Raw genomic sequence first — 72089 nt, 5'->3', positions numbered from 1 at the left:
GGGTTTCTGGACACAGCGACCGAACCTATGGTTCCAGCAAGCTTAAGCCCAATTCCACGTTCGGCACATCACCTCAGAAGACACCCGCTACTACTACGTGGTGAGCTCCCTTGAACAGGACACAGCGGCCCAGGTCGCGGAGTTCGTACAGTCGCCCCCGGCAGACGGCAAGTACACGGAATTCAAAGCCCTACTCCTCAGGACTTTCGGACTTTCACGGCGTGAGCGGGCTGCCCGTTTACTGCACCTGGATGGCTTGGGAGACAGACCTCCATTGGCTTTAATGAATGAGATGTTGTCTCTGGCCGACAGACACACATCCTGCCTCATGTTTGAGCAGGCATTCCTGGAGCAGCTGCCTGAGGACATACGCCTGCTGCAGTCCGACGCGGATTTCAGTGACCCCCGGAAGGTGGCAGCCCGGGCGGACTTGCTGTGGAACGCCAAAAAGGTGAGCGGGGTGTCCATTGCACAGATCACCCAGCCACGCTCCCAGCAGCAAACCAGTCCAGGCCCGGTCGCAGAGCCCGCCAACCCCAGGGGCAGGGGTGGGGGGCCCAACGAACACTGGTGCTTCTACCACCAGCGGTGGGGCGCAGAAGCCCGCCCTGCAAGTTCCCGGGAAACGCCAGGGCCAGCCGCCGCTGATGGCTACGGCGGCTGGCCATCGGGATAGTCTCCTATATGTGTCGGGATGCCGGTTTTTGGTCGACACCGGTGCCGAGATCAGCGTTTTACCTCCGACGAGTTACGACACCCGCAGCAGGGCACCGGGTCCCCCACTGAGGGCCGTGAACGGCAGCACAGTAAGGACCTATGGCACCCGTCAGGTGCAGCTACAGTTCGGCTCCAGCCAGTTCATGTGGGATTTCACACTGGCCGCTGTAGCCCAACCGCTTCTGGGTGCGGATTTTTTTGCGGGCTCACAGCCTACTGGTCGACCTGCCCAGAAAGAGACTGGTACACGCCGAGACCTTTCAGACGTTCTCCCTGGGTGCAGCCCAGTTGCCAGCCCCTCACCTCGGCTCCATCACGCTGTCTGACAATGACTTCACCAGGGTCCTGGCGGATTTCCCATCGTTCTGGCACCGCAGTTCACAGCGGCCATGCCCCGACACGGTGTACAGCACCACATCCCGACCCAGGGACCACCCCTCCACGCCCGAGCTCGGCGGCTTCCCCCGGACAAGCTCCGACTGGCAAAGGAGGAGTTCAAGAGGATGGAGGAATTGGGGATCAGCCGGCGGTCCGACAGCCCATGGGCCTCCCCCCTGCACATGGTGCCCAAGGCGACAGGGGGCTGGAGACCATGCGGTGACTACTGCAGGCTGAACGAGGCTACCACACCGGACTGCTACTCTGTGCCGCACATTCAGGACTTTGCAGCAAACCTGCACGGCGCACGGATCTTCTCCAAGATAGACCTCGTCCAAGGGTACCATCAAATCCCGATGCATCCTGACGACATCCCCAAAACGGCTCTCATCACCCCGTTTGGCCTTTTCGAGTTCCTCCGCATGCTGTTCGGCCTGACGAATGCCGCACAGACGTTCCAGTGGTTAATGGACGCGGTGGGACGGGACCTGGACTTCGCGTTCATCTATTTGGACGACATCCTCATCGCCAGCAGCAGTCGTCAGGAGCATCTGTCCCACCTCCATCAACTCTGCGCCCGACTGAGTGAGTATGGTCTAACAATCAACCCCGCCAAATGCCAGTTCAGACTCGATACCATTGACTTTCTGGGCCACAGGATTACTAAAGACGGGGCAACCCCTTTGCCCGCTAAGGTAGATGCGGTCCGCCACTTCCCCTGACCCACCACGATCAAAGGCTTTCAGGAATTCGTAGCAATGGTCAATTTCTACCATCGCTTCCTCCCTTCAGCTGCCCGGATCATGCTACTGCTGTCCGGTCCGGGCAAGGACATTACCTGGGACGAGGAGTCCGCCGCCGCTTTCGTTCAAATGAAGGAAGCTTTGGCGAACGCCGCAATGCAGTACATCCCAGAATGGACGCCCCTACCGCCCTCACAGTGGACGCATCTAACACGGCAGTCGGTGGGGTACTGGAGCAACTCATCGCAGGTCGCTGGCAACCCCTGGCGTTTTTCAGCAAACACCTGCGGCCACCCGAGCTCAAGTACAGTGCTTTCGACCGGGAACTGTTGGCGCTCTACCTGGCAATCCGGCATTTCAGGTACTTCTTAGAAGGTAGGCCCTTCACCGCGTTCACGGACCACAAATCGCTTACCTTTGCGTTTATGAAAAGGTCGTCCTGGTCCTGGTCCTGGTCGTCCCACCAGCAACGCCACCTGTCCCACATCTCTGAATACACGACGGATGTCCGGCATGTCTCGGGTAAGGGCAATGTTGTGGCGGATTCGCTCTCTCGCCCTACCGTTCATGCCCTTTCCCAAGGGGTAGACTTTGAGGCACTGGCAGAGGCACAGCAGGCAGATGAGGAGATTCTGAGTTACAGAACCGCAGTCTCCAGTTTGCAGCTCCAGGACCTCCCCATAGGTCCAGGTGAGAGGACCCAACTCTGTGATGTCGCCACTGGCCAGCCCCGTCCCATCATCCCGGCACATTGGCGGCGACACGTTTTTGACTCCATTCATAACTTGGTGCATCCTTCCAGCAGGTTTCCAGCAGGTTCGTTTGGCACGGACCCCGCAAGCAGGTCAGTGAATGGGCCAAAACGTATACGCACTGCCAGACGGCCAAGGTGCAGCGGCACACCAAAGCCCCACCGCAGCAGTTCCACCCCACCCACCGGCGTTTCGACCACATTCATGTGGATATCGTGGGCCCCCTGCCAGTATCGCGAGGAGCGCGGCACCTCCTGACTATCGTGGACTGGTTCACAAGATGGCCGGAGGCGATCCCGCTCATCGACACCACCTCCGAATCTTGCGCCCGGGCACTGATCGCCACCTGGATATCTCGCTTTGGTGTGCCGGCCCACATTACCTCCGACAGAGGTGTCCAGTTCACCTCCAGCCTGTGGTCAGCTATGGCCAGGCTTTTGGGGACTCAGCTGCACCACACAACTGCCTACCACCCACAGTCGAACGGGCTAGTGGAGCGTTTCCACCGTCACCTGAAGTCGGCTCTCATGGCCCGCCTGCGAGGAGCTAACTGGGTGGACGAGCTTCCCTGGGTCCTACTTGGTATCCGCACAGCGCCCGAGGACGACCTGCACGCCTCGTCGGCTGAGTTGGTGTACGGCGTGCCCCTGGTCGTCCCCGGGGAGTTCCTACCAGCCCCACAGGGGCAAGAGGAAGATCCCGCAGCAGTCCTGGGCAGACTACGCGAGAAGCTCGGTAACCTGGCCCCCATATCCACTTCGCAGCATGGGCAGAACCCGACCTGTGTACCCAAAGACCTGCAGATCTGTAAGTTTGTGTTTGTATGAAGGGGCGGGCATCGGCCACCGCTACAGCGGCCCTACGAGGAGCCGTTTACGGTGCTCCGGAACAACGGGTGCACGTTTGTGCTGGACGTTGGGGGGAGAGAGGAGGTTTTCACGGTGGACCGCCTCAAACCGGCCCATGTGGACCTGGCGCAACCGGTCGAGTTTCAGGCACCGCGGCGCAGAGGCCGACCTCCCAAACAGGTTCCGGCCCAGACTGTGGACATTGGGGGGTGTATCGCCAGTTCTGGGGGGGCAGTTATGTGGCGACCCATTTCCTGGCACATCCGAACCGGCTCACAATTAGCCAGCATTCCGGCAAAGGGAGATAGCCTATGGGGGTTTGCGAGCACAGAGCTTTGGAGCCTCTGCGCCTGGGCAGGTTGAGGGAGGCTTAAAAGCAAGGCTGGGTATTTCGAATAAAGTTTTTCTTCGACTGCAGTTACCGACTCCGTGTCGTAATTTTAGCGCTGCATGTAGCATACCGCTACAAAACCTGTAAATACCATGACAGCCAGACCAAGCTCATAGTTGCGGCCTCGGTTCATCACACAGTGGGGCAAATCACCATGAAGCTCATAGACACAAAGCCTGGAACAGGGGGAGTAGTTACACAGCCTCAGTTCCATGGAGAGTGAAACAAATGTCTCAAAGCAGTAAACAAAATTGGCCTGGCCCTTGCCTTCAGTCCTGAAACCTTGTCTTCTCAGTCCATCTGGGCTGTGTTTAAACTTTCTAACACTGGGTCATCCTCTGCCTTACCAATATGCTCTGTGCAGGGATCCTGACACCATGTTCTTTCCCGTACCCAAACTTTCCAGATCAGCCCAGAACTTAGATCGATCCAACCTTGCTCTCAGTTTAGGTGGATGGGCTCTGAAGCTTCTCCAAAATTTCTCCGCTCTGCTTGCTCCAATTCTGTTTCCGACTCTGACTCTGTCTAGAATGTGCCTCGACCCTGCTGAGACCACTTCTCCTCAAACTTGCGATGCTCAGAATTTGCATTGCACCCACATGCCTCAACCCACAAGTCAGCCTCACCTTTGCTCACTTTTTCATTGTTTGCAGTGATAGTTTACAATTTAACCACAGAAAAATGCTGATAATAAAGTACTTGGTTGTATTTCTTGCTTTATGAACCAGCAGGAAACTGTTGCCTCTCAGTAGTGTCATCTTAAACCAGAAGAAACAGGCCCTTTGGCCTATGTAGTCCATGCCGATCCATTTCGACTGCCTACTCCCATCGACATGCACTGAGACCATAACCCTCTATACCCCTACTATCCATGTACCTATCCAGCCTTCTCTTATATGTTGAATTCAAGATCCCATTTACCACTTGCACTGGCAGTTCGTTCCACACTCTCAGGCCCCTCTGAGTGAAGAAATTTCTCCTGGGTTGATGGGATTAGACAGAATAGTCAGAGCACATATTAGATGGGCCGAACAGCCTGTTTCTGTTCTTTAGTAGCTGCACTCTGACATGTCAGATATTAAATGTTATTATAACATTTTCAATTGTTTTCCTTTTTTAGTCAGTCTCAACTTTATGATCCTTATGATTTAAAATAGGACTACTGAAGTTGGTCAACAGTTTATTGATGGATAATAGAGAAAGAAATATGTCTAAATACTTATTAATGACACTTTTAGTGTGGTAAATTATGGCAAATTATCACCACAATGAAGAGGTGAGCGAAAGTAAGATTGCCTCAAGGGTTGAGCCATGTGAATGTGATGTAAAGTCAGTGATTCTTGAAAGATCATCACTAATGCCTCCATTAGGCTCCAAAGGTAGTCATAGCCGAAGGGTGGTAGTGAGGATGAGCTCTTACTGCTCTTCATGGCATGCGTCTCACACAGCCTCTGACAACCAAGTCCAACTCCTGGCCTTCACTTGTGGCATAGTTCTTATGCCCATTGGAGCTGTTCTCACTGAGGAGGGCCACTGGCACCTTAAAACCAGTTGCTCCGGGCAGATGGGGCTCATTAACCACGGATGGTAGCACATCTAGAAGAGGGAAAACTCCGATTTCAAATCTCCGGCTGCCTTGCAGCTATACCCGCTCATGGGAAAGGCTTTGGGAGTAAAACCCGAGGAAAAATCCGGAGTCGGTGTCCTGAAGGCGGCTGACTGCTGTACCCAGCACCGGCACGGCAACTCCTGTGATGCTACTAGCACCGAACTATATCAACTTTCGTCGTTCCTTTGGACTTGTCATCAGCATGTCTTCCCACTACATGGGCAACAGACGGATCTCCATATCAACTTTGCCCTGTCTTGTGTCTTGGAGAGCCCGCTCCCAGTGACTACCAGAGGCGCAGTACCCATAGTTGATCACGATCAACGGAGGCCACACACTCAGAATGCCTCCATGATCTCTTCAGGCACCTCTTTCTGAAACCTGCTGTGTACACATTGTTGTCCAGGTGACATATCTGCCTTCAAAACTGCCAGTTTCCCAAGAACCTTCTCACTAGTTATGGTAAATTCACATACTTCATAATCCCTGACACCAAGAACTTCCACAATATAGTTTGTGTATTTTCACAGTGAAGAATGATACAAAATGCTTATTCAGTTCGTCCACCATTTCATTGTCCTCAATATTACCCCTCTGGCTTAGTTTTCCAGTGGTTTAATACCCACTCTCACCTCTCTTTCACACTTCCAAAGAAACTTTTGGTATCTTCTTTAATATTATTGGCTAACTTTCTTTCATATTCCATCTTTACCTTCTTAAAGATATTTTTATTTGTTTTCTGTTGGATGTTAAAAGACCAGAAGACCATAAGATATAGGAGTAGAAGTTGGCCATTCAGTCCATTGAGTCTGCTCCACCATTCAATCACCGGCTGATCCAGTTCTTCCAGTCATCCCCACTCCCCTGCCTTCTCCCCATACCCTTTGATGTCCTGTCTCATCAAGAACCTATCTACCTCTGTCTTAAATGAACCCAATGACTTGGCCTCCACAGCTGCTCTTGGCAACAAATTCCACAGATTTACCACCCTCTGACTAAAGTAATTTCTCTGCATCTCTGTTCTATATGGACGTCCTTCAATCTTGAAGTCATGCCATCTTGTCCTGGACTCCCCTACCATGGGAAATAACCTTGCCATATCTAATCTGTTCTGGCCTTTTAGTGTGGTCTCACGAGTGCTTTATAGAATCTCAACATCACAACCCTACTCTTACATTCTATACCTCTGGAAATTAAAGCCAGCATTGCATTCACCTTCTTCACCACTGACTCAACCTTTAGGATATCCTGCATGAGGACTCCCAAGCCCCTTTGCATCTCTGCATTTTGAATTCTCTCCCCATCTGGTCCTTTTGTTTATTTCTTCCACCAAAGTGCATGACCATACACTTTCCACATTGTATTTCATTTACCACCTCTTTGTCCATTATCTTCATATCATTGGCAAATTTAGCCACAAATCCATTAATCTCATAGTCCAAATCATTGACATATATTGTAAAAAGCAGCAGTCCCAACACCGACCCCTGTGGAACCCTGGTGGTAACTGGCAGTCATCCAGAATAGGATCCTTTTATTCCCACTCTCTGTTTTCTACCGATCAACCAATGCTCCACCCATGATAGTAACTCCCCTGTAACTCCATGGACTCTTATCTTGCTAAGCAGCCTCATGTGTGGCACTTTGTTAAAGGCATTCTGAAAATCCAGGTACAGCACATCTATGAGGGGTGCTTGATAAGTTTGTGGCCTAAGGTACAAGGAGTCAATTTTAGAAAACCTAGCACATATACTTTTCAACATAGTCCCCTCCTACATTGACGCACTTAGTCCAACAGTCATGGAGCATACAGATCCCTTCTTTGTAGAAGTGGTCCAGAGCAGGGGTGATTGATAAGTTTGTGGCCCAAGGCAGAAGGAGATGAGTTATGAACTTCAGAATTTCTGCATTATCACTCAAAGAGTTGAATTGCATGTGCATGTAATGAGAGTGTCTTGGACCTTCAGGTGGTTGACAACAGGAGTGATTGATAAGTTTGTGCTCTAAGGTAGAAGGAGATGAGTTATACAGCTCTCGTTATATGGACGTGCAGTTCAAATCTGAGTGAAAATGTAGGAAGTTTAAAATGAATAACTCATCTCCTTCTACCTTAGGCCATGAACTTATCAATCACCCTATGCTGTGGACCACCTCTGGAGGTCCAAGATGCCAACTTCTACAAAGAAGGGATCCATATGCTTCACGACTGCTGGACTAAGTGTGTTAATGTAGGAAAAATAAATGTGCTAGGGATTCTAAAATTGACTGCTTCTATCTTAGGCCATGAACTTATCAATCATCCCTCATACTGCATCTCCTTTGTCTTCTCTGCTTGTAACTTCCTCAAAAAATTGCAGTAACTTAGTTGAGCAGGATTTTCCTTTCAGGGAACCATGCTGGCTTTGGCCTATCTTGTCATGTGCCTCCAGGTATTACATAATCTCATCCCTAACAATCGATTCCAAAAACTTCCCAACCACTGATATCAGGCTAACAGGTCTATCTATGGTTTCCTTTCTGCTGCCTCCTACCCTTCTTAAGTAGCGGAGTAACATTTGTAATTTTCCAGTTGACTGGGACAATGCCAGAATCTATTGATTCTTGAAAGATCATCGTTAATGCCTCCTCAATCTCTCCAGCTACTTCCTTCAGAACTCGAGGGTATATTCCATCAGGTCCAGGAGGTTTATCCACCCTCAGACCATTAAATGTCCTGAGCACCTGCTCAGTTGTAATTTTCACATTGTTTTCACATACTTCACTTCCCTGACACTCTTGAATGTTCGATATACTGCAGATATCTTCCACTGTGAAGCCTGTTACAAAATACACATTCAGTTCCTCTGCCATCTCTGTATCTCTCATTATAATATCTTCAGCATCATTTTTTATTGTCCTATATCTAACCTCTTTTACAGTTTATACACTTAGAAATGCCTTTAGTATATTTTTTTATTGCCAGCTTCCTTTCATAACTCATCTTTTCCTTCCTAATGACCTTCTTAAGTTCCTTCTGCAAGGTTTTAAAAACTTCCCAATCCTCTGTCTTCCCACTTTGGCTTTCTTGTATGCCCTCACATTTACTTTTACTTTGGATCTGACTACACTTGTCAGCCACAGTAGTGTCCTTCTTCCATTCAAAAAATTTCTTCTTATTTGCAATTTATCTATCTTGCCCTTCCCACATTTTTTGCGAAACTCCAGCCATTGCTGCTCTGCTATCCTTCCTGCTAGTGTCCTGTTGCATTCAACCTTGGCCAGTTCCCCTCTCATGCCATTGTAATTTTCTTTATTCCACTGAAATACTGACACATTGGAATTTAGTTTCTCCTTCTCAAATTTTAGTGCACTCGATCATATTGTGATCAATGTTCCCTAAGAATTCCTTAACCTTAATCTCTCTTACCACCTCAAGATCATTGCACAGCACCCAATCCAGCACAGCCGATCACCTAGTGGGCTCAACTACAAGCTGTTCTAAAAAGCCATCCCTTAGACGTTCTACAAATTCTCTCTCGAGGTCCAGTACTGGCCTGGTTTTCCCAATCCACTTTCATGTTAAAATCCCCAATGATTATCATGACATTGCCCTTCTGACACACTTTTTCTATCTCCTGCTGTAATTTGTAATCCACATCCCGGTTGCTGTTTGGAGGCCTGTATATAACTGCCAATAGGGTCCTTTTACCGTTGCCATTTCTTAACTCAACCCATGATGGGACTTTTGAATCCTGTCATCTCTTTACAATGAGTTAATTTTATTTCTTATGCACAGAGCCAATCCACCCCCTCTGCCTACTAACCTATCTTTCTGATACACTGTATATCCTTGGATGTTCAGCCATCCTTTAGCCAAGTTTCAGAGATAGCCACGACATCATATTTGCCAATCTGTTGCTGAATTTCAAGTCCATCTGTTTTCTTCCTTGTGCTGCGTGCATTCAAATACAACACTTTCAGTCCAGTATTTGTTGCTTTCTGTTTTAACTGCGCCATGCTTCTATTGCCCTGTAACTCATCCCACTGGCTGTGATTATGCCTCAGTTCCTGTCAGTCCTTTCTATCATCTCTGTTGCACGCTATCTTTGATTTATTTCTGTTTTCCCCTTCCTCAGCTCACGTCGGTTCCCATCTCCCTGCCAAATTAGTTTAAACCCTCCCTAACAGCTCTATTAAACCTGCCAGCTAGGATATTGGACCACTTCGTGTTCAGGTGTAACCTGTCCTTTACGCTTCTCAAATTTCTAACTTGCCACAAATTTTTGCCCTATTATATGCCCTCTCTTTAGGTTTTATGTTGGCTTTTGCTCCTCTTGTTAGCCACAGTTGTGTCACCTTTCCTTCAGAATACTACTTCCTCTTTGGGATGTACATATCCTGTGCCTTCTGAATTACTTCCAGAAATTCCAGCCATTGCTGCTGTGCCATTATCCTGCTGGTGTTCTTTTCCAATCAATTGTGGCCAACTCCTCTTTCATGCCTCTGTAATTCCCTTTACACCACTATAATATTGATATGTCTGTTTTTAGATTTTCCTTCCCAAATTGCAGGATGAATTCAATCACATTACGATCACTTTCCCCTTAAGGTTCTTTTACCTTAAGGTCTCTAATCAATTCTGGTTTATTGCACAACACTCAGTCAAGAATAGCTGATCCTCTGGAAGGCTCATCCACGAGTTGCTGTAAAAATCCATCTCATTGGCACTCTAGAAATTCCCCCTCCTTTATTTCAGCACCAACTTGTTTTCCCAATCTGACTGCATATTGAATCCCCCCGTGACTATTGTAGCTTTGCCCTTTGGGCATGCGTTTTCTATCTTTCGCTGTAATTTGTGGACCACATTCTTACCATGATGTCAGCTGGAATATCTTCCATGATGAGGATGTCTCCGAGCTCACTGATGGAATCACGAGCTTCATCCAGGAGCGCATCGACAATGTTGTCCCCCAAAAGTTGACCAGGGTCCTCCCGAACCAGAAACCCTGGATCAATATTTCTGTGCGAGTAGCGTGACATTGAGTTTACATCACTGGTGATCAGCTAGAGGTCAGGAGAAGCAGCTATGATCTGTGCAAAGCTATTAAAGCTGCAAAACAACTATATAGGGTCAAGATTGAGTCAAGATTCACAACGAATAGCAGATGTGACTTCTGGCAAGGGCTGCGTCCCATCACAGACTTCAAAGCCAAATGTTGTGGTGCCACCAACATCGCGGCCTCTCTCCCAGATGAGCTCAATCGCTTTTACACTCAATTCGATGTCGCTAACTCTGAGCCTCCGAGGAAAGCCACCGCTTCAACCTGCAGCCTTGCCATCTCTGACGTTTCCAACGGGTGGACAGTCGCCAGGCTGCAGGAGCAGATGGCATCCAGAGCTAGTACTCAGGATGTGTGCAGCACAACTGGCAGGTGAGTTTACTGACATTTTAAATCTGTTCCTCTCCCAGTGTAGAGTGCCCTCCTGCTTCAAAACATCCACCATTGTCCCTGTACCAAAAAAGACCAAGCTAACATGCCTCAACGACTGGCGTCCTGTCGCACTCACCTCAATAATAAGCAAATGCTTTGAGAGGCTGTTCAAGGATTACATCTGCAGCTTGGTACCACCCAAACTGGACCCCTTACAGTTCACCTGCCGATACAACCGATCGACGGATGATGCAAGAGCCACTGCTGTATGTACCATCCTTATACATCTGGAGAAGAAGGATGCTTCTGTGAGAATTCTGTGCTCATACAGTTCAGCATTCAACACCATAGTTCCATCTAGGCTCTCTAAGAAGTGCAGCAACCTCGGCTGTGACCCTTCCTTGTGTAGCTGGATCCTGGACTTCCTGGCAGATCGCCAGCAGTTGGCAAGAGTGGGTTCCCTCACCTCCACCACCCCTCTGACTCTCAACACAGGAGCCCCTCAGGGCTGTGTTCTGAGTCCCCTCTTTTGCTCCCTGTATACCCATGACTATGTCGCCACCCACAGCTCTAATTTGCAAATTAAATTTGCAGACGACACTATATTGATTGGCCTTATCTCATACAACGATGAGGTGGCCTACAGGGAAAAAGTCATCTCTCTGACACAGTGGTGTCAAGAAAACAACCTCTCCCTCAATGTTGCAAAAACAAAGGAGCTGGTTGTGGATCCGGAGCTGAGAGGGTAAACAGTTTGAAGTCCCTCAGCATCCACATCACCAAGGACCTCACGTGGTCTGTACACACCAGCTGTGGGTGAGAAAGGTGGAACAGCACCTCTTTCACATCAGATGGTTGAGGAAGTTTGGTATGGGCCCCCATTTCCTAAGAACTTTCTACAGGGGCACAATTGAGAGCATCCTGACTGGCTGCATCACTGCCTGGTATGGGAACTGTACCTCCCTTAATCGCAGGACTCTACAGGGTGTGGTGTGGACAGGCCAGCGCATCCGTAGTTGTGAACTTCCCATGATTCAGTACATTTATAAGGACAGGTATGTAAATAGGGCTCATAGGATCATTGGGGACCTGAGTCACCCCAACCACAATCTATTCCAGCTGCTACCATCCGGGAAACAGTACCGCAGCATCAAAGCCAGGACCAACAGGCTCCAGGACAACTTCTTCCACCAGGCCATTGATTAACTCATGCTGATCTGAGTGTACTCTATATTACATTGACTGTTCTATATATTATAAATTATTATAGATTACTATGATTGCACATTGAACATTTAGACAGAGACGTAACATAAAGATTTTTACTCCTCATGTATATGAAGGATGTAAGAAATAAAGTCAATTCAATTCAATTTGGGGGTCTGTATGCAACTCCCATCAGGGTCTTTCTAACCTTGCAGTTCTTTAGCTGTATCGACAATGATTTAACACCTTCCGACCCTATGTGTGTATTGCTTTGAATTTCAGGCATCTGCAGACTGTCTGTGTTTGCCTGTGATATTAGATCTTTGCATTCACAACTAAAATCCCAATGTTAAGGAAAGAAGCTCTCCTTGAAGTTTGCTTTACCAGCTATTAAGATGAATTTGTCAAGAAGAAGAGAGAATACTGTATCTGGTGTTATGGTCTTATGGCAGTGGTCCCCAACCACCGGGCAGCGAGGAAATGACATGATTTGGCGATATGAAACGATATGAGTCAGCTGCACCTTTCCTCATTCCCTGTTACGCCCACTGTTGAACTTGAACACACGTGAGGTCATTACGCACGCGAGGTCATCAGTCGCCTAAATGCAGTGATACCTCGCGTCAGGGATCACTGGTTGGCCTCAGGTAACCGGCCACCTCGCACGGCCAGCGAGAAGTGCAGTTGCTACTGGCCTGGGGCGCGGACAGACGGGCGCGGCCTCTAAACCTGTTTAGCACACCGAATGTTCATGGGGAACCTGGTGGTAAAATATTCGCAGACGACCTAATTCAGGCTCAGGGTTTCGTAAGTAGCAGAGCAGCCACCTTGCTGTGATCTGCTGAAAGTCATCCCTCGAGCCAAACTTCTGTCTGCCAATAAATCCTACCTACCTACAAGGGGGGTGGGGACGGGCCCTGTTGCACTCCTCGCTCGGTCGGTCGCTTTCTCAGGACTGCGACCGCTACGTCCCCGGTACAGGGACCTTCGGCCCTCACCTTGTCTTCTCACTGGTGTGTTGCAATAATTTTATATGTTCATATGAGGAAAATATGCGCTGTGTGTTTAATATCCAAACCTTACTTAAAATGTTATGATGCTATTGACTTATACGTGAATTATAATTAACTTATCACTATATTCCTGTGAGTAAAATATGTGCAGTATTTTTAATATTAAATTCGTTAGATAAACCCTTTTAAAAATGAAATTGAATGTATTAGCCACTTATAAGTGACTTATAGTTGACTTATCACCTATATTCCGGTCGTGATTAACACCTGTGTGCCCCCCCACTCCCCCGTCGGCCAGTCCGCAAGAATATTGTCAATTTTAAACCAGTGCGTGGGGCAAAAAGGGTTTTATGGTATCCCTTGTCTTATGGTATCATAATTGAACAAATATACACCATAATTTTTTCAAAGTTTCTGACGGGAAAAAACTGAAATAGTATTTGGAGCAACACACACACAATGCTGGTGGAACGCAGCAGGCTAGGCAGCATCTATAGGAAGAAGCACTGTCGACGTTTTGGGCTGAGACACTTCGTCAGGACTAACTGAAAGAAAAGATAGTAAGAGATTTGAAAGTAGAGTGCAGGGGGAAGTCCGAAATGATAGGAGAAGACAGGAGGGAGAGGGATGAAGCTAAGAGCAGGAAAGGTGATTGGAAAAAGGGATACAGAGCTGGAGAAGGGAAGGGATCATGGGATGGGAGGCCTAAGGAGAAATAAAGGGGGAGGGGAGTACCAGAAGGAGATGGACAACAGGCAAAAAGTGATGGGCAGAGAGAGGAAAAAAAAGGAGGGGGGAATAAATAAATTGGGGATGGGGTAAGAAGGGGAGGAGGGGCATTAACAGAAGTTAGAGAAATTCGTATTCATGCTATCAGGTTGGAGGCTACCCAGACATAATATAAGGGGTTGTTCCTCCAACCTGAGTGTGGCTTCAGCTTGACAGTAGAGGAGGCCATGGATAGACATATCAGAATGGGAATGGGACGTGGAATTAACATGAGAGATTTACAAATTTCATAACATATGCTGCTGATATTAAACTTGATTCTGATCCCGAATTTGAAAAATCTGCCATCATTTCTCATCTGATTGAATTACTTGATTCAACAGATGGAAATCACCTCTTAGCTTTTGTTCCTAGAGACAGAAAAATCCACAACAGGATTAAACAAGATGAACAGAGGGAAGCTCATTAATCTCCCATGAGTAGAGAGTTCAAAGTCTGGGAGGGGGTGGGATTTAAAGAAAAACTGAATCAATTGGAGATTTGATTTAAATCACCAGGGAAAATGGGGAATGAGATTTGTATATGGGCCACCAGCAGAAACATTGCAGCAACATTGAAATAAATGGCAGGAGGCTTGATTTGTGAGTACTCCCACTTTATACCTGAGAAGAACAGCAAGACGTCTTCTGACTGACCCGTGCTAAGGTCAGGGGAAAACTTCAGAATGTGTCAATAAGTAAAGCACTAAATACCAAAAATATGAGTGTTATCACTCACCTGTGCAGTTTTCCAGCTTTGTGAAGTTACTTTTATTCCGTAAGTTCATATATCCTTCCTGACAGTTACAATGGAAGCTTCCCATTGTGTTGTAACAAACAGTATTGTGACCACACATAGCTACTGTAACACTTTCCCCATAAGAGCATTCATCATCATCTGAATTGAAGAGAAAATGATTCAAGGTTTAATAAAAGCTCAAAAATGTATGAATTAGGAGCAAAAGTCAGCCACCTGTCATGCTGCTTAGCTGATCATGCCTGATCCTACCCCTTCTCACGTAACAACTTCCCAGATCTATCAAGGAACACAGGGTCTAATGAAAGGAGGGAACTAAACAAACTCAGTATTTGTGGAAAATGGTATTTAAATATTAAAAGGATTAACGACTTTTAAATTCCCAGAGCCCAGTAGACTATATTGCAAGTACTTTAGGAAGTGACACTGAAGTTGGTTGATGTATTGATGATCACTTTCCAGCTTTGTTTAGTTCTGGAACAGTTCCAATTAACAAGAGCGAATGTAACCCTAGCATTTACAAAGGTCGCAAGGTAAAACAGGAACTCATAGACCAGTTAGGCTGACATCAATGACAGGGCACTTGAAGAATGACTAAATTGGACAACCTCAATGTAAAACATGAGGATGCATAAGGGAGAAGCAGTGGATGCAGTGTATTTAAATTTCCAGAAAGCTGTTGCTAATATCCCACAAAAATTGTCAACATGGGATGAGGGTAAGGTGCTGATCTAGATAAAAAATATTTGGCCCACAAGAAACAGAAATAAGCATGGTTTCCTCTAGGTCGCAGTCACAGGGTTAAGTACCACAGGGATCATTGTTGGAACCCTAGTTACTTACCATAAATTAATGATTTGAATGAAGGAGTTAATAGTACTTTCTCTAGTTTACAGATAACACAAAGCTGGGTGGGAATATCAGCCTAGAGCGGGGGTCGGCAACCCGCGGCTCCGGAGCCACATGTGGCTCTTTTACGTCTATGCTGCGGCTCCCTGTTGCTTTGGGAAATAATTGGTTGTGGCGACCCTTTTCCTGGCACATCCAAACCGGCTCACAATTAGATAGCCTACGGGGGTTTGCGAGCACAGAGCTTTGGAGCCTCTGCGCCATGGGGGGGGCAGGTTGAGGGAGGCTTAAAAGTGAGGCTGAAGATTTCGAATAAAGTTTTTTCCTTCGACGGCGGTTACCGACTCCGTGTCGTAATTTTAGCGCTGCGTGTAGCACACCGCTACATGGTCAGTATTTAATTAAAATGTATTTTATGTTAGTTTGTTAGTTTTTGAAATGTAAATCTAAATTTGAAGATTATGGTGATCTTGTACAATCTAAATAAGACGTTGTGGCGACCCATTTCCTGACACATCCGAACCGGCTCACAATTAGCCAGCGTTCAGGCTAAGGGAGATAGCCTACGGGGGTTTGTGAGTACGTGTCTTTTGCAGCATCCGCGCCCATGGGGGGCGGGTTGAGGGAGGCTTAAAAGCAAGGCTGTTTAGTTCGAATAAAGCTATCTTTGACTGCAGTTTACTGACTGCGTGTAGCACACCGCTACAACGTGTTTTTATCGCTGGCTGTCCAGAGGGGAGGTGCTGAAACGCTTTGTCGCGTGTCTGGAAGAAGTGAAAACTTTCCTGGGCAGCAAAGGGCTCAACTTTCCTGAGCTGGAACAGCCAGAGTGGCTGGAAAAGCTACACTTCATGGTAGACATGACAGCGCACCTGAACACGCTGAACACAGCTCTTCAACGGGGTAAGGACGTACAGCCCTGCACATGTTGGAGGATGTTTTGGCATTCGAGCGCAAGTTGACGTTGCTTGCCAGAGATTTACAGAAAGGCACATTGTCTCACTTCCCCAATTTGAGAGAGTTCAAACAAGGTCACGACATGATAAATTCGGAGTATTTACATTCTGCAATCATCGCAATGCAAACATCGTTTGGGAAACGCTTCTGTGAGTTCAGAGAGGAAAAAAACACATTATCCTTCCCGGTCACTCCCCTAAGCATCGATCCATCCCTACTGAATACGACTGCATTGTCAGGTGTGAGTCAACCTGACCAAGTATGATAAATATTTTAATTGCCTATTATTTTACGTATATTCATATGTTTTCATTGTTCAGTGAAATAGACCTTTTATTTTTCAGGTTGACAGCTGGCTGACGTTATTTTTGGTTTGCTGCTGGCGGCAAATTTAAGTTTGGCGTTTTTCATAAATACAAGAAGAACTCAAATAGACATTGAGTATTTTACTTAAAAGTAACCTTCAACCCAACCTCTTTTTTTCGGAGTTCAAAATGTTTTTGTTGCATGCAGAAATGTAATTTCGTTTTCTCTGCAGGAGTTCATCAATTTCATAAATGCAACACATTGTAGTTTGTTTATACATAGCATAAAGGCAAAACAAAACGTTGTATGCAGTGTTATTTCATTTTAAATGTCAAACGGGTTTTGCGGCTCCCAGTGTTTTCTTTTCTGTGGGAAACGGGTCCAAGTGGCTCTTTCAGTGGTAAAGGTTGCTGACCCCTGGCCTAGAGGATACAGAAGACTCAAGGTTCATTAACAGGTAGAGAGGTGCCTAGATACTAGGCTGATGCAGTACAACATGAATAATTTGAGGTAATCCATTTTGGGGGCAATATATCAAGAAAGCAGATTATCTGAATGGTGGAAAAGAACAGTTACAACAGGATCTGGATGGCTTCAAGCAGATGCAGCGGGTTATAGGTCAGAAAATGGTTTGTTCAGCTTTGTTACAGGGAATTTGAGTACTAAAAGTAGAAATTTGCAGAACCGTGATGAGCCTGCACCTGGAGTATTGTGTACAGATCTGGTCTCCTTATCTGAGGAAGGATGTTCTAACTATGAAAATATATTCACCAAAGGTCCACTGGACAGTTTCCTAAGATGACAGGGCTGATGCCTGGAGAGTTGTATCAACTAGTGACATACTCACCAGAGTTTAGAAGAATGAGAATGCTAACATGCTGGAAGATAAGGCACAGTATGAATGTTCCTGATGGCTAAGGGGTCATAGTACAAGAATTTATTTATTTAAGACAAGGAGGAAGAGAGATTCCTTCTCTGAGAGAATGCTGAATCTGTGAAATGTCTCACTGCAGAAACAAGTTGAAGCCTAAACATGAAATATATTCCAGGTTAGATTTTTTTTCGGGCTATGGGGATCAAGAGGAGAGGAAGCAGGAATGGGGCACTGAAAGTGAATGATAGGTCATGATGATATTGAATGGCAGAACTGACTTATATTCCTGTTTCTGTGATATTTGTCCCAAAATCACTGTATAAATGTATGTGTTTGGACACCACAGCCTCCCATTCATTTCAGAATCAGGAGATTCTTTAGATGTGAATAGCCCAGGAAAATAAGTTGTTTATTTCTTTTTCTGAGCTTTGGCTGACAGCTGTAGGGAGAATGAATGGTAAAGAGATTCTTTGAGTGAAAATGTTGTACTCTAACTCACCAACACAGCCACTAATACTCTGATAATTGTATCCATTCGGACACGGTGGGAGTACAGCTTGAGTCCTTACGTGACTGAAGTAAATTACTAAAAGAAACCAGAGAAAAACTTGGTAAGAGTCCATTTCATACTTCATTCCACTCCTACAGAACTACAAAGAAGGAAAGGAAACATGGTTAATGCTTTACCAGTTGACTAAATTTAGAGAAAAGCTCTGTGACTCTGCAAAGATGTAGTCAATAAAATTACCTAGAGCTGTTTGATGCCTGATTCCTTGGGAATTAATTGTAATGAGTTCATCAGGTGCGTGGCATGCCAGCATCTTCATGAAGGTTTACCAGCATGTTGCTGGGACTCTAGGGACTGAATTATGGAAAGAGATTGAGCAGGATGGAATTTTATTCTTTGGAGAGTAAGAGAATCAGGGGTCTTTTCACCCTGGTGCAGAAAATCATGAAAATCATAGATAGGATGAATGCATATAAGTTATTTTTCACAGAACTGAGGAATCAAGTTCAGGTGACATAGGGTTGGGGTGTGAGGGGAGATATTTAATAACATAAGGGGCAACTTTCTCACAGAGTCCATGTGTGAAATGAGCTGCCAGAGGAAGTGGTTGAGGCAGGTACTTTAACAACAGTTAAGATGAACTTGGGCAAGAAAGGTTTACAATGATATGGGCTAACCACAGGCCAATTGGTAGCACGTTGACATAAACCAGCTAGGTTGAATAAGATCGCAACCATAATATTCCCGTGAATATTGCATTTAACCTTGAATGGGAAGTATAGCCATATTCATTCAGCAATGGTTTAACCTCTTGCAAATTCTACTAACTAAATGACAAAAACCTCATTTCAAAGAGAGCAATGACTGAACCGATTCACCAAAAGCTTTTCAAGAATATTTAGCTGTAGGTATATATTCCAGCATTGCTAGCAATACCTAAATCCTGAAATATTTACACTGTAAAATTGTTTAGATGTCTGTGGTAATAAGGTTTCTTTGTCTAAGTAAGCAAAGGAGAGGCTTGGAATAACATGCAGTTTCAAGGGTAGAAGTATTCAAGACTACTGAAATAGTCTGAAACAATGACAAATTAATTAAAATAGAGCCAACCTTTGTTTCTTTAATCTACCACTGGATATCTTTTATACTTATACTTTACTTTATTATCACCAAACAATTGATACTAGAGTGTACAATCATCACAGTAATATTTGATTCTGCGCTTCGTGCTCCCTGGAGTACAAATCAAAGTATATATAATAAAAAATTAAATTATAAATCGTAATTAGAAAACAGAAAAGGGAAAGTAAGGTAGTGCAAGTCAGGCCCGGATATTTGGAAGGTACAGCCCAGATCTGGGTCAGGATCCATTCAACAGTCTTATCACAGTTAGAAAGAAGTTGTTCCCAAATCTGGCCGTACGAATCTTCAAGCTCCTGAACCTTCTCCCGGAGGGAAGAGGGCAAAGAGTGTGTTGGCTGGGTGGATCGTGTCCTTGATTATCCTGGCAACACTGCTCCGACAGCGTGTGGTGTGAAGTGAGTCCAAGGATGGAAGATTGGTTTGTGTGATGTGCTGGGCTATGTTCACGATCTTCTGCAGCTTCTTCCGGTCTTGGACAGGACAACTTCCATACCAGGTTGTGATGTACCCTAGAAGAATGCTTTCTACAGTGTATCTATAAAAATTAGTGAGGGTTTTAGGGGGCAGGCCAAATTTCTTCATCTTTCTCAGGTGGGCCTTCTTGGCAGTGGACTCTGCTTGGTTCGACCAAGTCAGGTCATTTGTGATATTCACCCCAAGGAACTTAAAGCTTTTGACCTGTTCCACCTGTGCACCACCGAAGTAGATGGGGTTGTGCGGTCCGCTACTCCTTCTGAAGTCAACAACCAATTCCTTCGTCTTGCTGATGTTAAGGGATAGGTTATTGTCTTTGCACCATGCCACCAAGTTCTTAATTTCCTCTCTGTACTCCGATTCATCATTACCCAAGATACAGCCTACAACTGTGGTATCATCAACAAACTTCTATATTGAGTTTGATGGAAACTTGGCTACACAATCATGGGTGTACAGTGAGTACAGCAGGGGGCTGAGTACACAGCCTTGTGGGGCACCGGTGCTCAGAGTGATTGTAGAGGAGAGCTTGCCCCTATTTTTACAGCCTGGGTCCTGTCTGTGAGGAAGTTGAAGATCCAGCAGCAGATCTGAGTGCTAATACCCAGGTTCTGGAGCTTAGGAATCAGTTTTTTTGGAATGATGGTATTAAAGGCAGAGCTGTAGTCAATGGAAAGGAGCCTTACATATCTGTCTTTATTCTCCAGATGTTCAAAGGAGGAATGTAGTGCCAGAGAGATGGCATCTGCTGCTGACCTGTTGCTCCGGTAGGTGAATTGCCAGGCATCGAGGTTGACTGATAGGCTATGGTTGATGTGTGCCATAACCAATCGCTCGAAGCACTTCATAGCAATTGATGTCAGAGCCGCAGGTCGATAGTCATTCAGGTATGCCATCTAGCTTTTCTTCTGCACCGGGATTATTGTTGCCTTCTTAAAACACGAGGGGATCTTAGACTGAAGCAGGGAGCAGTTGAAGATGTCAGCAAACAGTCCAGCTGGCTAACTTGCTCAGGCCCAGAGAACCCGTCCCGGGATGCCATCTGGGCCCGTCACCTTCCTTGGATTTATCTTCAGGAAAGCTCTTCTAACATCTTCCTCGGTGATGATGAATCTCAATGCCATCAGGTCCGATTCATCCGGAGGGGGCGGGACACTCCTCTTCTGTTCGAATCTTGCGTAGAATACGTTAAGTTCATCAGGAAGAGAAGCGCTACAGTTATTGATATTCCCAGCCTTTTCTTTGCACCCAGTGATCTCATTTAGACCCTACCATAGTCTACTGGCATCCCTTTGGTTAGCCTGGTCTTCCAACTTGGCTCGATATTGCCTCTTGGTGCCCTTAATGGCTTTCCGGAGTTCACGCCTGGATTCCGTGTAGCGACTGGTATCCCTGGACCTAAAAGCTTTAGCTTTAGCTTTCAAAAGGGACTGGACCTCATAATTCATCCAAGGTTTCTGGTTAGGGAATACCCGGATCGTCTTGTGACACACACAGTCCTCTGTGTATTTCCAGATAAAATCCGTGACAGCTGAGGCATACTCATCGAAGTTAGCTGCCGAGTCCTTGAATACTAACCAGTCCACTGACTCAAAGCAGAGGACCTCATCCGTTTCCTCTGTCCAACGCAACACCACTTTTGACACCGTGACCTCCCGCTTCAGTTTCTGTTTGTAAGCCGGAAGGAGGACTACGGCCTGATAACCCAATTTTCCGAAGTGAGGTCGTGGGATGGACCGGTAGGCATCCTTGACTGCTGTGTAGCAATGGTCAAGTATATTTGGGCCTCTAGTGGAGCAGGAGACATGTTGGTATAACTTTGGCAGTGCTTTTCTGAGGTTGGCCTGGTTAAAGTCCCCGGATGTAATGAGCAAAGCCTCCGGATACCTGGTCTCAAGTTCACTGATGTTGGCACACAGTGTATTCACAGCACACTCCACGTCCGCCTGGGGGGGAATGTAGACCGCTGTCAGTATGACCACGGTGAGTTCCTGTGGCAGATAATAGGAACGACACTTCACCGACAGATGTTCCAGGTCCGGACTGCAGGAGCTTGTCAGTGCTGCTGTGTCCGAGCACCACACAGTGTTGATTAGTAGGCAGACACCACGTCCCTTCGTCTTGCCTGAAGACACCGTGCGATCCATCCGATGGATCGAAAATCCCTCCGGTCGGATGGCACAGTCAGGGGTGGCAGGGGAGAGCCAGGTCTCTGTGAAACAGAATACACAGCAGTTCTGCATCTCCCTGTAGTAGGTGAGTCTCTCTTTAAGATCATCCACCTTGTTCTCTGTTGCTTGCACGTTAGCTAGTAGGATGGTGGGCAGAGGGACCTTAAAGCCCCTCCGCTTCAATCTGACCAGCAGCTCAGCTCTTTTCCCACGCTTCCTCAGTAAATAGTGCATCTTTCCAAGTTTCCATCGATGCAGTGTGTTGTTGGCAGCTCTTTGAGGTTGCTGGACGCGTCCCACAGGGATTAATCGGCGGGTTACGTCGTCCGGCACTCCAAGTCGGGCCAAGTGACAGGGGAGGCTCCGCTGCCACTTCCAACTGCCGGGGGCCCGGACTGTCGATCGAGTTGGGCCCCGAAGCCGACACTTAATCCCAGAGGGCCAGGCTGCCTGCTGAAACAAGTCCGTGAACAGTGTCACGGTTGCGGAGGCTTCCGCTCCAGCCGAGACCCAGGCTCGATTTCCGAGGTTGGCGGCAGAGATCTCACTCCCGGCAGCTGTGGATGGCCACCAATGGACCAGGCCTCGCTGATCGGGTCCAGATGCGGTCCGGAGTTGAAGAAGCAATTCTGGCGCGTCGATGATCTCCATCTGGGTCAGTAGCTTCGCCAGGGTGTTGTTGATCTTGCTAGATGTAGCAAATTGGAGGTTTAGAAGGGTTTCTCGGGTATAGAGGGCAGTTTGCTCAGGAGAGCACGCGCAGAGTCACCAGATACCGGCGCCATCTTAAACAAAGTGCCTGTTGAGTTTGTAAGGTGGATGTTGTACACAAAAAAACTTATCCAAACAGCAGATTAATGTGCACAGAACATAGACAGTTTGGCACAGGTCCTTAGGCCCAGAGTTGGGCCAAACCAATTAAAATAGTAACCAATAGCCAACCAAACTAATCTCTTCTACTTGCACAATGTCCATATCATTCCATTTTCTTCACATTCATGTTCCAATTTAAATTTCTCTTAAAAGACTTTAACATATCTGCCTCTACCATTACCCCACGCAGTGCATTCCCAACACGCACTGCTCTCTGTGTAAAAAACTAGCCCTTACATCTCCTTTGAAATTACTCCCTTTCACCTTAAGTGCATGCCCTCTGATCTTAGACATTTCAACCCTGACAAAACGATATCATCTGTCAACTCTATGCCTCCTGTAATCTTATAGACATCTATGTGATCACCCCACAGCCTCTGCACCCTCTCTAAAGCCTTGAAATCCTTCCTATAATGGAGTGACCAGAACTCTATGCAATACTCTAGATGTGGCCTAACTAGAGTTTTATGAAGAGCTTTATATACACTGAGAAATGGACAGTCAGCATTTCAGTTTGTGACCCTTCATCTGAGTCCAGATTGAAAGCTTTCAAACTAAAATGATGATTGCCCATTTTCTCCACAGATGCTGCATGACCCAGTAAATTCCTCCAGTGTTTTCTATGTTGCTCCATATTCCTGCATCTGTAGCCCCTGTGTCTCCATGTAGAGTGCTGGATAAAACACTGAAAGAATGATCTTGAGTATGGACAAAAAAATCACATCATAATAAGTGGAGTTGAAAAAACATGAATTCTAGAAAAGGTGGTCCTGAGGCTACTTAACCATAATGGTTAAGACTTACTTAGCCATTTCACTGACATTCTTCAGAAAAGGAAATTTGTCCCTCTTACCTGTGTTGGTCCCTTGTGACCCCAAATCTTTTGTTATGTGGACAATCTTAGATGCCTCCTAAATTCAGGGGCAAATCATCATGAAAAATAGACATTGACTACACAGTGACATCCAATTGATTTGTAGGTAGTAGAAAAATAGACATTCAAGGTGAGGTAGTAATTTAGATTAGACATTGGCTTTGTGGGAGAAGCCAGAGAGTACGAGTACATACAGTAATTTCCTCGGTGCTGCAGGGACTGGTGCGGGCTCCAATGTTTGTTTCTCATCTATGCTTGTTTATCATCAATGATCTGGATGATAAGGTGGTTAACTGGATTAGCAAGTTTGTGGACAACACCAAGACTGAGGATGTCATGGAGATTGAGGAAGATTATCAGAGCTTGTAGTGAGATCTGGATCAGCTGGCAAAATAGGCTGAAAAATGGCAGGTGGAATTTACTTCAGACAAGTGTGAAGTGTTGCACTTCAGCTATGTCGAATAGTCTATGTTCAAAGCCTTCCACAGTCGTGCCCCCTAACACTTCCCCCTCTATATTGACATTTGCATTGGCACTGTTTTGTGCACCTAGGCTGTGCTCGCCAATTTCATCAATTTTGCCTCTAACTTCCATCCTGCCCTTCAATTCACTTGGGCCATCTCTGACACTTCCCTCCCCTTTCTTGATCTCTCTGCCTCCATCTCTGGAATCAAAATACGAACTGACGTCTTTTATAAACTTACTGACTCCCATGGTTGTCTTGACTAATTTTTCTCACACCGTTTCCTGTACAAATACTATTCCTGTCTCAGTTCCTTCGCTTCTGCCTCATCTGTTCCCAGGATGCGGCTTTGCATTCCAGGACATCTGAGATGTCCTCCTTCTTTAAAAAAATGGGGTTTCACTCCCTTTGCTATTGATACTGCCCTCACTTGTATCTTCTTCATTTTCCATACATCTGTGTTCATTACATCTTTCTAGTGTTGTAAAGGTGAAAGAGACCCCCCCTTGTTCTTACCTACTGCTCCATCAGCCTCCACATCCAACACATTATCTTTTGCAACTTCCACATCTCCAAAGGGCCCCCACCACTAAATATATCCATACCTCCCCCACTTCACTTTCCACAGGGATTGCTCACTCCACGATTCTCTTGACCATTCATTCCTCCACACTAATCTCTTTCCAGGCACTTAACTGTGTAAACGGCCTAAGTGCAACATTGCCTGTACACCGCTTCCCTCACCTCCATTTAGGACCCCAAACAGACCATCCAGGTGAGGTAACAGTTCATCCTTGAATCTACTGGGGTTGTCTATGGTGTCCAGTGCTTCCTTTATGTTGGTGAGACCCTTTGTAAATTGGAGGGCCTCTTTGTCAAATACCTCTGCACCAGACACCAGAAGCAGGACTTCCCAGTGGTCAAGCATTTTCATTCTGATTCCCCTTCCCTTTCTGACATGTCAATCTATCTTGTGCCAAGATGAGGCCACCCTCAGGGTGGATGAGCAACCTTATATCTGCCTGGGCTCCCTCCAACTTGATGGTATGAATATAGATTTCTCCTTCTGGTGAACAAAAATTCTCCACCCCCCCACACCTTCTATTCCCCACTCTGACTGTTTGCTTCTTCTCACCTGCCTATTACTTACCCCCTGTATTCCCTCTCGCTTCCCCTTCTCCTAAAGTCCTCTCACCACCCCTATCTCTTCTCCAGCCTTTGACCTTTCCCACCAGCTGGCTTCACCTATCACATTCTAGCAATTCTCTTTCCCCTCCCCCACCTAATTCAAGCGTCTCACCCCTTCCCTCTCAGTCCTGCAGAGGGGTCTTGGCCCAAAATGTCAACTTTTCCATAAAAGCTGTCTAAGCTACCGAGTTCCTTACAAACAAGAGAAAATCTGCAGATGCTGGTAATCCAAACAACGAACACAAAATGCTGGAGGAGCTCAGAAGGCCAGGCAGCATAGTTGACCTCCCTCCCACCCTGTTACTTGTATTACAAACCCATGGACTCTCACAGCTACCTGGAGTATACCTTCTCCCATTCCTTTGCTGAATTCCTCCATCTCTGCCGCATCTGACCTCAAGATGAAGCTTTTCATTCCAGAATGAAAGAGATGTCCTCCTTCTTCAAAGAAAAAGGCTTCCATTTCTCCACGATCAATACCACCTTCAGCCGCCATCTCCTCCATTTCACAAACGCCTGCTCTCACCCCATCCTCCTGCCAACCTACCAAAAGGTGTCCTTTTGTCCTCACCGACAACCCCACGAGCCTCCATGTCTAGCAGATAATTCTCTGCAATTTCCGCCATCTCTAACGGGATCACACCACCAAACCCATCTTTCCCTCCGGCCCGCTTTCTATTTTCCATAGGGATCACTCCTTACATGACTCTCTTGTCCATTTGTCTGTCCCCACTGATCTCCCTTCTGTCACTTATCCTGGCAAGTGAAACAAGTGCTACACCTGCCCCTACACTTGCTCACTCATTGCCATTCAGGGCCCTAAACAGTCCTTCCAGGTCAGACAACACTTCACCTGTGAGTTTCTTTGGGGTCATTTACTGTGTTTGGTGCTCCTGGTGCTCCTGTATGTTTGGTGCTCCGGTATATCATTGAGACCCAATGTAAATTGGGAGACGTTTCGCGAACATCTACACTCCGTCCACCAGACAAAGTGGGATCTCAGAGTGGCCACCCATTGTAATTCCACTCCCCATTCCCATTCTACTATGTCTATCCATGGCTTCCTCCTTTGTCATGATGAGGCCACACTTAGGTTGGAGGAACAACACTTCATATTCCGTAGCCTCCAACCTGTGGTATGAACATCGATTTCTGAACTTCAGGTTTTGCCTCCCCTCTCCTTTTTCACTATTCCCATCCCTTTTTCCTTTCTTACCTTATCTCCTTGCCCGCCCATCACCTCCCTCTGGTGCTCCTCCCCCTTTTCTTTCTTCCATGGCCTTCTGTCCTCTTTTATCAGATTCCCTCTTCTCCCAAGGGGGAATCTGATTCTCCCTGTATTTCTTTCACCAATCAACTCCCCAGCTCTTTATTTCATCCCTTCTCCTCAGCTTTTTCTCTCCAGTCCTGCCGAAGGGTTTTGGCCCGAAATGTCGACTGTACTCTTTTCCATAGATGTTGCCTGGCCTGCTGAGTTCCTCCAGCATATTGGCTGTGTTGCTGACTTCCTCCAACATTTTGTGTGTGCTGCTTGTTCCACTGAGGTTCAGTGGGACTACAACGAGAGGTCATGGGTTAAGGGTGAAAGTTGAAAAGGTTAAGGGGAACATGAGTGGAAACTTCTTTATGCAGAGGGTGGTGAGAGTGTGGAATGATCTGCTGGTGCAAGTGGTACGTACGAGCACAAATTCAAAGTTTAAGTGAGGTTTGGATGGTATGGGGATGTGGGGTGTATGGAGGGCTAAGTATTGCTAACAGTTTTTGGCCCCATATTTCAGAAAGGTTATCATTGGATGGAGTCCAGATGAAGTTTATGAAGATGATTCCAGGGATGAAGAGGTTAATGTATGAGGAATGTTTGGTAGCTTTAGGCCTGTACTCACTGAAATTTTGAAGAATTAGGTGGGAACCTCATTGAAACTGACTGAATGTTGAAAGGTCTAGATTGAGTGGATATGGAGAAGATTTTTCCTACGGTGTGGTATCGAGAACTAGAGGGCACAGCCTCAAAATTGAGGGGTGACCCTTTAGAACTGAGGTAAGGAGAATTTTTTTTTTAGCCAGTGAGTAGTAAATCTGTGGAATGCTCTGCCACAGAATGTGGTGGAGGCCAAGTCTGTGCCTATATTTAAGGTAGAAGTTGATCATTTCCTGATTGGTTAGAGCATCAAAGGATTTGACAAGAAGGCAGTTATTTGGGGATGAGAGGGAACTGGGATCAGCCATGATGGAATGGCTAAATGGCCTAATTCTGCTTCTATATCTTATGGTCTGGGTGCAGATCAATTGTGTGCAGGCAGCTTAAATAGTTCGGCACAGACTATTTGATCAGGAGGGCCTGTTTCTGTAATATAATTTTCTCTGCCTATGAGTCTAAAGGCTGCACAATTCATCACTGTTTGCTGATTCCCAGAGAGGGAAAAAGCAAAGAATGTTAAACATAGAAGAGTACAGAACACGAACAGGCCATTTAGAAACATAGAAAATCCATAGCACAATACAGGCCCTTTGGCCCACAAAGTTGTGCCAAACATGTCCTTACCTGAGAAATTATCTAGGGTTATCTATAGCCCTCTATTTTTCTGAGCTCCATATACTTGTCCAGGAGTCTCTTAAAAGACCCTATTGTATCTGCCTCCTCCACAATTTCCGGCAGCCCATTTCACGCACTCACCATTCTCTGTGTTAAAAACTTACCCCTGACATCTCCTCTGTAACTTCTTCCAAGCACCTTAAAACTGTGCCCTCTCATGCTAGCCATTTCAGTCCAGGGAAAAAGCCTCTGACTATCCACACAATCAATGCCTCTCAATATCTTATACACCTCTATCAGGTGAACTGACATTCTCTATCGTTCCAACGGGAAATGGCTGAGTTCACTCAACCTATTCTCATAAGGCATGCTCCCCAATTCAGGCAACACCTTTGAAAATCTCCTCTGCACCCTTTCTATGGTTTCCACAATGTCTCGACAATTTGGCTCACAATGTTGCTAAAAAGCAAATCAAAGCACCCAAATACTAATCCTTCCTACCTACTCCATGACCATATCCCTCTTTCTTACAGCTACCTGCCTACCTAAATGTATTTGCCTCTACCACTATACCAGACAGTGCATTATGGACATCCGACTCTCTGAGTAAAACATTTACCCCTCATATTCAGATTGAACCTACCCTCTCTCACCTTCAATACATGCCCTCTGGTATCAGACATTTCAACCCTGGGTAACAGATACTCTGTGTCCACTCTATCTATGCCTCCCATACGCTTGTTAACATTCAGATCTCCCCTCAGCCTTCTAAATTCTAGTGAGTACAGACCCAGAGCTATCACACGGTTCTCATATGATAACCATTTTGTTCCTGGAATCATCCTTGTGAACCGCCTCTGGACCCTCCCTAATGTCAGCACATCTATTCTTTGACGAGAAGCTCAAAACTGTTCACAATACTCAAGGTGAGGCCTCACCAGTGCCTTATAAAACATCAGCATTACATCCCTATTCATGTATTCAAGACCTTGTGAAATGCATGTTAACATTGCATTTGCCTACCTCACCACCAACTCATCCTGCAAGTTAACCTTTAGGGTGTTCTGCATAAGGACTTCCAAGTCTCTTTGCAACTCAGAATTTTGGACTTTCTCCCAGTTCAGAAAATAGCATGCACAGTTATTTCTACTACCAAAGTGTATGACCATGCATTTTCCAACATTGTATTTCATTTGCCACTTTCTTGCCCATTCTCCTAATCTGTCTAAATCCTTCTGCAGCCTACCTGTTCCCTCAACGCTACTTGCCGCTCCACCTTAGGGGCCCAACACTTCTTCGTCTTTGACCTCCAGACATACTAATGCATTTATACATGCAGCTCTGATCTCCAGGTCCTTCATATACTTTTCCTTGGTAAATAAGCAAAGTACCCAATAAGTGCCTTGCTTACGTTCCCTTCATCCAATCAAAAGAACTTTTGGAGACAATCCTAACTGGACTAAAGAAACTGGTGGTTACCTCTGTTTAATGTACAATAGTCTATGAGTAATAAACAGTGAGGTTGGTAGAATTTGATAAGGTACCTTAGACCACAGGACCGTAAAATATCGGAGCAGAATTAGGCTATTTAGACATTGAGTCTGCTCAGCCATTCCATCATGGATAATCCTGGATCCCATTCAACCCCATACACCTCCCTTCTTGCCATATCCTTTAATGCCCTGACCAATCAGGAAATGACTGACTTCCATCTTAAATACATCCATGGTCTTGGCCTCCACCGCAGACTGTGTCAGGGCATTCCACAGATTTACTACTCTCTGGCTAATAAAATTCTTCCAGACAGAGACAACATTAAGAATACTCAAGGTGAGTTAGGGAAAAACAGATCTACTTTCTCGAGAAAGAGAGAATATTGGACTTAGAACAGTACCACACAGTATAGGCCGAATCTTTTAGGTCTCCAAGACATATAGCTCTCCATAATTTTTATTTATGTACCTATCTAAGAATTTCTTTGATATCCCTAATATATCTGCCTCCACCACTACCATAGGCAGTTAAGTGCTCTCAAAACCAAACCCTAACCTCTGACAAAACCCCAGATTCTTTCCTCCAATGATATTAAATGTATGTCCTCTTGTGTTCGTCATTGCTACCCACGGAAAAATTCTTTGGCTGTCCACTCTATCTATGCTTCTAATCATCTTATATATCTCTATTGAGTCTCATCTCATTCTCTATCACTCCAAAGAAAAAAGCCCTAGCTCGTTGAACCCCATAAGACATGTTCTTGAACCGAGGCGACATCCTGGTAGATCTCAGCGCCTTTCCAAAAGCTTCCATATTATTTTTATAATGATTGACCAGAACTGAACACAATACTCCAAGTCTGTTTTAACCAGAGTTTTATAATGCTGCAACATGAATTCCTTAATGCATTAAGGCCTTAAGATATAGGAGCAGAAATAGGTTATTTGACCCATTGAGTCTACTCTGCCATTCAATCATGGCTGATCCTTTTTCCCCTCCTCAGCCCCACTCCCTGGCTTTCTCCCAGTTGCTTTTGATGTCATGTCCAATCAAGAACCTATCAAGTTCTATCTTAAATACATACAACAATCTGACCACCACAGCTGCCTGTGGTAATAAATTTAACAAATTCACCAGCATCTAGCTAAAGAAATTTCTCCGCATCTCTGCTTTAAATGGAGGCACCTCTACCCTGAATCTGTGCCCTCTTGTCGTAGACTCCACCACCATGGGAAACATCCTTTCCACAACTACTCTGTCTAGGCCTTTCAACATTTAAAAATGTTTCAAGAGCTAAGAGACCAAGAGCTGCCAGATATTCCTCATGCAGTAACCCTTTTATTCCTGGAATCGTTCTCATGAATTTTCTCTGAACCCCCTCCAATGTCAGTACATCCTTCATAAAATAAGGAGCACAAAACTGCACACAATACTCTAAGTGTGGTCTCACGAGTGCCTTATAGAGCCTCAACATCACATCCTTGCTCTTATGTTCTATACCTCTAAAAATGAATGCCAACATTGCACCTGCCTTCTTCACCACCGACTCACCTGGAGGTTAACCTTTAGGGTATCCTGCACAAGCATTCCAAGTCCCTTTGCATCTCCCCATCTAAATAATAGTCTGCTTGTTTATTTATTTCACCACTTTCCAACAGAGTATTTCATTTGCCAGTTCTTTGCCCATTCACCTAAAGTATCTAAGACTCTCTGCAGGCTCTCTGTTTCTTCAACGCTACCCATTCTTCCAACTATCTTTGTATCATCGGCAAATTTATCCACCTGTGAGTCTTACTTCAGTGGTTGGTAAGTTGATGGAGAAGTCAGCACGGCTTTGTCAAGGGGAAGTTGTGCCTTATGAACATTAAATTTTTTTGAGGATGTGAATAAACACATTGATGAAGGAAGACCAGCAAGGCATTTGATAAGGTACCCCATGCAAGGCTTATTGAGAAAGAAAGGAGGCATGGGATCCAAGGGGACATTGATTTGTGGGTCCAGAACTGGCCTTCCCACAGAAGGCAAAGAGTGGTTGTAGATGGGTCATATTCTGTATGGTGACCAGTGGTGTGCCTCAGGGATCTATTCTGGAACCCCTACTCTTCATGATTTTTATAAATGGTCTGGATGAAGAAGTGGAGGGATGGGTCAGTAAATTTGCTGATGACACAAAGGTTGGGGGTGTTGTGGATAGTGTGGAGGGCTGTCAGAGGTTACAATGGGACATAGATAGAATGCAAAACTGGGCTGAGAAGTGGCAGATGGAGTTCAACTCAGATGAGTGTGGTTCATTTTGGTAGGTCAAATATGATGGCAGAATATACTATTAATAGTAAAACTCTTGGCAGTGTGGAGGATCAGAGGGATCTTGGGGTCTGAGTCCATAGGACGCTCAAAACAGCTGCGCAGGTTGACCCTGTGGTTAAGAAGGCATTTGGTGTATTGGTCTTCATTAATCGTGGAATTGAATTTAGGAGCCAAGAGGTAATGTTGCATTTATATAGGACCCTGTTCAGAGTACTGTGCTCAGTTCTGGTCGCCTCACCACAGGAAGGATGTGAAAGCCATAGAAAGGGTGCAGTGGAGATTTACAAGGATGTTGCCTGGATTGGGGAGTATGCCTTATGAAAGCAGGTTGAATGATCTCGGCCTTGGAGCGACAGAGAATGAGAGGTGACCTGATAGAGGTGTATAAGATGATGAGAAGCATTGAGCGTGTGGATAGTCAGAGGCTTTTTCCCAGGGCTGAAATGGCTGCCACCAAGAGGGCACAGGTTTAAGGTGCTTGGGAGTAGATACAGAGGAGATGTCAGGGGTAGGTTTTTTTACACAAAGACTGGTGAGTGTGTGGAATGGACTGCCGGCAATGGTGGTGGAGGTGGATACGATAGGGTCTTTTAAGAGACTTTTGGATAGGTACATGGAGCTTAGAAAAATAGAGGGCTCTGGGTAAGTTTAGTAAATTCTAAAGTAGGGACATGTTCGGCACAGCTTTGTGGGCTGAAAGCCCTGTATTGTGCTGTTGGTTTTCTCTGTTTCTAATCCATTAATCCATATTCCAAATTATTGACATGACATCAAAACTTACCTTAAATGTTAAAATTGAACCCCCCAAACAGAACTTTGCTGGCAGCTTGTTCCATACTCTCACCATGCTCTGAGTGAAGAAGGACCCTTTTATGTTCCCCTTAAACATTTCACATTCATCCTTAACCCATAGTGACCAGAGACCAAGGCAAGGATGTAAGGACCCAAGTGCTGGAGTTCTGAGACTAGATTTAAGAAATGATATAGAGACTGAGATGAGGACAGGGTTCTAAACTAGATGATAGATGAGAATCCAAAAAAGAGCTGACAGTTGAGCACTGAACCTCAGTTCAGATACTTTCTAAATATTAAAATCCTGGTGCCAAAACATGGTCACTTATCATCAGGATGGGCCTGAATCTTTTAAAGGGGCCACACCAGTTACCTGTATGCTGGATAGTCAGAGTGTCTAAGCTCCAGAGCTGGTGCAGTCGGGTGCGTATCGTAGCACCCATGACCTCTAGTTGTTGACTGAACTAACCTCAATGCATGCCTGCTTGCATTTACCTCATAATTAACCTCAACCAAAGCTTCCTTCAATCTATTATATTATAGGGAATAAAGATTCAAAGTACATTTATTATCAAAATACAGTATACGATCCTGAGATTCATCTTCTCCACAAACAACCATGAAGCAAAGTATTGGGATGTTATGTTGAAATTATGTAAGACATTATTATACTATTAGGGAACTCATTCAAGGAATAAACATCAAACCTCCTACATGCACAAAAGAAAGACACAAATTGCATAATCAGCAACAAAAAAATCAAGTGAGGCTTCTTGGCCTCAAGACCTCACGCTTTGCTTGACAATACCCCCCAGAGACAGTGAATTGCCCAAATAGCACAAAAACACACCACCTAAGTGTTGATCTCAGGCTCCAACAGCAGCAGAACCATGTTTGACAGAGAAAGAAGATGTAAAAGAAGTGATAGAAGTAGTTCTGTGAATCGTCTGAAGGATGCTGCTCTTGATCACGTTGTCCACTGGCGCTATCTTCTTTAGGATCAAACCTTACCCTACAACTCAGGTCCTTGACAACCAGCAGCATCTCTAAATTTCCTGTGCACTCTTTCAATCTTATTTACACATTTCCTGTAGGTAGGTGAGTAAAACTGCACACAATATTCCAAATTAGGTCTCGCCAATGATTTATAGAATTTCAACTCAACATACTAACACTTGTACTTAATACATTAATTTATGAAGGGCCAATCTGTCAAGTGTTTTCTTTATGACTCTCACTACCTATGACTCCACTTTTAAGGAATTATGGAACTATATTTCCAGATCCCTCTGTTCTACCACAATCCCCAGTGCCCGGCCCTTCACCATGTAAGACCTATGCTGGCTGGTCCACCCAACATTGAATATCACGTATTTGTCTGTGTTAAATTCTATCTGCCATTTATCAGCCAATTCTTCCATCTGGATCAGATCCTACCACAAGCTTTGTTGCTTGCTGTACACTACAGCCCAATCTTGGTGTCATCTGCAAATGTGCTGATCCAGTTTGCACATTATCATTCAAATCATTGATACAGACGACAAGCTACAATGGAACCAGCTCCGATTCTTGAAGCACCCTACTAGTCTCAAGCTTTCAGTCAGATAGCTAACCACCCTCAAATATTCGCTGGCTTCTTGCACAAAGCCAAAGTCTGGACTGACACCAACTTACTGCCCTCTACTGTGTCTATTGTCTTGTCTATTACTTATTGTAATCCCTACACTGTTTTGTGCACTTTATGCAATCCTGGGTAGGTCTGTAGTCTAGTGTAGTTTTTGTACTGTTTCATGTAGCACTATGGTCCTGAAAAATGTTGTCTCATTTTTACTGTGTACAGTACCAGCAGTTAATGTCGAAATGACAATAAAAAGTGACTTGACTTGACTTGATCCACTGCTTTGCCTTCATCAACTCTATAAGATTGGTTAGCCGTGAATTATCACACTCAAAGCCATATTGACTATCCTTAGTCAGTCCCTGTCTATCCATATACTCATATCTAGAACATCTTGCTGTAACTTTTCTACTAATGATGCCCGGCTCACCAGCCTATAGTTTGCTGGTTTATTTCTAAGAGCCTTTCTTAAATAATGGAACAACATTATCAATCCTCCAATCCTGCGGTACCTTACCTGTCACTAACAATGTTTTAAATATCTCTACTAGGGCCCCTGCAATTTCCTTTTACTATTAATATATCTGTAGAAGCCCTCAGGGTTCTCCTTCGCTCCGTCTGCTCGAGCAGCCTCTTTAACCCCTCCTAAATTCCTTCTGAACTGTTATCCTGTATTTCTTACGGTCCTCAAGTACCTAATTTGTTCTTGTCTTCCTATATCTGCTATACACCTTTTTCTTAAACAGGGTCTCAATATCTCTTAAAACCAAGGTTCCATAAACCTGTTACCGCTGCCTCTTATTCTGACAGGAACATACAAACTCGGTACTCTCAATATTTGACTTTGGAAAGCCTTCCACTTACCAAGCATCCCTCTGCCATAAATCCCTTTGCCATCTATCCAGACCACACTCAGACATTCCTTGGGTGGGAAAGACTTGGAAGAGAATAGGCCAAATGCAGGCAAATGCAATTAGTGTAGATAAGTTGTAGGGTTGACATTGTTGGGAAGGCTGAACCATTTTTACCAAATCTACTCTTAATTGTATTTAGCCTATTCTCCTCCAAGTCCTATCCAAGCATCACTTAAAGATTGTAATTGCATCTGCTTCTACCATATTGTTTCAGATAACCAGCATCTTCTGTGTAAAATATTTACCCCTGGGTACAGAATTCCACAGATTCACCACTCTCTGGGAAAAACAATTTCTCCTCATCTCCACCCTAATCTTCTTCCCTGAAGCTTGAGACAATGTCCCCTAGTTCCAGTCTCACCTACCAATGGAAACAAATTTTCTGCTTCTATCTTAGCTATCCCTTTCAAAATTTTGTATGTTTCTGTCAGATCCCCTCTCATTCTTTGAACTCCAGAGAGTATAGTCCCAGGCAACTCAATCGTTCCTCATGAGTTAACCCCTTCATCCCTGGAACCAACCTGGTGAACATCCTCTGCACTGCCTCCAAAGTCAATATATCCTTCCTCAAGTATGGAGACCTGAACTGCACACAGTACTCCAGGTACAGCCTCACCTGTACTCTGTATAGTTGCAACATGACCTCCCTGCTCTTGAATTCAATCCCTCTGGCAATGAAGGCCAACATTCCGTTTGCCTTCTTAATAGCCTGTTGTACCTGCAAGCCAACTTTTTGCAATTCATGAACAAGCACTCCCAAGTTCCTCTGCACATCAGCATGCTGCAATCTCTCACCATTTAACTAATAACTTGCTCCTCTATTATTCCTTCCAAAGTGGATGATCGCACACTTACCAACATTGCATTCCCATCTGCCAAATCTTGGCCCTCTCACTTAACCCAGCTATATCCCTCTGTAGACTCTCTACATCCTCTGTACAATTTGCTTTTCACTCAGTTGAGTGCTGTGCTACACTCAGTCCCCTCTTCCAAATCATCAACATAAATGGTGAACAGCTGCAGGCCAAGCACCGACCCCTGCGGCACCACACTCACCACTGACTTCCAACTGGAGAAACACCCATCTATACCAACTCTCTGCCTCCTATTGGTTAACCAATCCAGTATCCATGCCAATACACTTCCTCTGACTCCATGCATCTGTATCTTATTTCTAAGTCTCTTGTGCGGCACCTTAGTGAACACCTGGAAATCCAAGTATATGACATCCACCTGTTCCCTTCTATCCACTGCACTCATTATGTCCTCAAAGAACTCCAGTAAGTTTGTCAAACAGACTCTTAGATAGATACATGGAGCTCAGAAAAATAGAGGGCTATGCAACAGGGAAATTCTAGGCAGCTTCTAGAGCAGGTTACATGATCAGCACAACATTGTGGGCCAAAGGGCTTGTAATGTGCTATAGATTTTGTATGTTCCATGCCACACACAATACCATGCTGGCTCTTCCTAATTAGACCAACAATTTCCAAACATTCATATATCCTAACCCCCAGAATTTTCTCCAACAACTTTCCTACAACTGACATGAGATTCATAAGTCTGCAGTTCCCAAGATTTTCCCTTGTTCTGTTCTTAATTAGTGGGATAACATTAGCCACTCACCAGTCCTCCAGGATCTTACAAACATGTCCTAGAGAGGTCATGAAGATACTGGTCAAGGCCCCAGCAATCTTGTCTCTTGCCTCCTTCAATAACCAGGAGTAAATCCCATCAGGCCCTGGGGACATCCACCTTAATACTCATTAGGAGGCCCAATACCTCCTTCTCCTTGACCACTAAATGCCCTAACATATTTAGACATTCAGCACTGATCTCCTGGTCCACCATGGCCTTTTCCTTGGTAATTACTGAAGTTAAGTACTCATTAGGTACCTCACTCACATTCTCAGCATCCAGGTAAGTTCTCCCTCCTTATTCTGGAGTGGTTCTACCTTCTCCCTCGTTATCCTCTAGTGCTTGATGTATGTATAGAATGCCATGAGATGCACCTTATTCCTACTTGCCAAGGACTTTTCATGGCCCCTCTTGGCTTTCCTAATTCCCTCTTTAGTTCTTTCCTGGCTTCCTTATATTTCCCGTGTACTCCGTTTGATCCTAACTTCCAAAGCTTTACATACTTGCTCTTTTTCCTCTTGACTAAATTCATCACCTCTCTGGACACCTTTCCATCCTTGTCCTTCCTTCTAACAGGAACATACCTCTCCTGTACTCAGTGCAATTGATCTTTAAACACTCTTCAGTTGTACAGAAAAAAAACGTGTTCCCAATTAACTCTACTTAGTTGCTGCCTACCAACGTTGTAATTTGCCCTACTTCAGCTTAAAACTTATGCACAGGGACCATACCTATCCTTAATTGTAGCTATTCTTTCAAGGATCTACCCCTTACTAATAATGATTGGAGAGGCACAGAGAGAATCTGTAATTGCCAACAAGTAATAACCTGTGAATTTACATAACCGAGTCCCTGTGTGCACAAATACTAAGTTTTCCTGTGTCACGAAGGATGAACAACTCTGATGGGCAGAAGGGTACAGAGTTACAGAGTTGCCCATGTTCCCCCCACCCCCCGGGAGAATCACAAACGGTTACTGTTACCACGCTGCTCATGAGAGAGAATGAGAGAGAAACACACACAGATAAGAGGAAAACAAGTTGGAACATCTGTTGCTGATAAGAGAGAGGAGAGGAGCCATTGATTTACTGTTATGTCTTTTGGAGAGGGCTGTTTACTTGGTACCATTCTGTTCATTAAAATTCCTCAGTGGACAGCCGGAGTGGGCTGGTTTGATGGACTAAGCCATTCAAAACTGATTGACACCTGAGACCCTGTGAGTAGGGATAAAAGTGAGGTCTGGGAAGACACCCCTGAGACGCACCAAGAGACACACTAGTGAGCACTGCTTAAGTGTTGGAACCCACAAGAAAGTGTGGGGCATCGGAGACCGAATGAAGGATCGGTCAATTTTAACTCACAGTGTTTATAGCGAGGCCGGTAGGGCTTGTGTGTGTGTCCACCCTTGCCTGGGTGATGAGTCCACTATAGAAGAACGGTCTAGCTAAAGGACAGAGGGGTCATACCTGAATGGCCACAACATCACATCGATGGATCAAGAAAGTAAAGGAAGGTTTGACTGACAGTTTGCTCGCCCTCTCTCTCTCTCTCTTCCTCCAACGGTTACAACAAAAGAATCAACAACTACCTCAGCCTACATGAACTGAACTGAACTTTACACTTTCCCATGATAATTCATTATCCCCTAGACAACAATAGAGCTTGTTTATTATTGATTATTATTATTATACCCACACTTATAGGTTTAGTATTGCTAACGTGTATTATCTGTATATTTGCATTGTTGATATTGATTTGTATATTTTACTCATAAACACTGTTTTGAAAATAGTACCAGACTCCAATGGATACTTCTATCTTTACTGGTAAGACACCCAGTTACGGGGTACGTAACACCTGACCATCCATGAACACTCAAAGAATAGAAAAGGTAATATCATTAAAAGTAATTCATGCTGGCAATGTATTCCTCTGATTGTTTCATGTCCGTGGGTTCCTTCACATCCACAATGGTGGGTCTCTGGTGACTGGGGTTATCACTGTTAGAGCACCTGAAGTGGCTGCTTTTATATTCAATCCCTACCATTTCAAATATCACATTTCAGTGTTATTGGCTGTGGGTCATCCAGCTGAACTTTAACACCTTTTTATTGGTTCTGATCCAAAACAGCACTTTTTTTGCAAGTGATAACTGGTAATTTATGGTTCTGTGTTCTCTTTGACTGACTGGTTCAAGGCAGTCAAACCAGGTCGAATCACTTGGGGCAGAGAGAGATTACACTATTCACAAACATGCATCTGATATCAAAAATCACTTCACAAATAACTTTTTATTTGGAAATGATCTCTCATCCAGAAGGTTACCTGGAGCATCATTGTCTACTGTAAAAACTGATCAAGCCAGTTCACAAGATGGAGGATGCAGTGTCACTTCACAAAATGGCATCCTCCACTTCCTTCAGTTATATGGCAAAGCAAAGTCAATTGGCTTGTCTAATTCCATCGTCCTTGTTTCATTCAAATTCACTGATTTGTAGAATGTAGTTATTTCTTTTCACCACTATCCTGAAAGTTAAGGAGTTGTGGTTATTGTTCACTAGCTGCTCACCAACTGAAATATCAGTTGCCTGGCTTGGCTCATTAGCCAACACCAGGTTTTGCACAGCCCTTCCTGTCATTGGACCATCCACATATTGATTGAAGAAATCCTCCTGGAAACACTAAACAAATTCTGATACATCAAATCCCTTTCCACTAAGAATGTTCCATTTTATATCACAGAAGCTGAAATCCCTCATGACAACAGCCTTATCATTTTTACGCATTTCCTTAATTTGGCTACATATCTGTTCCTGTGCCTACTAGGGGGTTTGTAGTAAAATCTGATTAGTATGATTGTACCTTTTCTATTCTTGAGTTCTAACCAAATCCCAAATGGACTCAGTGTCTGAACTCTCCATTATGTCTCCCCTGAGTACAACTGTGATACTGTTCCTGATTAGTAGTGTAAACCCTCCTTCTCTTTTACCCCCTTCTCCAACTTTTCTAAAACTTCAAAAACCTGGTACATTGATTACCCATTTCTGCTCCTCTCTCAACTAAGTTTCAGTAATGTCCACAACATCTGTGTTCTAAGTTCACCACCTTTACCCATAATAGTCCTAGCATTAAAATAAACACACTTCAAACTATCTGAGCCATCATACTTGTAATTTCAATTTTGTCTTTCAATACTTCTCTGACATCTACCTTCCATCACGTACTGACCTGGTGCTCCAGTTCCTTGCTTCCTGCAAGACTAGCTTGAACTTCTGTATAGGATTAGCAAACCTCCCAGCGGAGGTATTAGTTTCCCCCTCCAGTTCAGATGCATCCCGTCCTCTTGTACAAGTCACCTCTTCCCCAGAAATGGTTCCAAAGATACAAGTGTCATAAGGTGGGCACTGAGAACGGACCCAAATGCAAGACACAGCCACTGAAGTACTAGGGAGAGGACTAGGTGTATCAAGAAAGCAAAGGAAGTGGGGAAGAAACGACACTGGACAAGACACAGGCCCTGGACAAGATTAGGAGACAGGGCATGGGCTAAGACTAGAGTAGGAAAGTGGGACCTGGACTAGGAACTAGGAGCTGGGAACTGGGAACTAAAAACCTGGACAAGGAATCCGAGCCAGAGACTGGACAGGGATCTGGGACCTGGGTCTTGACTCGGGTTCGGACTCCGGATCCAGGCAAGGACTGGACGTGGGGGCAGGATGTGGGACTCCAGGGCTGGACGAGGACATGAAACTCAGACTTGATCTTGATTGAGGGAGAGCTGGAACACAGAGCCAGGTCGAGGGAGAGCAAAGCAGAAGCGGGGAGAAGCGTAGCTGGACACGGACACTAGTCCTGGACGAGACCAGGACTCAGGGCCTAGGCTATGACTTGGACTTGGACATGGACTGGAACCTCCTCTGAGCCTTGGACACGGAATGGAACCTCCTCCGAGCCTTGGACATGGAATGGAACCTCCTCCGAGCCTTGGACTGGAACACAGGAACACGGAGCCTTTGTCTGGAACACAGGAACACAGAACACAGAGCTGGGACCCCTCCTTGGGAAAGGGCATAGGGCCGGGACATACACGGAGTCAGGACCCCTCCTTGGGACAGGGCATAGGGCCGGGACTCATACACGGACACTAAACGCAGGGACACAAAGAGACATTTCCAAGCTCAATGATAGAAAGTTTCTTCTGTTGGCAAGGCAAGGCTCCGGTCTCACTCCGGCAGCTGAACTTGATGGCAATACGGGCGAGGTTGCTGGCAGGGCTTCCGGTGTGGGTAGCCTGCAGGGCTTCCGAGGGAAGGGAGGGAACAGTCCAGCCTCAGAGTAACAGCAAAGACGGCCTGACTTACCCAATGGAGGTAAGGACAGGAAGGGACAGATCCCACCATAGGGTAACAGCAAGAATGGCCTGACTTACCCCACAGAGGTGAGGATGGGATACCAGACAAACCAGCAATGACACTCGACCCCAGGGCCACTTATATTCTAGCCCCAATATGAGAATCAGGCGCCTGTGATTAAACCCAACTGAAACAACGGACAGCCAGAAGACCTGGAGTCTGGAGTCCACGGACCCAACTGTGAACCAGAACGTGGACTTCATGGACCCAACCATGACAACAAGAACTTGAAACCCTGTCCCCTACACCATCTCCTCAGCCACTTATTCATCTATGCTATCATCCCATTCCTATCTACACTCGCCCGAGGCACTGGGATTAATCCTTCGACATCTCCCATCTCACATTACACCTATTCCCTCAAGTATTTATACATCCATACTAGATAAAAGACTCTGTCTCTTATAAGTTTATAAAATTCTATCAAGTTGTCCCTCAATCTTGTTGCTTTAAAGAAAACAATCCAAGTTTGTTCAACTTTTCCTGATAGCTAATACTCTAATCCAGTCAAACCCTTATGTGCTTATTCTGCATCGTCTTCAAAGTCAGAATCAGAATTAGGTTTATTATCACCGGCATGTGATGTGAAATTTGTTAGCAGCAGTTCAATGCAATACATAATCTAGCAGAGAAAGAAAAAATAGTAATAATAAATAAATAAAATAAATATAATAATAAACAAGTAAATTATACACATTGAATAGATTATTAAAACATCTCCAAAAACAGAAAACCTGCATATTAAAAAAGTGAGGTGATGTCCAAAGTTCAAAGTCCATTCAGGAATCGGACGGCAGAGGGGAAGAAGCTGTTCCTGAATCACTGAGTGTGTGCCTTCAGGCATCTGTATCTCCTACCTGATGGCAACAGTGAGAAAAGGGCATGTCCTGGGTGCTGGAGGTCTTTAATAATGGACGCTGCCTTTCTGAGACACCTTTCCCTCAAGATGTCCTGGGTACTTTGTAGGCTAGTGCCCAGATGGACCTGACTAGATTTACAACCTTCTGCAGCTTCTTTCGGTTCTGTGCAGTAGCCCCTCCGTACCAGACAGTGATGCGGCCTGTCAAAAAGCTCTCCATGGTACAACTATAGAAATTTTTGAGTGTATTTGTATACATGCCAAATAGCTTCAAGCTCCTAATAAAGTATAGCCGCTGTCTTGCCTTCTTTATAACTGCATCAATATGTTGGGACCAGGTTAGATCCTCAGAGATCTTGACACTCAGGAACTTGAAGTTGCTCACTCTCTCCACTTCTGTTCCCTCTATGAGGATTGGTATGTGTTCCTTTGTCTTACCCTTCCTGAAGTCCGCAATCAGCTCTTTCATCTTACTGATGTTGAGTGCCAGGTTGTTGCTGCAGCACCATTCCACTAGTTGGTATATCTCACTCCTGTACACCCGCTCATCACCATCTGAGATTCTGCCAACAATGGTTGTATTGTCAGCAAATTTGTAGATGGTATTTGAGCAATGCATAGCCACGGTTATGTGTATACAGAGAGTAAAGCAGTGGGCGAAGCACACGTCCCTGAGGTGTGCCAGTGTTGACTGTCAGCAAAGAGGATAGGTTATCACCAGTCTGCACAGACTGTGGTCTTCCGGTTAGAAAGTCAAGGATCTAATTACAGAGCAAGGTACAGAGGCTCAGGTTCTGCAACTTCTCAATCAGGATTGTGGGAATGATGGTATTAAATGCTGAGCTATAGTTGATGAACAGCATCCTGACATAGGTGTTTGTGTTGTCTAGGTGGTCTAAGGCCATGTTAAGAGCAATGGAGATTGTGTCTGCCATTGACCTATTGTAACAATAGGCAAATTGCAGTGGGTCCAAGTCCTGGCCGAGGCAGGGGTTCAGTCTGGTCGTAACCAACCTCTCAAAGCATTTCATCACTGTTGATGAGAGTGAGTGAGTGATGTGAGTGACTCCTCTACTTTCTGCGAAGGCTGAGGAAAGTCCATCTCCCACCCCCCATCCTTATCACATTCTACAGGGGTTGTATTGAGAGCATCCTGAGCAGCTGCATCACTGCCTGGTTCGGAAATTGCACCATCTCGAATCACAAGACTCTGCAGCGGATAGTAAGGTCAGCTGAGAAGATCATCGGGATCTCTCTTCCCGCCATCACAGACATTTACACTACACGCTGCATCTGCAAAGGAAACAGCATTATGAAGGATCCCATGCACCCCTCATATAATCTCTTCTCCCTCCTGCCGTCTGGGAAAAGGCTCTGAAGTATTCGGGCTCTCACACCAGACTATGTAACAGTTTCTTCCCCCAAGCTATTAGACTCCTCAATACTCAAAGCCTGGACTGACCCCTTGTCCTATTGTCCTGTTTATTATTTATTGTAATGCCTGCACTGTTTTTGTGCACCTTACGCAGTCCCTGTGTAGGTCTGTAGTCTTGTGTAGCTTTCTCTGTGTTGGTTTTTTTTAATGTAGTTTTTGTACTGTGTCATGTAACACCATGGTCCTGAAAAACATTGTCTTATTTTTACTCTGTATTGTACCAGCAGTTATGGTCGAAATGACAATGAAAGTGACTTGACTTGACTTGAGAGCACCTGATGGTAGTCGTTAAGGCAGTCCACATTACTATTCTTTGGCACTGGTATAATTGTTGCCTTTTTGAAGAAAGTGGGAACTTCTGCCCGTAGCAGTGAGAGATTGAAAATATCTTTGAATACTCCTGTTAGTTGGTTGGCACAGGTTTTCAGAGCCTTACCAGGTATTCCATTGGGACCTTCTGCATCCTTACTGCTATGGGACAATCTGACCTGCACACAATACTCCAAATCTGGCCTGACCAATATTTATACAGCTGCAGCAAGACTTACCAACATTAATGCTCAAATATTGAGAACTGAGGAGACACACTGAATGTCTTTGTTTTACCACTCTATTTACTTGTGTTACCACTTTCAGGAGTTTTGGACTTGCAAACAAGATACCTCTGTACAACAAAACACCTAAAGATCCAGCCATTTTCTGTATACTTTCATCTTGCATTTGAAATCCCTGTGCAATGTATCTCACTTAAACTCAATTTGCCATTTTCTTTCATTATTACCAATTGACCCATATTCTTGTACGTTCTTTGACAACCTTCCTCACTATACACATGTCCATCACTATCTGCAAGTATACTGTGTAGACCATCTGTATTTGAATCCAGGTCTCTTGTATACTGTACAGATCTTTCTGGCAAACCATTGGTTACAGATCTCAAGTCATAAACACACTTACCCACCACTATCTCTGTCTTCAATGAGCAATCTCGTAATATATTCATCACAGACTCACATATGACTTAATCCACTCTAGTAGCTGACCATGAGTATGCTGTTAAATGCTTTACTAAAGTCCATGTAGATGACATCCACTGCCCCATCATCTCCATCATTTCCTTGTGCCCTTGAAGCTTATCCACCTTCATGTTTCTGTATACACAGAATCTTATCCTAAGTTTGCGAGATACTGAGATCCCGAGAACAATGTCGTCTGGAGTTTAATTCTCTGTCACTGAGCTCCTAGTGGAGTCACCCATAATGGTAGGGTCCAGGGGGTGGTCCCAGACAAAGAGTGATCCAGGCAAGATCTCAACAGGGGAGCTGGTGGGAAATGATGACACATAAAAATGGCAGCGAAGCTGGAGAAAGCCTCTAGTCGTCTTAAATTCTATGACATTGGATCCTGACATTGGATCATTCTCCCCACTTTAAACAAAGTCATGCACAGTTATTCTTTATTAAAGATTGTCTCTGCCACCTGAGGATCCACCACCTGATCATATATGAATCGAGTGATCGCACATGTAACAGATCCTCCTTCTTCATATTAACATGCCATAAAATATCAGCACCTTCCTATGATTCATTTTATTTTCCTTTGTGAATATAGATGAAAAATACTCACAGTCAAATATACCCCACTACTTCTGGATTCATGCATAAATTCTCTCATTTGTTCATAAATTTTTTCATTTACCCTTTTCTTAACTACTCCCTTGCTCCTAATATACAAATAAAATGTCTTGGGATTCTCCCTAATCCTATCCACCAAGGATATTTAATGGCCCAATTTAATTTGTTATTTAAGTATTTTCCAATTGATACACTACATAACAAAATTTGTACCAAATAACACACAGCATTCATCAATATGTACCAAAGGGATGCTGGTGGCGGCTGCTCCTGATCTTCAGACAATAATGCAGAACAGATGATGGAGAATTCTTGTCTGAAGTCCAGCTGAGAAAAGAGGATTAAAGTCATAAAGAACGACAGCACAGTAAAGGGTCCTTTGGCCCATCTAGTCTGTACAAGCTTGGTCTTTTGCCTAGTTCCATCTACCTGCACCCATACTCTAGCCCTCCATACCCTCCTCATCCATGTGCCTATCCAAACCTCTTAAATGTAACAATTGAGCCTGAATCTACCCACTGGCAGTTTATTCCCCATTCACACCACCCTCTGAGTGAAGAAGTTCCCCCTTAGATTCCCTTTAAATATCTCACCTTTCATCCTAAACCAATGATCTCTACTTCTAATCTCCCCCAACCTCAGGGGAAAAAGCTTCCATGCACTCACCCGATTGATATCCTAATAATTTTGTATTCCTAAGAACTCCTCTCATCTTCTGACTCCAGCAAATAAAATGTTAATCTATTCACCCTATCCCCTAACTCAGATTTTTAGGAATTCTGAGCAAATAGCCCAGTGAAAACCTCTTTTTGAGCTATCATCTAGGTATTGACGGGAAAGGTGAGAACTGAAGACAACAGCACAAAAATTAGTTAAACAGAAAATACAAAACAAAGTGCGTTGTTTGGAGACAAAGCAGCATTGAATTATATAACAAATGTGTTTAGTTCCTTTGCTGACTTTTAGTAACAGATTGGGAGAAGCAAAGCCCACAACTGGAAACAGGACTATTTCCATTTCCATCTATTGATAATGACTCAAGCCCATAGAATGAGAATGATGAACTTGGAATGAAGGAAGTTTAGCTCTGGTATTGAATTGGATTTTATTTAACCAGGACAGGACCTGAAGTTCAACAGGAAACAGCAGATCCAGCAGGAAACAGAAAACATAATGGGAACCTAGAGGAGACGTATACAGTTAACTTTGGAGATAACTGCTCTCTATAGTCAAGTTCACTCTGTCCGAGATGATACGAAATGTGAAAGACCTTAAAATTTCATCAGAAATCTCAGTATGGATTATCATTAGGATTGCTTTTGGCAACATTTTGGAAGGGATATGTTACAGGAACACAGTGGACTTGCCCAATACAGGTGATAGAACAAGGATTATACCAATAGCACTGTTAATTGGAACCTCGACTTCCTAACTGGAAGACCACAATCTGTGAGGATTGCTGATAACATATGTATCCTCCTTGCTGATGATCAGGGATGTGTGCTTAACCCACTGCTCTACTCTCTATATACACATGACTGTGTGGCCATACATAGCTCAAATACCATCTATACATTTGCTGACGATACAACCATTGTTGGTGGAGTGTCAAGTGGTGATGAGAGGGCGTACAGAAGTGAGATATGCCAACTAGTGGAGTAGTGCAGCAGCAACAACCTGGCACTTAACATCAGTAAGATGAAAGGGCTGATTCTGAACTTCAGGAAGGGTAAGACGAAGGAACACATACTAATCCTCATGGAGGGATCAGAAGTGGAGAGAGTGAGCAGCTTCAAGTTCCTCGGTGTCAAGATCTCTGATGATCTAACCTGGTCCCAACATATTGATGTAGTCATAAAGAAGGCAAGACAGTGGCTATACTTTATTAGGAGTTTGAAGAGATTTGCCATGTCAACAAATGCACACAAAAACTTCTATAGTTGTACCATGGAGAGCATTCTGACAGGCTGAATCACTGTCTGGTACGGAGGGGCTACTGCACAGGACTGGTAGAAGCTGCAGAAGGTTATAAATCTAGTCAGCTCCATCTTGGGTAATAACCCATAAAGTACCCAGGACATCTTCAGTGAGCGGAGTCTCAGAAAGGCAGCATCCATTATTAAGGACCTCCAGCACCCAGGACATGCCCTTTTCTCACTGTTACCATTAGGGAGGAGGTACAGAAGCCTGAAGGCACACACTCGGCGATACAGGAACAGCTCCTTCCCCTCTGCCATCTGATTCCTAAATGAACATTGAATCTTTGGACATTACCTCACTTATTTTTTAGTATGCAGTATTTCTGTTTTTGCACATTTAAAAAAATCTATTCAATAAATGTAATTGATTTACTTGTTTATGTATTATTATCATTATTTTTATTTTATTATTTATTATTTTTTTCTCTGCTAGATTATGCATTGCATTGAACTGCTGCTGCTAAGTTAACAAATTTCACATCACATGCCAGTGATAATAGACCTGATTCTGCTTCTGATTCTAACAATATTTTAGATTGGAACAGTCTGAGGCTTAGACTGTTAGGAGGGAAGACAGAAGTAGGAATCCAGGTAGTACAGTCAGCCTCCAATTCCCTCCAATTCCCACTGTTAGGAGGGAAGACAGAAGTAGGAATCCAGGTAGTACAGTCAGCCTCCAATTCCCTCCTTCATCATGCTGCCCACTACATGAGTTTATCATGAGGAGTTGTGCCCTTGAATCCAGCACCCAATGGAAGATGGTGAATTGTTTTAAACAAATGTACCTTTGGTGATTTTAGACAACATCGATTTTTATACAATAAGGAAGCAATTTAAATTATTTTACCTGAGATTGGTACCTGCAGCACTTAAGTATAAGATGCACAGTTTCTGTCTAAAAGGGGCAAAGAGGAGTAAAATCTGCCCTTGGAGTTGATGAAAGGGAAAGACTGCTCCAGCTTGCAACTGCACGGTTAAGAATCAGGGAGCAATAAAACACTTGTGGCGGCTCGCCAACACGGCAAGCAAACCAGCTCCAACAGTCGCCAGTGGCAACCGAAAGGCACTGAGTGCGGGGCAGACCGCTGCCTGGAAGTCGACGTCACCTCCGCCCCGCAAAGAGCGGGGGATGCTGGGAGCGGTCGCTTCAGCGCGCGCGGATTTAAACAGTAAACAATTTGCCAGTTGAGGCGAGACGGCAAAGGGAGGAGAGGCTTAAGCAAAATCCAGGAATTACGGACAAAAGAGCAACATCAGAAGAAGTGCTGGATACTCCTATCAGCAAAACAGAAATAGAAAGAGCCATTATGAACGCGCGGGCAACTTCTCCTGGGAAGGACCAAGTATGGAGTATAATGCTGAAGCACTTATCAGGAAGTGCACTTCTAGTTCTGCAGAGACTGTTTAAGGATATATGGGAAAGGTAAAATACCATCTGCTTGGAATCATTATGTTATTGTTCCAATATTAAAACCTGGTAAAGACACATCAGACCCAACAAATTATCGACCAATTGCATTAACTTCACAGCTAGGTAAAATTATGGAACAAATAATAACTGATAGGCTTACATACGTTCTAGAAAAAAGAAGTCTTATTTCTCCCTACCAAAGCAGTTTTCGTAAAGGAAGAACTACAGTAGATTCAATACTTAGATTGGAATCTGAAATTTGGAAGGCTCAAACCAACAAAGAAATGGTCCTGGCGGTATTCTTCAACATAGAAAAGGCATATGATATGCTCTGGAAAGAGGGAGTGTTAATTAAATTGAAAGAATTAGGGGTGGAAGGAAAAGGATATAACTGGGTTCTAGGCTTTCTTTTTGATCGAACAATTCAAGTCAGGGTGGAAGAAAAGTACTCCAGGACATATTCGGTTGAAAATGGAACACCACAAGGTAGTGTCTGTAGTCCATTACTTTTTATCATAATGTTAAATGACATATTTGAGCAAGTTGAACATAGTGTGGGGAGATTCTTATATGCAGATGATGGGGCTTTGTGGGTGTGGGGAAGAAATTTAATTTATATACAAAGGAAAATGCAAGATGCAATTGATAAAGTGGAGGATTGGGCAAATAAATGGGGTTTCAAATTGTCTATAAGTAAGTTGCAAGTGATATGTTTCTCAAGAAATCATAAACCAGTTTCCGTGAAATTATATGAACAAAAATTAGAGCAGGTAAAGGTAATTTGGTTCCTCGGTTTGTTATTTGATGAGAAGCTTACCTGGAAAAAGCAAATTGAGGAAGTTACAAACAAATGTAAAAAATAGACAACTTATTGAGGTCCAGATCCCTTGAAGCTAAGCGGAAGTCAAAAGCATTATAAAAACATGTATTGAGGAGACATGGCAGAAGCATTGGGATGAGAGTGAAACAGGGAGACAACTGTACAAAATACAAAGGCAAGTCAGATACAAAATAATATCAGGTGGGCATAGAAAGATAGAAGTGATCATCAGTCGTTTAAAAATTGATCACACAAGTCTTAATTATACATTATACAAAATCGGGAAACATCCAACTGGGTTGTGTGAATACTGTAATCAACCCGAAACAGTTGAACATGTATTGATAAAATGTAAGAAGTATGAAAGAGAAAGAGTGAAGATGATAGGAGCGCTTCAGATAAACAAAAAAACTGCTGTGGGTATAGAAGACATTTTAGGTGGGAGTTCAAGAGAAATACAGGCCGATATCATGAAGTATCTGAAAGACTCTGGTTTATTATATAGAATTTAGAGAATGCAATTCTTTTCATTCCTCCTGTTTATCAAACAATCCACACTCCAGTCTAGTAGGTGGCAGTAATGCATCTTAAAGCTGGTTTGCCAACCGCCATAAAACAGAAGAAGAAGAAGAACAGTAAACAGTTCAACCAGAGCCTGCTCGACTCAGTGTGTTGCTTTCACTCGTTGCGTATCAGCGCGACTGCATTGGTGCCCCGACAGTCCAACGGCATTTGGACACAGCATGAACGACTCGGCCCTGCAGAATGCAGTTTCCCTTGAACTGCCAACCTTCTGGACCACTCAACCCCTGGTCTGGTTCGAGCAAGCAGAGGCCCAGTTCCAGGTCAGGCAAATTGTCTCAGACACCACCAGGTATTGCTACGTGGTGGGCGCCATCGACCAGGAGACAGCGGGCTGCATTATTGATTTTCTGCACATCAGCCCCGGGCAAAAGACAGGTACGAGGCACTCAAGGCCCTGTTAATCCGCACATTTGGCCTCTCCCGCCGTGAACGGGCCACGTGGTTACTGCATATGGATGGCCTGGGCGACCGCGCGCCATCAGCCCTGATTGGCGACATGCTAGCACTGGCAGACTGCCATAAGCCTCGCCTCCTTTTTGAACAGATCTTCTTGGAGCAAATGCCAGAAGACATCCGTCTCCTGCTAGCAGATGAAGACTTCAGAGACCCATGCAGGGTGGCTGCCCACACGCATGTGCTTTGGCGTGCCAAACAAAATGGCGGAACCACCATCGAAATTAGTGCTGCAGTAATGCCAGCCCTCCCACACCCCAGCAGCGGAGCATGTAACACCCACACCAAGGGGGGGGCACTGCTTCTGAGTCTTGGTGTTTTAGCATCAAAGGTGGGGTTCCAGGGCCCGCCGCTGCCGACCGCCATGCTCGTTCCAGGGAAACGCCAGGACCAGCTGTCACTGATATCACGGCTGGTCACCATGATAGCCTCCTCTATATTTGGGACAAGCACTCCGAGCGTAGATTCCTGGTGGACATGGGGCGGAGATCAGTGTCCTACCCCTCTCGAGCCACGATACCGAACTAGAAGAACAGGACTGGAACTTAAGGCAGCCAACAGCAGCACCATCCGTACCTACGGCACAAAAACCATCAGCTTGCAGTTCGGTTCCAGCCGCTTTAGAAGGACATTTACGCTGGCCGCAGTATCACAGCTATTGCTGGGTGCGGGCTTCCTCTGAGTGCACTGCCTGCTGGTGGATTTGAAGGGACGACGATTGGTCGATGCAAAGATATTCCAGACCTTCTCCCTCGGTGAGGCCAGGTTATCGACCCCGCACCTGGACTCCATCACATATTCTGACAACGAGTTCGCCAGAGTGTTATCGGAGTTCCCATCTATCTTCACGCCGCAGTTTTCCTCAACAGACCACAAGCACGGCGTGATGCATGATATCCCCACACAGCGACCTCCCCTCCATGCCTACCGCCCGACAAGCTTCGCCTCGCGAAAGAGGAATTCAAGAAGATGGAGGAGATGGGGATAGGCGGCATACCGACAGCCCATGGGCCTCCTCACTCTATATGATGACCAAGTCCGTAGGAGGGTGGAGACCGTGCAGCGACTATATGAGGCTGATCAATGCCACCATGACTGATCGCTATCTGGTATCGCACATCCAGGACTTTATGGCCAACCTGCACGGGGTGTGCATCTTTTCCAAGATTGACCTGGTCCGAGGGTATCATCAGATCCCCGCCCACCTGGACAATATACCCAAGACAGCTCTCATTACCCCCTTTTGCCTGTTCGAGTTCCTCAGGATGCCGTTCGGGCTCAAAAACGCGGCGCAGACGTTCCAACGCCTGATGGACGCAGTAGGGCAAGATCTGGACTTTCTGTTCATCTACCTGGATGACATACTTATAGCCAGCTGCTCCCGCCAGGAACATCTAGCACATCTATGCCTGCTCTGCCACTGCCTAAGCGACAATGGCCTGGCTATTAACCCCACCAAATGCCAGTTCGGCCTACCCGCCATCGACTTCTTGGGACACTGGATCGACCGCCATGGAGCTGTGCACCTGCCAGCAAAAGTTGAAGCCATCCGCCAATTCGCCAGACCCAGCACTGAAGGCCTGCAGGAATTTGTTGGATTGATTAACTTTTACCATCATTTCCTGCCCTCAGCAGCCCGGATCATGTGGCCCCTTTTCGGCTTGATGTCCGGTAAGGCCAAAGAGGTCACCTGGACAGAGGAGGCGACTGTGGCTTTCGAACAAGCCAAGAATGTGCTAGCAAACGCCACGCTCCTGGTCCACCCCTGGGTCGACGTCCCCACTGCCCTCACTATGGATGCCTCTGAAGCAGCAGTTGGCGGCGTGCTCGAGCAGCTTATCGAAGGCCAGTGGAAGCCGCTTGCTTTTTTCAGCTGGCACCTACGACCCCCGAAACTGAAGTACAGCACTTTTGACAGGGAGATGCTGGCCCTGTACCTTGCCATCCGGCACTTCAGGTATTTCCTGGAAGGGAGGGAGTTCACAGTCCTCACAGACCACAAGCCCCTCACCTTCGCGTTTGCCAAAGTGTCGGACCCGGGATCGGGCCACCAGCAACGCCACCTGTCGTACATCTCGGAGTTTACCACCACGATCAAGCACATCTCCGGGAAGAGCAACATGGTAGCCGATGCGCTGTCACACACCTCCGTCCAATCAGTGCACTCTCTGTCTCCAGGGGTGGATTATGTGGCGTTAGCTAAGGCGCAATGACTGGACAGCGAGATGCCGGCGTACCGAACTGCAGTCTCAGGACTCCGCCTCAAAGACGAGGCCATTGGGCCTGAAGGTCATGAGCTCCTTTGCGATGCTTCCACCAGGGCAACCTCGGCCCATTGTCCTGACTGCTTGGAGGCGCCGCGTTTTCAACGCCTAGCACGGTTTAACCCACCCTTTCATCCGGACGACCATCCGGCTGATTGCAGACTGGTTTGTGTGGTATGGCCTACACAAGCAGGTCGGGCACTGGGCCAGGACTTGCATGCACTGTCAAACCTCCAAAATCCAGAGGCACTTGAGGGCCCCTCTGCAATCCTTCTAGCCGACACATGGGAGGTTTGAACATGTCCACGTGGACATTGTCGGCCCACTGCCGGTTTCGAGAGGAGAGATACCTGTTCACCATGGTGGACAGGTTCACGAGGTGGCCGGAAGCTGTCCCACTTGCTGACATGGCCACAGAGACGTGCGCCAGAGCCCTGATTACCACCTGGGTGGCACGGTTCAGACTCCCAGCCCACATCACTTCAGACAGGGGTGTGCAGTACACATCGGCTTTGTGGTCTGCACTGGCACAACTCCTCGGAACCCAGCTCCACCGAACGACTGCTTACCACCCACAGTCCATTGGCCTGGTGGAATGTTTCCACAGACACTTGGAGTCAGCCCTGATGGCACGCCTCCAAGGGCCAGAATGGGTTAGCGAACTCCCCTGGGTGCTGCTTGGCAAATGCACGGCACCCAAGGAGGACCTGGCCGCATCATCGGCCGAAATTGTGTACGGTGCCCCGCTCACAGTTCCCGGTCAGTTTGTCCCAGCGCCCCGTGGCCAGGAGGACACACCTATGGCGGTCCTAACTAAACTACGGGAGCGGCTTGGAACGCGTGCCCCAGACCCGACGTCCCATCACTGAACAACACCCTCTTTTGTGCCCAAGGAACTACAACAGAGCAAGTACGTTTTTGTTCGCCGAGGCACACACAGACCACCCCTGCAGCGACCATACGAAGGACCCTACAAGGTGGTGCGCCATAATGGGACGACCTGCATTCTCAACATCGGCGGTTGAGAAGAGACTTTTATACCATTGACAGTCTCAAGCCTTGAACACCTGGCTGTAGTGCCACCCCCACAATAACGAGGCCGGCCACCTAACAGAACTGACAGTGTGCAGGCCGTGGACTCTGCACTTCCTAGCGCCGCTTGTGGGTGGGGGGGGGGGTGTCATGTTGCCGCTGTGAATCTTCTGCCCTCCCACCTATCCCCCAATTTCCTGGCTAACTGATTTCCCACACATTCTCCATTCTTTGCGATAGAGCAAGTTTACAGATGAGTGCTCCTTTTGAAAGGATTAGTGTGCCAGCCTTAGACCTTGGGCATGATGAAGCATCATTGCGGTAGTACCTTATATATAATTAGTGTGGTTATCCCACAACCTCACCCCCATCCAGTAACCTCATTCCTGTGCTTAGTCTCTTTAATGTGCATTAAGACCCTTATCTGCTGTGTTGTCCCTGTTCAATTATGTACCAGCAGGACTTCAATCTACAAATGGAGAGTGGAGAAGGTCAGACAGCAGCAGTGAGAGAGAAACTGGTTCAAAAAGCTGGAAAAAACGAGAAAGAGGGGTCACTGATATGGTGGAGACCAGATTTGTGAAGGGGACACAATGCATCGGGGAGGGAGTGGACAATTAACTGAAATTTAAACGTTGACTGCTCATTTCAATGGATGCTGCCGGACCTGCTGAGTTCATCCAGCTTGTTTGTACGTGTTGATTTGACCACAGCATCTGCAGTGTACTTTGTGTTTAAATGTGACTAAACCTGGTTTTGCCACAGTCATATTAAAGGTGAGTGGAGCACTGAGAGTCCTCTTTCCTCCCCTGCTCCCCTCTAATGAAAAGCAGCTCCAGTACAGAAGGCAGGGTTGCTGCCGACCTTCCACACTGTTATCGATAGGCCCATAGAGTGGAGAGCAGGGTAGCAGCTATCCAAGTTTCTAACAGGTGACCGGCCATTTCAATCCCATCTGCTTTTCAACTCCATTTACCTGATGTTCTTTCTCAAACCATAAGGCCCCTTCCCAAGAATAGTCACTCAATCCTTTGTTCCAGTGGGGGTCTTCTCTGGATTAAACAACACAGTGCTGAATTACTCCATCCCGACCCACAGAGCCCGGGTATAAAAGGGAGCAATCCATGTTTACTATTGAGAGAGATTTTCCCTGTTCACATAGATATCGATGAATGCAAGTCCTCACCTTGTCACGAACATGCAACTTGTATCAACGTAATGGGATCCTACCAGTGCAACTGCAAAACAGGGTTTCAGGCATTACCTGCGACCGCCAACCTCACGGCAGGGAAAGTTTGTGAAGGTAAGGACTTTGTCTCAACATGAAAATCCCTACTGATTGTGGATATCAGTCCTCCACAGTTCTCCTGCAGAGTTCCTCAACTAAAGAAGAATTTAATGGGCTCTGTCCTGTGTAAATTGCACAGAGGAGTTGTTATGGGGAGGTGGGAAAGTTATCATTGGTTTTTCTGTTGTTTCCTTTGATAAATTTGATCATTAGTTCAAATGGGTAGGTAAAAGGGACTGACAAGCAAATGGGAATAGCCGATTTGGTTAGCATGGATGAGATAGGCTAAAAGGTCTTTTTCTGTGCTGTATTACATTTACATGATTTACATTTCAGTGCTTGTGAAATGAATTCATTGACGAGTCATCTTCCTTTAGAAACAGGAGATGGAGTACTGCATTGTCCAGGGACAGGTGAGACTTGAAGTGGCAGCTTCCAAATTCTCAAAGAGTTTAATGTCACCCTCTCGGAGCAGGTTCAGTGAGGAGCTGAGTAATTCATGGGGACATGGATGTGATCGTGAGAAGGAGGGTAAGAGTCAGCAATGGATCATGAGAAAAGAAGAGCAGCTTTGAAACTGGCATCGAAAATAATAATGTTCTCATTTCTGTATGATTGTATGCAATTGTTGATGGACTGGAGAAAAGGTGAGAGAGATGATCAGGACAGAATTGAAGCAAGTTGTCTTCAGGTCCCACCAAAGTTCACTTGTAGTTTGGTCCATGTGAACTAAAGCCACACCATTGGCCACTGATGAGTAAGAGATATCAATGAGTGTGAAGCCTCTCCGTGTCACCCCCTCACAACTTGTTACAACACATCGGGTTCCTACCTGTGCAACTGCAATGCAGGGTTTCAGGCATCTCCAGTGACAGTCAGCCTCACTGCAGGGGTGCTTTGTGAAGGTAGAGACTTTATATCACCATGAAAGTGAGAATAAATCACAAAAGCGAACACGAGGAAATCTGCAGATGCTGGAAATTCAAACAACACACACAAAATGCTGGTGGAACACAGCAGGCCAGGCAGCATCTATAGGGAGAAGCACTATCGATGTTTCGGGCTGAGACCCTACGTCAGGACTAACTGAAAAGAAAGATAGTAAGAGATTTGAAAGTAGTGGGGGGAGGGGAAAATGTGAAATGATAGGAGAAGACTGGAGGGGGTGGGATGAAACTAAGAGCTGGAAAGGTGATTGGCGAAAGTGATACAGAAATGGAGAAGGGAAGGTATCATGGGAATTATCCTTGTAAACGGAACAAATGCTACACCTGCCCTTACTCTTCCTCCCTCACCACCATTCAGGGCCCCAGACAGTCCTTCCAGGTGAGGCGAAACTTCACCTGTGAGTCAGCTGGTGTGGTATACTGCGTCCGGTGCTCCCGGTGTGACCTTTTATATATTGGTGAGACCCGACGCAGACTGGGAGACCGTTTCGCTGAACACCTATGCTCGGTCCGCCAGAAAAAGCAGGATCTCCCAGTGGCCACACATTTTAATTCCATGTCCCATTCCCATTCTGATATGTTTATCCATGGCCTCCTCTACTGTCAAAATGAATCCAAACTCAGGTTGGAGGAACAACACCTTATATACGTAGCCTCCAACCTGATGGCATGAACATTGACTTCTCTAACTTCCGTTAATGCCCCTCCTCCCTTTCTTACCCCATCCCTGACATATTTAGTTGTTTGCCTGTTCTCCATCTCCCTCTGGTGCTTCCCCCCCCCCTCCTTTCTTTCTCCTGAGGCCTCCCGTCCCATGATCCTTTCCCTTCTCCATCTCTGTATCACTTTCGCCAATCACCTTTCCAGCTCTTAGGTTTATCCCACCCCCTCCAGTCTTCTCCTATCATTTCACATTTCCCCCTCCCCCCACTACTTTCAAATCTTTTACTATCTTTCCTTTCGGTTATGTGGTGAACTACATATACCTGTCTGGACATGCCCCCCCGCTGCTGACTGCTCCTGTGGCTCCTCCCACAGACCCCAGTATAAAGGCGATTGGAGGCACAGCCCCTTCCTCAGTCTCCAGGATGTTGTGTGGTGGTCACTTGCTGCTTGTGCTTTCTTCCAGCCAATAAAAGCCTACCTTAACTCACGTCTCAGAGTTATTGATGGTGCATCAGGTTAGTTCTGACGAAGGGTCTCGGCCTGAAACATCGACAGTGCTTCTCCCTATAGATAAATCACAAGGCCGTGTTGGTGTTGTCACTCTTCCAGGATTGTCCTGAAGGTATTCTAGGAATTAAAGAATTATCTCACAGAGTCTGCATTGTGTAAATCGTGTGGTTGGTAACAACTGGGTTTTCTTTGTGTTATCATTGTTTCCAAATATTTTTAGATACATGGACAAGAATTTATTGACTAAACAGGTCCTTTGGAAACAGGAGATCATGCAACACGACTTTGAGGACGGTGTCTGATCGGACTGACAGTTTTAGCTCTTGTGGTCATTACTACTACAATCCTGCATCCCAAATTTCCACATGGAACAACATCTTACTCTTGGAGCCCATTCAGTGTAGGGGCTGGATGATCTAATGGGACTGAGATGTGATCAACCCCAACCCATTCTCACATTAAAGTTGAGCAGAGTTTTTGGCATCCAGTTCACTTCCCCACTGCCCATTGTCACCCCAGTTACACCCGGTCATTAATACATGACTCCATCAGAGTCAGATTCAGATTCCTGTTTATTGTCATTGACATCTGTCATGAAATGTCTTGTTTAATAATAATAACAAAGGTTTTGTAACACTTACCCAACAGGCTGGTATATGTCCAGGGGAAAAGGAGATCCAGCCACTCACCAACCCCACCTCCCGTACACGCAGGTGCTGTGAGAATCAAGTTTATGCCACGTGCACACACACAATATCAAACTCACACCAGATATCGTTATGGAATACACTTTAAAGATTTTGCTAAAACTAAAAGAGTACTATGCAATACAATATATATGAAGGAAAAGAAAATAAAGTAAAAGGCGCCAACTTATCAAAGTTCAGTCAGTTTAGTGCACATCGTTGGAGTTCAACCATCCAACCATTTGACCCCTCGTCGCTTTCCTCCGACCTCCACGTCCTTGCACCTGGGACCACCCTGGTGGTTGACCGAGCAGTGTAGCGCACGTCCACCTTCCTCGGCGTCTTCTTCCCGACTCTCTCAAAAGACCGTGAAAACCCCCAAGCTCCCAGCCCCACAAGACAGAATAACATTCCCCATTGGTTAACAAATGAATACAATCGTGATATCAGCAAGTCTAAAGCTAAACAACTGCGAGAGAAAGCACTTATCATACAAAGAAGCATTCCTCCTCTTAACAAAACAAAGAAGCCATTTTGATTAACATACATAGTATATTGTACATGTAATAATAACAGAGTTGATGGGGTGGGAGATCTTAATTTCCCAAATATCAATTGGCATCTCCCTACAGCAAGGGGTTTAGATGGGATGGAGTTTGTTAACTGTGTTCAGGAAGGTTTCTTGACACAATATGTAGATAAGCCTACAAGAGGAGAGCTGTACTTGATTTGGTATTGGGAAATGAACCTGGTCAGGTGTCAGATCTCTCAGTGGGAGAGCATTTATTTCATTTACAATAGCATTGGAGAGAGGTAGGAACAGGCAAGTTAGAAAAGTGTTTAATTGGAGTAAGGGGAATTATGAGGCTATCAGGCGGGAACTTGGAAGCTTAAATTGGGAATAGATGTTCTCAGGGAAAGGTCTGGAAGAAATGTGGGAAATGTTCAGGGGATATTTGTGTGGAGTTCTGCACAGGTAGGTTCCTATGAGAAAGGGAAGTTATGGTAGGATACAGGAACCGTGGTGTACAAAGACTGTAGTAAATCTAGTCAAGAAGAAAAGCTTACAAAAGGTTCAGAGAGCTAGGTAATGTTAGAGATCTAGAAGATTTTAAGAGTAACAGATAGGAGCTTAAGAATGAAATTAGGAGAGCCAGAAGGGGCCATGAGAAGGCCTTGGTGGGCAGGATTAAGGAAACACCAAGGCATTCTACAAGTATGTGAAGAGTAAGAGGATAACATGTGAAAGAATAGGACCTACCAAGTGTGACAGTGGAAAAGTGTGTATGGAACCGAAGGAAATAGCAGAGGTACTTAATGAATACTTTACTTCAGTATTCCCTATGGAATAGCATCTTAGTGATTGTAGTGATGACTTGCAGCAGACTGAAAAGCTTGAGTATATAGATATTAAGAAAGAGGATGTGTTGGAGCTTTTGGAAAGCATCAAGTTGGATAAGTCGCCAGGACCGGATGAGTTGTACCTCAGGCTACTGTGGGAGGTGAGGGAGGAGATTGCTGAGCCTCTGGCAATGATCTTTGCATCATCAATGGGGACAGGAGAGGTTCTGGTGGATTGGAGTGTTGCGGATGTTGTTCCCTTGTTCAAGAAGGGGAGGAAAGATAGCCCAGAAAATTATAGACCAGTGAGTCTTACTACTGTGGTTGGTAAGTTAATGGAGAAGATCCTGAGAGGTAGGACTTATGAATATTTGGAAAGGTATAATATGATTAGGAATAGTCAGCATGGCTTTGTCAAGTGCAAGTCCTGCCTTACGATCCTGATTGTATTGTTTAAGGATGTGACTAAACGCATTGATGAAGGAAGAACAGTAGATCTAGTGTATACTGTATGGATTTCAGCAAGGCATTTGATAAGGCAACCCATGCAAAGCTTATTGAGAAAGTAGTGAGGCATGGGATCCAAGGATACATTGCTTTGTGGATCCAGAATTGGCTTGCTCACAGAAGGCAAAGAGTGATTGTAGATGTGTCATATTCTGCATGGAGGTCGGTGACCAGTGGTGTGTCTCAGGGATCTATTCTGGGACCCTTACTCTTCGTGATTTTTATAAATGACCTGGATGAAGAAGTGGAGGGATGGGGTAGTAATTTTGCTTATGACACAATGTTACAGTGGCGTATTGATGGGATGCAAAATTGGGCTGAGAAGTGGCAGATGGAGTTCAACCCAGATAAGTGTGAAGTGGTCCATTTTGGTAGGTCAAATATGATTGCAGAATATAGTATTAATGGTAAGACTCTTGGCAGTGTGGAGGATCAGAGGGATCTTGGGGTCTGAGTCCATAGGACGCTCAAAACAGCTGTGGTTAAGAAGGCATACTGTGTATTGGTCTTCATCAATCATGGAATTGAATTTAGGAGCCGAGAGGTAATGTTGCAGCTTTATAGGACCCTAGTCAGACCCCACTTGGAGTATTGCGCTCAGTTCTAGTTGCTTCACTACAGGAAGGATGTGGAAATGATAGGAAGGGTGCAGAGGAGATTTACAAGGATGTTGCTGGATTGTGGAGCATGCCTTATGAAAACAGGTTGAGTGAACTTGGCCTTTTCTCCTTGGAGCGACAGAGGATGAGAGGTGACCTGATAGAGGTATATAAGATGATGAGAGGCATTGAGTGTGTGGATAGTCAGAGGCTTTTTCCCAGGGCTGAAATGGCTGCCACAAGAGGGCACAGGTTTAAGGTGCTTGGGAGTAGATACAGAGGAGATGTCAGGGGTATGTTTTTTAACACAAAGACTGGTGAGTGCGTGGAATGAGCTGCCGGCAATGGTGGTGGAGGTGGATACGATAGGGTCTTTTAAGAGACTTTTGGATAGGTACATGGAGCTTAGAAAAATAGAGGGCTATGGGTAAGCCTAGTAATTTCTAAGGTAGGGACATATTTGGCACAACTTTGTGGGCCGAAGGGCCTGTATTGCACCGTAGGTTTTCTATGGTTTTATGTTTTGCAGCAACAGTACAGTGCAGTACATAAAATATATGATAAACTATGGTAAGAAATAGCAATTAAAAAATAAATAAGAAGGGAGAAAAGAGAGTGAAAATAGTGAGGTGGTACTTATGGGTTCATTGTCCGTTCAGAAATCTGATGTCGCAGAAGAAGAAGCTGTAGCCAAAATGCACAGCGTGTGTCTTAAGGCTCTTGAATGTCCTACCTGATGGTATTATTGAAAAATGGGCAGGACTTGGGTGGTGTGGGTCCTTAGTGATGGATGGCACCTTTTTTAAGTGTTGCATTTTGAAGATGTCCTTGATAGTGGGAAGGTGACGACCCATAGTGGTGTAGGCTATATTTACAACTCTGCAGGTTTTTCTCATCCTGTTTGGTGACTCCTCAAAACCAGACCAAGATGCAACAAGTCAGAATGTTCTCCATGGCCCATCTTTAGCATTCTAACCTAGAGAAGGTGGGGCTACCGCTGATTCCTCCACTGGGATCTGCAGGTATTGATAGGCAACTTCCAGATCCAATGAACAGGAGAGCAGGCTAGCAACCAGCAGGTGGGAAGCTGTTTGTTCCCTGATTCAATTCAATCCAGGCTGGTCTGTACCTTAACTCCACACTCCCGTCTTTCTGCCTCAACTTTGAAGGCCTTTCCCGAGAAAATCACTGAATTGTTTGTTCCAAGGAAGGTCTGGTCTGTGTTTAGCAACATGCCTATGTTTTGCTCCATGCAGACCCACAGAGTGCACCTGTAACAAGGAGCAAACAGTGTTTATTGTTGTGACAACAACACACACAAAATGATGGTGGAACACAGCAGGCCAGGCAGCATCTATAAGGAGAAGCACTGTCGACGTTTCGGTCGGGACCCTTTGTCAGGACTAACTGAAAGGAAAGCTAGAGATTTGAAAGTAGTGGGGGGAGGGGGAATTGTGAAGTGATAGGAGAAGACCGGAGGGGGTGGGATGAAGCTAAGAGCTGGAAAGGTGATACCGAGCTGGAGAAGGGAAAGGATCATGGGACAGGAGGCCTTGGGAGAAAGAAAGGTGGGGGGGGGGAAGCACCAGAGGGAGATGGAGAACAGGCAAACAACTAAATATGTCAGGGATGTGGTAAGAAGGGGAGGAGGGGCATTAACAGAAGTTAGAGAAGTCAATGTTCATGCCATCAGGTTGGAGGCTACCCAGCCGGTATATAAGGTGTTGTTCCTCCAACCTGAGTTTGGATTCATTTTGACAGTAGAGGAGGCCATGGATAGACATATCAGAATGGGAATGGAACGTGGAATTAAAATGTGTGGCCACTGGGAGATCCTGCTTTCTCTGGTGGACCGAGTGTAGGTGTTCAGCAAAACGGTCTCCCAGTCTGCGTCGCGTCTCAACAATATATAAAAGGCCACACCGGGAGCACAGGACGCAGTATACCACACCAGCTGACTCACAGGTGAAGTTTTGCCTCACCAGGAAGGACTTCTCATGCTTTGAATTTTTTCAATGATTTTAAGTTCCCTGGCCCCCACCGCCTTATTTTCACCATGGACGTCCAGTCCCTATATACCTCCATCCCCCACCGAGATGGTCTCGAAGCTCTTCGCTTCTTTTTAGATTCCAGACCTAACCAATTCCCCTCTGCCACCACTCTCCTCCGTCTAGCGGAATTAACGCTTACTCTCAATAATTTCTCCTTTGGCTCCTCCCACTTCCTCCAAACCAAGGGTGTAGCCATGGGCACCTGTATGGGTCCCAGTTATGCCTGCCTTTTTGTTGGCTTTGTGGAACAGTCAATGTTCCAAGTCTATACAGGTATCCATCCCCCTCTTTTCCTTCGCTACATCGACGACTGCATTGGCGCTGCCTCTTGCACGCATGCTGAGCTCGTTGATTTCATTAACTTTGCCTCCAACTTTCACCCTGCCCTCAAATTTACCTGGTCCATTTCTGACACCTCCCTCACCCTTGATCTTTCTGTCTTCATCTCTGGAGATGGCTTATCTACTGATATCTACTTTAAGCCTACAGACTCTCACAGCTACCTGGACTATTCCTCTTCCCACCCTGTCTTTTGCAAAAATGTTATCCCCTTCTCTCAATTCCTCTGTCTCCGCTGCATCTGCTCTCAGGATGAGGCTTTTCATTCCAGGACGAAGGAGATGTCTTCCTTTTTTAAACAAAGGGGCTTCCCTTCTTCCACCATCAACTCTGCTCTCAAATGCATCTCTCCCATTTCCCGCACATCTGCCCTCACCCCACCCGCCCGCCACTCCACTCGGGATAGGGTTCCCCTTGTCCTCACTTACTACCCCACCAACCTCCAGGTTCAACGTATAATTCTCCGTAACTTCCACCACCTCCAACGGGATCCCACTACCAAGCACATCTTTCTCTTCCCCCATCTTTCTGCTTTCTGCAGGGATTGCTCCCTACGTGACTCCCTTGTCCACTCGTCCCCCCCCATCCCTTCCCACCGATCTCCCTCCTGGCACTTATCCTTGTAAGCGGAACAAGTGCTACACCTGCCCTTACACTTCTTCCCTCACCACCATTCAGGGCCCCAGACCGTCCTTCCAGGTGAGGCGACACTTCACCTGTGAGTCAGCTGGTGAGGTATACTGTGGCCGGTGCTCCCGGTGTGGCCTTTTATATATTGGTGAGACCCGACGCAAACTGGGAGACCGTTTTGCTGAACACCTATGCTCGGTCCACCAGAGAAAGCAGGATCTCCCAGTGGCCACACATTTTAATTCCACGTCCCATTCCCATTCTGATATTTCTATCCATGGCCTCCTCTATTGTCAAAATGAATCCAAACTCAGGTTGGAGGAACAACACCTTATATACCGGCTGGGTAGCCTCCAACCTGATGGCATGAACATTGACTTCTCTAACTTCTGTTAATGCCCCTCCTCCCCTTCTTACCCCATCCCTGACATATTTAGTTGTTTGCCTGTTCTCCATCTCCCTCTGGTGCTTCCCCCCCCCCCCACCTTTCTTTCTCCCAAGGCCTCCTGTCCCATGATCATTTCCCTTCTCCAGCTCTGTATCACTTTCGCCAATCACCTTTCCAGCTCTTAGCTTCATCCCACCCCCTCCGGTCTTCTCCTATCATTTCACATTCCCCCCCCCCCCCCACTACTTTCAAATCTCTCACTATCTTTCCTTTCAGTTAGTCCTGACGAAGGGTCTCAGCCCGAAACGTCGACAGTGCTTCTCCTTATAGATGCTGCCTGGCCTGCTGTTTTCCACCAGCATTTTGTGTGTGTTTGAATTTCCAGCATCTGCAGATTTCCTCGTGTTTGCTCTGTTTATTATTGTGAAAAGTTTTGTCAGTTTACACAGATATTGAGAATTGTGAATTCTCACCCTGTGACAAATATGGAGCTTTAATTAATTCAAAATAGTGGTTATGATTGACAATCCTACAAAATTGTCCTCCAGATACCCAGAAGGAAAGATGAATATCCTGGACACTGTACTGTGCAAGCTCCACAGAAGAATTATTGTGATGAGAGTAGAGTTCATGGCCTGTTGAGCTTCTCCAGGAAGAAGTCTGTCCAGAATTGGCATCTGTATCTGGCATGGTGGTTACTATTCCAATCCTAGATCCCAAACTCCACATGGTCAAATGCCACCACCTGGGAGCAAATTCAATGAGTGGCTGGGACATTCACGGGGATATCGGTGTGATTCAGAGTGAGAAGGGAAGAGTTGGAGATGGACTATGAAGCGATGAGGGCAGCTTGGAAATTGGCAGCTAAAATGCTGACTGTGGTGGCCAAGTTATTGGGTACATTTAAAGCGGAGGTTGATAGGCTGTTGATTAGATAGTGAGTTAAAGGGTACTGGGAGAAGGCAGGAAAATGGGGTTTAGAGAGATCAGACATTATCCATGATGGAAAGACAGAGACTCACAATGGGCTGAATGTTCTAATTCAGCTCTTATCATTTAATTGACATAGTTCTGTGTGAGCGCAGGAAACCGATGGACTGAAGAAGGAGGTAGTCTGGACAGCACTGAATCAAGGTCTGTTTCTCATGTCCCACCAAATGTCAGGTGCAGGTTGGTCTATGTGAATTCCCACAGCCACACCTCCGTCCTTAGAGAAAGTGAGTGGAGATGATGCACATATTGTTCAAAGTAAGAACGAATTCACTCAGACCGTATGAGTTCATTGGTGGAGGGGAACTGGTTGGGCCTCTGTTCAATATCCAGAATGTTTGCTACTCACAGTGTGGCTTCTTCTTCATTGGAAAAGCCAAATGCAGAGGGTGGCCACTCTTCAGTACAGCTGCTTTCACACAGATATTGACAATTGTGAATACTCGCCCTGTGGCAAATATGGAGCTTTAATTAATTCAAAGTAGTGGTTATGATTGACAATCCTACAAGTTTGTCCTCCAGATACCCAGAAGAAAAGAATATCCTGGGCACTGTACTGTAGCCGTGAACTCCCAGTTGCCTGTCAACAGAATTCTCCAAATGCTCTCTCTGATCCCTCTGTCCATGGTCTCCTGCACTGTTCTAAAGAGGCACAAGATAAGCTTGAGAAACAGCACCCCATCTTCAATTTGACATGTGATAGTGTTTTGATATTGAATTCTACGAGTATATGTTGTGCCAAAAGTTAGGCCATGTTCACAGATCAGGTAGAAAGAAGCCTTGTCCCATGCAATGCTGCAGACAACACACTTTATTGTTAAAGTAACTTATCTCGGAAGCATACCTGAACCCATTTGACTGTAGTGTCCAATCCCAATCGGTCCACAACATCAGTCGCAACCTAGCCTGTGGTGAGCCCAAATCCAAGACACCTCACCAGAGGTGTGTTCATTCTTTTATGCTGTAGTGCTCCACCACTACTTGGGTCGATCGTTGGTCCAGGTTGACCCATCACATGTCCATTGCTTCAGGCACTGCAGGCTCAGGTCTGTAGAGACAATACCCTGGTCAGATAGCACCCAGGTCACCCTTCACCCACACATCACACATTTCATCCTTGTGCTCTCTGGCCAACATCTTGGATTATTATTACATTATTAGGATTCTTACTGCACTTGTCTTTGCTGTTTCTATCAGAATTGGCTTGTTCTGTTGTAATTTATCTGTGTGCAGTTCCTCACACTTACTGTACTCTGACACAATTTGATCTGCTAAGCACTTTCTGCAGACTTGATTTGCATTTCACACTGGAGAGCTTGCTTAAAAGCTGACTACAGTACTTGTATTTCTGCAGTTATTCTGGAAAAAATGCACTAAAGGGCTGTAGATGGGAATTGCCAGATTGTGTAATGGGGAAAGAATTCCTAATTCTTTCCAAATCAGGGAGATGAACATTTCAGAACATTTAATCTGTTTAATGCCCTTTGCTGTGGTGAAGACTTCACAGGTTTATAAGGTTCAATTACATCAGTAAAAGGCATTCATTGTTTGACTTCCAGATCCTTTCATGGGGAATTTGTGAGTTACCACATTGGTGGTCCTTATCACATAGGTTAGACCAGGGGTGGGCAAACTTTTTGACTTGTGGGCCACAAAGGGTTCTAAAATTTGACAGGGGGGCTGGACCAGGAGCAGATGGACGGAGTGTTTTGGTAATACACCTCATAAGAGAAAATAAAATATCATGGAATATGTAGAAAACATGTGCTTTAATTTCAATTGAAAATGAACAAATGCATTACAACAAAATATCTGTCTTTGAAGTCCCATGGTATTTAGCTATTTATTGAAATGACTTTTAAAACACTGAAAATTAAATGAATAAAATACAGCTTTTTTTAATAGTAACAGTTATTATTTTAAAGCACTGAAAATTCTGTTATCCTTCAAGATATTAACATCATCACTCTCCTCCTGACTGTCTTTATTTGAAAAACGGTAGGAGATGCAGGTCTACTTGTCCTGCTCCTTCTTATTCAATTGTCCCCTGTGCCAAAACTTAACAACGACCAACACAAGGACAGAACAGTGACAGCGCGCCAGTATGCGGAGCGCGTTATTTGATCTGGAGCGCATTTTTTATTTTGCAAACGTACGTGCACCTGCGCACTACTCATGTCCATCGCTTAACAGAAATGACATGTAACATGTAAGGCTTATTGAAAAAAATATTTTCAAATGCATTTTTTACATAACACAACGAAGAAACTTATTTTTAATTTCAGTGGGAACAGTGTTGTTGGTCTCCCTTTTTAGCCAGCGCATCAAAGTCTGGATTTAGTTTTGTTGTGGCGATTCTCAGGATGGATCTGAGCTGTTGGTCACTTAACTTGGATCTGTGGCTGGCTTTGTTGAAGTTCATGACGCTGAACGCCTGTTCACACAAATAGGTCGAGCCGAACAAAGAGTAAAGCGCAACTGTGGAGTAATACGCGGCACCTCAACAAAGGTCAATGTATATAGAGTGCGTCATCTATTGGGAAAACGCCAGAATTGCGGGGAAAAAACGTTAACAAGGTTTATTAATATAATTTCATCAAGTTCTGCAGGCCGGATTAAAAAGCTTAACGGGCCGCATATGGCCCCCAGGCCGTAGTTTGCCCATGCCTGGGCTAGACTAAGCAAGGTCACCATATTTCCATCCTTGAGATTCAGGTTTCAAGATTCTGGATTATTTGTCAAGTGTTCATAAAACTTTGGAAACAGGAAACCATGCAACACAACCTTTAGGATCACATCCAAAATGGTTGGCAGTTTTAGCTGCCGTGGTCATTACTAATCCAGCACAGCATCCCAAATTCAAGCTTTTAACCCCAGGACAGGCCTCGAGCAGACCGGACTTGGGCCTACAGACACCAGGTTTCTTCCTCCCCAGTGGACTCACGGAGATCTGCAGATCTGGCTCCAGCCAATGGGCCTTGACTTCTGGACTTCAGATTGGACCATCAGATCTCAATTGTCAGCATCGATTCCAGGGGACAGTATTCACCAAACACCAGGCCTCGAACATCAGACACCTATCGTGAATCCAGGGGGTCATTCCAGGAGGATATTATGGATGACTTTTTAATATAACTTGTTCGTTTTAGTGAGAGATCTCCCAATGACAAGTCATTCCCTAAATTGCAGCTGCTGTGGCGGTATTTGAATTCCGATTGGACCCAGGGTGCTGAGGCCTGTGGAGCAGCATCTGTAGTAGATGCAGCACTGTGCCTCACTGATGCTAGATCCAGGAGAATCCATCCAGGAAATGGTTAATAACCTGTGATGTAGAGTATGAGGAACAAAGATCTGAGTGATGTTTCTGTGGGACTCCACACACCATTTACTTTCCAGTCGTCATTATCATCATCTTCACTCAGAGGGGTGGAGTGAGAGTGGAATGAGCTGCCAGTGGAAGTATTGGAAACAGTTTCAATTTGAATAAATACATAGAAGGGAGTGGTATGGAGGGCTATGTTCTGGGTGCAGGTCAATGGGACTGACAGAATAACAGTTCAGCACAGACTAGATGGGCAGCAGGGCCTGCTTCTGTGCTGTAGTCCTCTATGACTCTATGACTACATCTGTGTTGGTAATATTTGTACCTCTCTTCCTCTCTACAACAGATGTGGAGGAATGCCAGGATGAAAATGCGTGCGGAGTGAACATGACCCGTCGTAACTTCTTTGGATCTTTTTACTGCGTCTGCAAAGCTGGATATCAGCAGAAGCAGGGAGACACTCAGCTGGCCTGTACAGGTGAAAATAGAATGATTACTGAGAGCTGAGAATCAAAATAGACAATGCTGGAAATACAAGTCTGGGAGATCCTGTGCAAAGAAAATTAATTTGTGTTTCAAAGCGTTATTGAAGCGTTTTAAACTTTGAAACATCAACTCCATTCCTACGCAGTCTCTGACAAAGCTGCTGAGTTGTAGGTGTGTTGCTTTGGATTTCCAGCATCTACAGAACATCTTGTGTCTCGACAAGTTTCTGAGTATCATTGACTGTCAAGGAAACACTTTGGGGTGTGTAGCGGAATGTGTGGAGTGAGGCTGAGGTTGGGTCAGTATGGAGTGTGTAGGACAGTGGGGAGTGAGGCTGCGTCAGTGAGGGGTGTGTAGGAGACAGTGGAGAGTGAGGCTGGGTCAGTGAGGGGTGTGTAGGAGACAGTGGAGAGTGAGGCTGGGTCAGTGTTGGGTGTGTAGGGGCAGTGGGGGTTGGAGAGTAAGGCTGGGTCACCATAGAGTGTGTAAAGGACAGTGGGAGTGGAGGCTGGGTCAGTGAAATGTGTGTAGGGAATGGTGGGGAGAGAGTCTGGAGCTGGGCCAGTCTAGGGTGTGTAGTGAACAGTGGGGAGTGAGGCTGGGGCTGCGTCAGTTAGGGGTGTGTAGGGGAGTGAGTCTGGAATATTGAATATTTTTTTTAGATCAAAGGGTCTGCCATAAAACCAATCCTCACCACTCCACCCAGAGAGATCCCTGGAGAGAGTTAGAATACCTGCTGTCTGACGTTTCCAAGGAAATCTTGTCCATGAGTGACCCCGGGGAGCAAACGGGTCCCCTAAGAGCTGCTCTGCCTTCATATATTGTTTCTATCTTCTATCGGGTGTTCCTGTCCGTGGGTGCTGTCACTAGGGGATCAGCAGGCCAAGTCCTGGTGTCTGGTGTTAATCCAGAATTATTTTTCCGATTCCCTTTCTGGGACTTTTCTGTTACCCATTTTACCTGCCTGTTAATTGTTTTCTACTGTTACGTACCCGTGGGTATCTGTTACTTGTCACGTGACAGTGGTGTTGAAGCTATACTGGACTTAAAGTAGTGGTCTTGTGATGGTGGAGTGACGTCATTTTCCTGCCAGTAGAGGTCATGTGACAGGTTTTTTTTACAGGGTATAAAAGGAGGACCCCTCCCTGTGAGGAGGGGCAGTTTGTGGCTGGATTTGCCATTTTGACTCCATGCCACTGCGTGGTCCAATATTATGAAGTAGTTTGGTTGAACGACGGAGTTTTATTTAATGTCTAAAGTTTAAAAGGTCATTGCCGGCAGTTTCTTTATAAAACTGCCAGTTCAAAATCAGAGGAGAGTGAAGATCGGAGTGCGGGAGTTAAAAGATCGAGGAAAGTCGATTTCGACGGTGAAACAGGTTCGACCTTATTTGATCTTCATTTGGAAGGAATTCGTTGGCTGTCCCCGTGTTAATCCCTGCGGAATATAGCAGAAAGGATTGGGTACAGTTTTGTAAAGGAAAGGTCAGTGCCTTTAAGCCGTTTCATTTTCATCTTCGTAAATTCTCCGGGAAAAGTATAGTTCGACTGGGAACCGCAACAACACGACTTGAAAGAGAATTTAAATCATCTAAAAAGTCTCTCCTTTAATGGACTGTAAGCATTTTGAACTTTTGCAGTACTACTTTGAAGAACTGTTTTTGCAACATCGCTTTAAGTACTGTTTTCGCTTTATTCCTTTGAGAACTGTTTAAGCTGCCGCACAGCAGCTGATTTCCAGTTATGTTAGTGGTTTGTTTACTTTTGGGGGTTTGTTTTTCAGTGTTTAATAAATGTTCTATTTGTTATAAAAAAACCCTGCCTCACTTATATATCTATTGTTGCTGAATCCGTAAAGGACATAAACTCTTATAACAAAGAGAGAGGTACACTCAAAGACATACAATCGTATACACCACATAATTTTCTTTCCCTTATCCATTGGCCAATGAATCCAGGTTCTAATCTCAAGATCTCAGTTGCCTTCATTTTAATATTGTGCTTTAATTGTCTTTGTTTTAATCAGAGCTCTCAGGCTCTTTCTTCCCAAGCTGTCTTGTTCTGAGTCCAAACTCAGAGATGGTTACTGGACGGTATGCGGCAGCTCCGTTCCCTACCCCGGTCTGACCTGAATCGTTCAAGCAAGTCTCATGGGTGGGTATGTTGGTCCCATGTTGACGATAAGAAGGCTTCTCCGATGGGTTCATTGGGATCACATGTCATAGGGATCCCATCCTCGTTGCCAGATTCTGTTAGAGAATTTAGTATTGATCAAACACAAAGTAGGTTCGAAGCTTGTGACTACCTTAATTCGTGAATTCACGGGAAACCTGTCCACATGTCTCCATCAACACGAGGTTACAATTCAAATTTATACTGTAAGTCCAACCACATGAGGTCAGCCAGTCTCCAGACACTGTTTCTGCAATTTATACAACATTAGCACCTAACCAATAGGTTACTCATTGATCAGATTAGCAAACAAGCCGAAGGATCTTGGCCGGAAACATTGACTGCTTGTTTCCACAGATGCTGCCCGACATGCTGAGTTCCTCCATCGTGTTGTGCGTGCTGCTAATCATGTTGTTTCTCAGACGACTAGCACCCAATCGGTTCCTCATTGATATCATGATCTATTGTTTGTCAAGACAAAGAAGATAGTCCCATTCTGTTTTTTTCATACTCTCCCCATGACTCTGCCAGCTCCATGTCCTCAAGCCCGATCTTCCGCAACAGGGTCATGTAAATCTCCATTCCCCACCAATTCTAAATTCCACAACTCAGCCCAATCCCCAGCACCTTTGGTGTCCAAAGAACTACAAAGGTCAGCCTTGAATTTCTATAGACTTTTGAGAAACCAGGGCTGACTGAATTCCAAAGGTCTGCAGCCCTCTGATGAGGAATTCCTCATGACCCCAGAGCGCCAATCCTCAGACTGATCTCAGACAGGGGCAGCTCACCCCACGATGTTCAGCCCCCTGACCCCAGTCCTCAGACTGATCTCAGACACGGGCAGCTCACCCCACGATGTTCAGCCTCCTGGCCCCAGTCCTCAGACTGATCTCAGACAGGGGCAGCTCACCCCACGATGTTCAGCCCCCTGGCCCCAGTCCTCAGACTGATCTCAGACACGGGCAGCTCACCCCACGATGTTCAGCCCCCTGGCCCCAGTCCTCAGACTGATCTCAGACAGGGGCAGCTCACCCCACGATGTTCAGCCCCCTGGCCCCAGTCCTCAGGTCAGTTGCAGGAGGAACAGGTTAGACTGGTCTCTGTGAGTGGTGGGAAGGTGATGAGTGAGCAGAGAGTGGGGTTGTAGAGATGGGGGAGTGTGGACAAGATCATTTTATGTATAATGGAAATAATTAAATTCAGCTCCTTGTCACTTGGTGCTGAATGGTCTCACCCCAGCCCATTGAAACAACTTCACATCAAACATGTGTCCTGATGTCACACACAGAAAATGTTGGAGGAACTTGCCAGTCAGGTAGCATCTAATAAGAGAAATAAACAGTTGTCATTTTTGGCTGAGACCCTTCATCAGGACTGGAGAGGAAGTGTGAAGAAGCCAGAATAAGAAGGTGGGGGGAGGGAAGGGGACAAGCTGACAGGTGATTGGTGAAGTCAGGCGAGGGAGAATGTAGGTGGGAGGGGGGGAGGTATGAAGTAAGAAGCTGGGAGGTGAGAGGTGGAGAAAGTAAAATGGGCTGAAGAAGAGGAAAGCTTTTAGTCAAGGAGAGTGAACTGAGGGAGAAAGGGGAGGAGGACGGACACCAGAGGGAGATGATAGGTTGCTGAGGAGAAGAGAAGGGATAAGAGGAAAGCCAGAGTAGTGAATGGAAAAGAGAGGAGGGGAGTGTGAGAAATTACTGGGAGTTTGAGAATTCA

The 72089-nt window shown here is 45.4% G+C and overlaps 1 long non-coding RNA gene across 1 annotated transcript; it reads right to left on the bottom strand.

Annotated features, from left to right (window-relative positions):
* Nucleotides 1-15335: 15335 nt before the first annotated feature.
* On the bottom strand, nt 15336-47947 carry LOC132405853 (uncharacterized). Its single transcript, XR_009515980.1, has 4 exons — nt 47735-47947; nt 45153-45235; nt 18078-18164; nt 15336-17126 (listed from the first exon to the last, which is right to left on the bottom strand). It is a non-coding gene; the product is annotated as an uncharacterized LOC132405853 (long non-coding RNA).
* Between the last annotated feature and the right edge of the window lie 24142 nt (nt 47948-72089).

Source organism: Hypanus sabinus, chromosome 16 (genome assembly GCF_030144855.1).
Source record: "Hypanus sabinus isolate sHypSab1 chromosome 16, sHypSab1.hap1, whole genome shotgun sequence".
In the NCBI taxonomy this organism is placed as follows: domain Eukaryota; kingdom Metazoa; phylum Chordata; class Chondrichthyes; order Myliobatiformes; family Dasyatidae; genus Hypanus; species Hypanus sabinus.
The sequence above is the reverse complement of the archived record's forward strand: the minus strand, read 5'-3'. Positions and strand labels throughout refer to the sequence as shown.